This window comes from Heptranchias perlo, chromosome 2 (assembly GCF_035084215.1).
Source record: "Heptranchias perlo isolate sHepPer1 chromosome 2, sHepPer1.hap1, whole genome shotgun sequence".
NCBI lineage: Eukaryota > Metazoa > Chordata > Chondrichthyes > Hexanchiformes > Hexanchidae > Heptranchias > Heptranchias perlo.
In genome coordinates, this window is record NC_090326.1 from 133,116,995 (window position 1) to 133,189,083 (window position 72,089).

General features: G+C 41.6%; 1 protein-coding gene across 1 annotated transcript; it reads left to right on the top strand.

The window, feature by feature from the left end:
- The first annotated feature begins 13,494 nt into the window (after nucleotides 1-13,494).
- Nucleotides 13,495-57,143, top strand: yme1l1b (YME1-like 1b). Its single transcript, XM_068007162.1, has 19 exons — nucleotides 13,495-13,680; nucleotides 25,048-25,176; nucleotides 27,006-27,177; nucleotides 37,498-37,599; nucleotides 37,687-37,793; nucleotides 37,885-38,035; nucleotides 40,930-41,013; nucleotides 42,049-42,131; nucleotides 42,218-42,308; nucleotides 42,809-42,961; nucleotides 43,066-43,198; nucleotides 47,046-47,108; nucleotides 47,677-47,789; nucleotides 47,871-48,026; nucleotides 49,288-49,439; nucleotides 50,716-50,842; nucleotides 53,520-53,593; nucleotides 54,595-54,681; nucleotides 56,173-57,143. The coding sequence occupies exons 1-19, from the start codon at nucleotides 13,651-13,653 to the stop codon at nucleotides 56,314-56,316; spliced, it is 2,151 nt and encodes a 716-aa protein (XP_067863263.1). The 5' UTR covers nucleotides 13,495-13,650; the 3' UTR covers nucleotides 56,317-57,143.
- The last annotated feature ends 14,946 nt before the right edge of the window (nucleotides 57,144-72,089 follow it).

The window sequence follows — 72,089 nt, forward strand, 5'->3', positions numbered from 1 at the left end:
GTTCTCCCACAGTGCTGTTAGGAAGGGAGTTCCAGGATTTTGACCCAGCGACAATGAAGGAGCGGCGATATATTTCCAAGTCGGGATGGTGTGTGACTTGGAGGGGAACGTGCAGGTGGTGTTGTTCTCATGCGCCTGCTGCCCTTGTCCTTCTAGGTGGTAGAGGTCGCGGGTTTGGGAGGTGCTGTCGAAGAACCCTTGGCGAGTTGCTGCAGTGCATCGTGTGGATGGTGCACACTGCAGCCACAGTGCGCCGGTGGTGAAGGGAGTCAATGTTTAGGGTGGTGGATGGGGTGCCAATCAAGCGGGCTGCTTTATCTTGGATGGTGTCGAGCTTCTTGAGTGTTGTTGGAGCTGCACTCATCCAGGCAAGTGGAGAGTATTCCATCACACTCCTGACTTGTGCCTTGTAGATGGTGGAAAGGCTTTGGGGAGTCAGGAGGTGAGTCACTCGCCGCAGAATACCCAGCCTCTGACCTGCTCTCGTAGCCACAGTATTTATATGGCTGGTCCAGTTAAGTTTCTGGTCAATGGTGACCCCCAGGATGTTGATGGTGGGGGATTCGGCGATGGTAATGCCGTTGAATGTCAAGGGGAGGTGGTTAGACTCTCTCTTGTTGGAGATGGTCATTGCCTGGCACTTATCTGGCGCGAATGTTACTTGCCACTTATCAGCCCAAGCCTGGATGTTGTCCAGGTCTTGCTGCATGCAGGCTCGGACTGCTTCATTATCTGAGGGGTTGCGAATGGAACTGAACACTGTGCAGTCATCAGCGAACGTCCCCATTTCTGACCTTATGATGGAGGGAAGGTCATTGATGAAGCAGCTGAAGATGGTTGGGCCTAGGACACTGCCCTGAGGAACTCCTGCAGCAATGCCCTGGGGCTGAGATGATTGGCCTCCAACAACCACTACCATCTTCCTTTGTGCTAGGTATGACTCCAGCCACTGGAGAGTTTTCCCCCTGATTCCCATTGACTTCAATTTTACTGGGGCTCCTTGGTGCCACACTCGGTCAAATGCTGCCTTGATGTCAAGGGCAGTCACTCTCACCTCACCTCTGGAATTCAGCTCTTTTGTCTATGTTTGGACCAAGGCTGTAATGAGGTCTGGAGCCGAGTGGTCCTGGCGGAACCCAAACTGAGCATCGGTGAGCAGGTTATTGGTGAGTAAGTGCCGCTTGATAGCACTGTCGATGACACCTTCCATCACTTTGCTGATGATTGAGAGTTGACTGATGGGGCGGTAATTGGCCGGATTGGATTTGTCCTGCTTTTTGTGGACAGGACATACCTGGGCAATTTTCCACATTGTCGGGTGGATGCCAGTGTTGTAGCTGTACTGGAACAGCTTGGCTAGAGGCGCAGCTAGTTCTGGAGCACAAGTCTTCAGCACTACAGCTGGGATGTTGTCAGGGCCCATAGCCTTTGCTGTATCCAGTGCACTCAGCCGTTTCTTGATATCACGTGGAGTGAATCGAATTGGCCGAAGAGTGGCTTCCGTGATGGTGGGGATATCGGGAGGAGGCTGAGATGGATTATCCACTCGGCACTTCTGGCTGAAGATGGTTGCAAACGCTTCAGCCTTGTCTTTTGCACTCACGTGCTGGACTCCGCCATCATTGAGAATGGGGATGTTTGCAGAGCCTCCTCCTCCCGTTAGTTGTTTAATTGTCCACCACCATTCACGACTGGATGTGGCAGGACTGCAGAGCTTTGATCTGATCCGTTGGTTGTGGAATCGCTTAGCTCTGTCTATAGCATGTTGCTTCTGCTGTTTAGCATGCATGTAGTCCTGAGTTGTAGCTTCACCAGGTTGGCACCTCATTTTTAGGTACGCCTGGTTCTGCTCCTGGCATGCTCTTCTACACTCCTCATTGAACCAGGGTTGATCCCCTGGCTTGTTGGTAATGGTAGAGTGAGGAATATGCCGGGCCATGAGGTTACAGATTGTGCTGGAATACAATTCTGCTGCTGCTGATGGCCCACAGCGCCTCATGGATGCCCAGTTTTGAGCTGCTAGATCTGTTCTGAATCTATCCCATTTAGCACGGTGGTAGTGCCACACAACACGTTGGATGGTGTCCTCAGTGCGAAGACGGGATTTCATCTCCACGAGGACTGTGCGGTGGTCACTCCTACCAATACTGTCATGGACAGATGCATTTGCGACAGGTAGATTGGTGAGGACGAGGTCAAGTAAGTTTTTCCCTCGTGTTGGTTCGCTCACCACCTGCCGCAGGCCCAGTCTGGCAGCTATGTCCTTCAGGACTCGGCAGCTCGGTCAGTAGTGGTGCTACCGAGCCACTCTTGGTGATGGACATTGAAGTCCCCCACCCAGAGTACATTTTGTGCCCTTGCTACCCTCAGTGCTTCCTCCAAGTGGTGTTCAACATGGAGGAGGACTGATTCATCAGCTGAGGGAGGACGGTAGGTGGTAATCAGCAGGAGGTTTCCTTGCCCATGTTTGACCTGATGCCATGAGATTTCATGGGGTCCAGAGTCAATGTTGAGGACTCCCAGGGCCACTCCCTCCTGACTGTATATCACTGTACCGCCACCTCTGGTGGGTCTGTCCTGCCGGTGGGACAGGACATACCCAGGGATGGTGATGGAAGAGTCTGGGACGTTGGCTGAAAGATATGATTCTGTGAGTATGGCTATGGCAGGCTGTAGCTTGACTAGTCTGTGGGACAGCTCTCCCAATTTTGGCACAAGTCCCCAGATGTTAGTAAGGAGGACCTTGCAGGGTCGACTGGGCTTGGTGTTTTGCCCTGGATGTTCAGTTCCCATCCTTGGTCACCCTGCAGCCATGTATCCATAATCGCAACTATATCATAACCGTTAATATCTATCTGCGCTGTTAATTCATCTAGCTTATTGCGAATGCTCCGTGCATTAAAACACACTGTCTTTAGACTTGTCTTTTTAAGATTGCACTATGGCCCTATTTGTTTTTCGCCCTTGTTTTCTCTGCCTTCCACTATTGCTTCTTCCCTTTCTGTCTTTTGTTTCTATTCTTGTTTCCCCCTCCTCTGTCTCCCTGCTCAGGTTCCCATCCCCCTGCGATTTGTGAAATGGCTTGCAATGTTTTGCTATGTTAAAGGCTCTATAAATGTAAGTTCTCTTTCTAAGAACATTTTAAGTAAAAATATTAACAAAATGGATGGTAAATTTGAGTTTGTTCTTTTTACCTCTTCATGAGGTTTCTACCTTCCATTATTCCCTTTGTTATAACATTAATGGATTCATATAAAAAGATTGCACTTTATCTCTTGCTAATTGCACCCCCCGAGACATTTACTTCCTGCTGGAGTGCCAGTCATCTAAACACTACCAAATAACCTTAGATATGGATTCCAGTGGCAGAGCACCTATCAAGCAAACTGCTCTGTCCTTCTTAAGTTGTTGTGGCTACACCCATCCAGGCGAGTGGTGAATATTCCATTATACTCTTGACTTGTGGTTCTGCTTGAGATATCTATCATCACAGAGTACCCAACCTCTACCCTGCTGCTGTAGCCAAAGCTGATCCAGTTAAGCGTCTGTTAAATGGTGAATGGTGTTGATGTCAGAGAACTCAGCGACAGTAGTGCCTTTGAAAGTCAGGGGAGGGGTGTGGTTGCGACTTTTCTAGGAACGGTCACATAAAAGTTAGCCAAGGTTGTGCTATTTGAGATATTTTCATCCTTTTTGCTGTCACAAAACTTCAAATATCTTTTCTGGAGATTGTGTAGTAGTTTCTGAGTCCCAAAATGTAATTTTTCAGATAACTCTAAGAGATTGCCAGGTACTGATAAAGCTATTCCAGAATCATGGAATGGTTACAGCACGGAAGGAGGCCATTCGGCCCGTCGAGTCTGTGCCGGCTCTCTGCAAGAGCAATCCAGCTAGTCCCACACCCCCGCCCTTTCCCCGTAGCCCTGCAAATTTTTTCCCTTCAAGTACTGAGGGTACTGAGTTAAACGATCAGCCATGATAATTTTAAATGGCGGAGCAGGCCCGAAGGGCCGAATGGCCTACTCTTGCTCCTACTTTCAATGTTTTTATGTTAAGTACTTATCCAATTCCCTTTTGAAATCCACGATTGAATCTGCCTCCACCACCCCCTCAGGCAGTGCATTCCAGATCATAACCATTCACTGTGTAAAAAAGTTTTTTCTCATGTCACCTTTGGTTCTTTTGCCAATCACCTTAAATCTATTCCCTCTGGTTCTTAACCCTTCCGCCAATGGGAACAGTTTCTCTCTATCTACTCTGTCTAGATCTTTCATGATTTTGAATACCTCCATCAAATCTCCTCTCAACCTTCTCTGTTCTAAGGAGAACAACCCCAGCTTCTCCAGTCTATCCATGTAACTGAAGTCCTTCATCCCTGGAACCATTCTTGTAAACCTCTTCTGCACTCTCTCTAAGGCCTTCACATCCTTCCTAAAGTGTGGTGCCCAGAACTGGACACAATACTCCAATTGTGGCCATACCAGTGTTTTATAAAGATTCATCATGACTTCCTTGCTTTTGTACTCTACGCCCCTATTTATAAAGCCCAGGATCCAAATGCTTTTTTAACCGCTTTCTCAACCTGCCCTGCCACCTTCAACGATTTGTTCACATAAACCCCCCCCCCCCCCCAGATCTCTCTGTTCCTAAACCCCTCTTAGAATTAAACCTTTTAGTTTTGCCTCTCTTCGTTCTTTATCCAAAATGTATCACTTCGCATTTTTCTGCGTTAAATTTCATCTGCCACGTGTCCGCCCCTGCTACCAGCCTGTCTATATCCTCTTGAAGTCTATTACTATTCTCCTCACTGTTCACTACACTTCCAAGTTTTGTGTCATCTGCAAATTTTGAAATTGTGCCTTGTACACCCAAGTCCAAGTCATTAATATATATCAAAAAAAGCAGTGGTCCTAGTACTGACCCTGGGGTACACCTCCCTCCAGTCTGAAAAACAACCATTCACCACTACTCTCTGTTTTCTGTCACTTAGCCAATTTTGTATCCATGCTGCCATTGTCTCTTTTATTTCATGGGCTTCAACTTTGATGACTTTATCAAATGCCTTTTGGAAGTCCATATACATCACATCAACCGTATTATCGACCTGCTCTGTAACCTCATCAAAAAAGTCAATCAAGTTAGTTAAACACGATTTGCCTTTAACAAATCTGAGCTGGCGTTCCTTAATCAATCCCCACTTGTCCAAGTGACTGTTCATTTTGTCCCGGATTATCATTTCTAAAAGTTTCCCCACCAATGATGTTAAACTGACTGGCCTGTAGGTGGGGAATCACTCGTGTAGTAGCAATGATAAATAGCAGGTTGATGGTAGAGAGAGACATACATGCACGAGTAAAGAAAGGATTCGTGGGCTGCAAACCTAGACTTCAATGGGTAACAAATAAATTGATTAATTCAATTTGTGATTCTCAAACTTGTGATCTCACTACTGTCTCTCACTCACCAATCTATTCACTATTTAGTATCTGATAAAATAGCAGGTCACTAGGCATAGAAACTGTTGGGTGTTGACCAAACAAAAAGAGCTCCTCTTTGTGTCAAGGAGCCTTAGATAAGACCAAAGAACCATTTGGCTTAGAGCATTGTGTATTGAATCAGCTTGACCATTATCAAAATAGCAGGCTGTCATTAATTCAGTTATTGTGAATTAGTTAAATAAGACGTTGTTAACAAAGTTGTCACTGAATAATCTTTGCAAGTGATACCCCATTGAGTCGCTGAGCTATGCAGACCAGGCAGGTATGAGGTTCAATTCCCCACTCTCTCCTCTCAGCTCAGGTGGTGGTAAGGTTTCTACAGTTGGCCTCAGTGTTCCTGGGTTAAGTAGAGGAATAATCAGCCTGGGTTTCTGCTCCTATTTGATATCTAACAAACACAGCTACAAGTACCTGTGTGGATGTTGAGTGAGGATAGAATCAGGCTAAGCTGTGATGCCAAACCACCATCTACAAAGCTCATCAAGAATGCAATGGAATATTCACCATTTGCCTGGATCGATGCAGCCTCAACAACTCAAGAAGCTTGACACTATCTAGGAGAGGACAGTTTGCTTGATGGGCACCCCTCCATTATTGTGATAGCACTTCCCAGCCTCATGATCTCTACCACTAAAAAAGCCAAGAGCAGCAATGTCATGGGAACACCATTCCAAATTCTCTTAAGTCGCACACCATCCTGATTAGGACATATCCCGCCGTTCCTTCATCATGCTGGGTCAAAATCCTGGAATTCCCTACTTAACACCATTGTGGGAACACCATCATCACAGTACTGTAATGATTCAAGGAAAAGGCCCACCACCAACCATTTTCAAGGCTCAATGTATGCTTAACGATAGCTTGGGGAAGCATCTTGACATATCAAAGAGGATATTAAAAGTTTGTAATTTCTGTAACATATATATTGCGCCGAATACTGTTCGTTTACTTGCTTTATTCAAATAAATTGTTGGGTTATAGTCTTAGTCTAATAGATTGCTTATTCAATCTGCCTACTGAAGAGGTGAGAATCATGGCAACATATGATGTAGTTGTCATAAAGTGGCAAGGGTTCTCTGTTTGATCCCTAGGTTGTTTACCTAGACACTGCATGAATAAAGGCAAACTTCAGATTGTAGAGGATGTAAGGTTCATGCATGGGAGTAGTCAGTGACACTGAACACAAGTAAAATACCTAGCATAACCCTCCCAAAGAAGTATATTTACAATTTATCTTTTCTATTTCCACTTCCAAATGATCCTTCCAGCTTCTTGAACAGTGGCAGTCTATTCATTCTTCCACTCGACAATCAACAGCAGCCGATTGGCTTGGCTCCCGGTCTACCAATGCCTCGAATTTAAAATTCTCATCCTCGTGTTCAAATCCCTCAATGGCCTTGCCCCTCCCTATCTCTATAACCTCCTCCAGCCCTACAACCCTATGAGAGCTCTGTGTTCCTCCAACTCTGGCCTCCTGTACATCCCCCACTTCCTTCACCCTTCCATTGGTGGCTGTGCCTAAGCTCTGGAATTCCCTCCCCAAACCTCTTTGCCTATTCACCTCTCCTCCTTTTAAAATGCTGCTTGAAACCCATCTCTTTGACCAAGCATTTGGTTACCTGTCCTAATGTCTCCTTCTTTGGCTTGGTGTCAGTTTTTGTCTGATTACACTCCTGTGAAGTGCCTGGGGATGTTTTACTGTGTTAAAGATGCTATATAAATGCATATTGTTATTGTCTTTGAGAACACAATACCAAAACTTGACAAAAATTTGGCAAACTGTGAAATATCTCAGGAGGACAATGGCAGGTTAGCAGAATGGGCAGACAGATGGCAAATGCAATTTAATGTGGATAAGTACGAGGTAAATATATTTTTGAGTGAAATAAGGAATGGGAGATTGCACTTAAAGAAATATGCTGAAGGGTGTGGGGGAAGTTAGGTACATAAAATGTACAATTAGGGGTCGGTAGAACAATAAAAGAAGGCAGTGGCATAGGGTACATTTATAAAGATGGGCATAGGGTACAAGAGCAAAGAGATAATGATAAATTTGTACAAGGCAACAGTTGGAGTATTTTCTACAGTTTTGGCCATGCGGTCATGGGGCCATGAGGTGTCATCCTTGGTTCAGTGATAGCACTCTCATCTCTGAATCAGAAGGTTATGGATTCAAGTCCCACTCCAGAAATTTGAGCACATAATCTAGCATGACACTTCAGTGCAGTACTGAGGGAGTGCTGCACTATCAGGTACCATCTTTTGGATGTGACATTAAACCCAGGCCCCGTCTGCCTCTTCAGTTGGATGTAAATGATCCCATGGCACTATTCGAAGAAGAGCAGGTGGAGTTCTCCTGTTGATCTGTCCAACATTTATCCCTCAACCAACATCACTAAAAAGCAGATTATCTAGTCATGTATCCCATTGCTGTTTGTGGCATCTTGCTGTGCACAAATTGGCTGCATGTTTCCCTACAATATAACTGACTACACTTCAAATAGTACTTTGTTGACTGTAAAGGGCTTTGGGATGTCCTGAGGTTGTGAAAGGTGCCATATAAATGCAAGTCCTTTCCTTTATGTACAGATACAGAGGAAGGTAGAGAAAGTTTGTGAAAGGCATACGGAGAGTAGGATACATACAGAAGAGAGAAGAAAAAGAGGGAAAGGGAGACACTTACAGAAAGAGGAAGAGAGTGAGATAAGTCAAAGATAGAGATAGAGGAAATGATGAGAAAAAGTAAGAAAAGATGGTGTCAAAACCATTATGGACTAACTAGTTATTTAAAAACAGTGAAAATGATAATGATACATATACATCCTCAGTTTAAAAAAAGGAAAATAAGAACCACTATTCTTTAATTGCAATTGCTGTTACACATTGATTTGTAAACTTGTGCCAAACCTTTTGGTCGCCAAATAAAAATGTCCTTCAGTTGTGTCCACATAACTTTGACCCTCTTATATAACTGGAGAAGAATGACGCAGCTTAAATTAAACATATTAGAAAATAGGTCACAGTGCCCAGAGATTGCACAATATATCTGATCTGTTACTAGAGAGGGGTATTTAATTCTTTCTGTACTTGTTGGGGTATAATCTTACCAGGCTGCCAATGAGGTAACACAACAAGTGGTAGGGCTGCTGTACTTGAATGAGAAAATTGTGTCAAAGATTGAACTGGTCACAGATATAGCTATAATTATTAGACCAATAGGCAATGATTGTCTGAAAAATCAACTTTTGAGGGATGATTTTTAACCAGTCAGTGCCCAATTTTTTGGCCTTGGCTTGCATATCACAAATGACTGCTGGAAGCAGGGAAGGAAAAAAAACATGAAAATAAAATCATAGAAATTACAGCACAGAACAAGGCCATTTATTTCACTGCACCAGTGCTGGTGGTAGCTCTTCAAATGGAGCCATCCACTGTAATGCCATTTCTCTGCCCTTTATGACCTTTTATGTATTTCCTATTCAAATACTTATTACATTCTCTCTGAAATGATGTTATAGTGTCTGCCTCAATAACCACACATGGTAAAGCATTTTACATTCTAATAACTCTGTCTGAAAAAATGTCTAACTGCCCTCTTTGATCTTTCTGATATTTCTGAGTCTATGCTCACTTGTTCCCAATTCATCAATCAGTAGAAGTAATCTTTCACTAAATATCCTCTCAAAATCTTGGTACGTTTCCCTGCTTTCCCTGTAGTAAACAAGCACCACTTTTGAATCTTTCTTTCGAAACTATAACATTTCATTCACAGTTTCATTCTAGTGGCTCTTCAATGTAACCTTTTCAAGACTCTATTTCCCTGTAATCTGTTGCCCAGAACTGCAAGCAATACTTCAGCTGTTACCTTCTACAAATTCAACATAATTTTCTTCCTAATAATAACTGCAAATGCTGGAAATTAAAAACAAAAATGCTGGAAATACACAAAGGGTCGTGCAGCATTTATAAAGAGAATAGACAGGTTAATGTTTCAGGTGTAGGACCCTTCCTTACAATTGAGTTTTAAGATAAGGCTGTTTGCAGGGTGGATAAACGAATTAAGGGAAGGGGGAAATAAAACAGATATTCCAACCGCAGGGAGAAGGTTAATATGTAGAATAATCTGCAAAGATTGCCTTAGTGAGGCGATCAAAATAACAATAAAACGAATAAGTAACTAAGATGATGAAAGGCATAGGGAAAAGCCCATACAAGAAAAAAAGGCAATTAAATAGTTTAGAATGGGGGGTATATTGAGACGCTGGAGATCTGAAATGAACATAGGTAATACTGGAAAAACAGTTGGCCTGCCAATCCCCTAAAGAGAAAAAAAACAGGTCAACACTGTTGTTTTTATATTCAATATAAAACTCAGAATCCTATTTGTGTTTTTAATGGCAATTTCTACCTGCACTCCCACCTTTAAAGTTCTATGCAGCTATACCTCTAGATCTCTCTGTTCTTCTGCTAACAATTGGAACATTTAGGATAAAGTTCCTGTTCTATCTTTGGAATTTCTTTACTCTTTTTTACTCTAGATAATTTTTGGCTTCTGTCTCAGACTACTTCATAGGTAAGCTCTCACCTATTATGTCCCAGAAAGCTCTAAGTAAATTCATAACATGCCTACAGAACAAACAGAAAGCACTTTCAGTTTATTCCAGCTACTGGTTTTATCATGTGATCCTCCTTGTGACTTGATATACTGGAGCTATTCCTATAGAGCAGAGAAGACTAAGAGTAGATTGAACAGTGTTCTTTTTAAATCATGAAGGGTTTTGAGAGGCTGAATCGGGAAAGAATATTTCTTCTGCTGGGGAGTCAGTGACAAAGTATCATCAACTTAAATTGTCATTAATAGAGTAAGGAGAGAAGTTAGAAGAAATTTCTTTATGCAGATAGCTCTAAAAAGAGCATGGAATGCTATGCCACAGGGAGTGGCTGTGACAGACATCATTGTATCTTTTAAGCAGAGTATATAAACATTTGAAACAAAGATACAGGACTATAATTTTTGGACACTAAGGGAATTACGGGATAGGGTTGGAAAGTGGAGTTGAGGTAGAAGATCAGCCATGATCTTATTGAATGGCGGAGCAGGCTTGAGGGGCCGTATGGCCTACTCCTGCTCCTGTTTCTTATGTTCTTATGGGGCGAAAGCAGACCTGTGGGATTAGTTTCGTATTACTCTACCAAAAAGCCTTAATCTATGATTTAAATATCTTTGATCTTTATATGTCTCTCTCCTATCCCTTCTTTCTACAGAATATTTTCTTCCCATTCACTTTTTCCAATAGGTTCTCTCCCTCCAATCTCTGGAACAGGGTATTTCTCCTCACAGGAGAAAAGCTTTGAATAATCTGACTGGTGACTGCATCAGAAAATAACCAATAAGGAGAAGTAAATTGGCTGAATAGAACCTATGTATATGACACACTTTATCATGAAGATTCAATCCAAATATTACTAATATCAATAGAAGTACAAACAACACAAATATATCAATAAGCTAACATGTCATTTGAATAGTTATGTCAAATTTACAGAGCTGTAAATCTTAAGGTAAAGATGGACATTTATTATCAGCAAGAGTGAGACAGTTTGTAAACTCATTTAAATAACTGGACCTGTGTTTATTTTTAAAAGTGAGATACATTATCTTCCCAATGACTGTTGGGAAAATTGACTGCCAGTGTAGAACTGAGCTATACAGAACAGGAAGGTCTCAGATTCAATCCCCAGTCTGTTTTGAGTTAGTTGATCTTGGCTGAGTGCTGATAGGGGTATTACACTCGGCCACAGCGCTCCTGGATTAGGGAAGAGGAAAAATCAGCCAGAATTCTCGCTTCCAATCATAGCTGACGACTTCTGCTGGAAAATTTGTGTGTGTGTGTATGCGCGTGCACACACGCGGATAGAGAGACAGCAACAATTTGCATTTATATAGCATATTTAATGTAGAAAAATATCCCAAGTCACTTCACAGGGGTCTATCAGACAAAAATAGCTGTGAAGCCAAAGAAGGAGATATTAGGAGGGGGTGGGCTTTAAGGTGTGTCTTAAAGGAGGAGAGGGTTGTGGAGAGGTGTAAGGGATTAGGGAGGGAATTATAGAGCTTGCGGTTTGGAAAGCAGAAGGCACAACCACCAATGGTGGGCTGAATGGAGCAGGGGGTGCTCAAGAAGCCAAAGTTGGGAGAGTGGATAGTTCTGGCTGGGGGTGGGTGGCGGGGGGGAAGAGGTTGTAGGGCCGGTGAAGACTGAAGGGATTTAAACACAAGGCTAAGAATTTTAAGCCCACATAAGATATGCGATTTGAGAACCTTTCACTCACTCACTCACCTGATGAAGGAGATCATCTCTGAAAGCTTGTGATTTTAAAATAAAATTGTTGGACTATAACCTGGTGTTGTAAGATTCCTTACATAAGAATTTTAAGTTAGAGGCATTGGGAGATCAGGAGCCAGGGTAGGTGAGCAAAGACAGGGGTGATGGATGAGCAGGACTTGGTACGGGATAGGATACATGCAGCAAGGTTTTGGATGAGCTGGTTTACAGAAGGTGGAGGCTCGGAAGCTGGCCAGGAGTCCATTGGAATACTTGAGTCTGGAGGTGCCAGAGGCATAAATCAGGAAGGGGCAGAAGCGGGCAATGTGATGGAAGTGGAAGTATCAGTCTTTGTGATGGAGGATATGAGTTTAGATAGGAAGCCAAGGTTGCGAATACGTAAGCTCAACCTGAGACAATGGCTAGGTTGGGGATATAATTGATGGTAAGGGTGCGGAGTTTGTGGTGGGGGCCAAAGATGATGGCTTCAGTCTTCCCAATGCTTAACTGGAGGAAATTGCAACTCATCCAAGACTGGATATTGGACAAGCAGTTTGACAACACAGAGATAGTGAAGGGGTTGAGAGAGTTGGTGGAGAGGTAGAACTGGGTGTCATCAGCTTAAATGTGGATGCTGACCCCCTGTCTTTGGAGGATGTCACAAAGGGGCAGAATGTACTGGAAGGCTGGTATTGTGCTGCTCTCCTAAAACTGGAATGTTGAAGCTCCTTCACGTTTCCAAATAGTATTATTTGTGAATCCTGATGGTGAGTGCCGGAGGTTATCCATCTGCGAAAGGCATCAAAACCTATCATACTTTCTCTGTAGTGCTTATTTTTTGATGGTGTGCTAGGTGAAGTAATGTCTATTCGTTATAAGATGAAGGTTGAATTTAATAAATTGTGGAATTTTAAAAAAATAATAAAAATATCCTGAATCATGAATCAAATATTTCCTTTTATATTTTTGTAGTATGCACAAACTTTAAAAAAAAAACTGTTGTTTCCCAGAGCACAATCATTATAGTGAACATGGCCAGATTTCTTTTAAAATACAAATTCAATTTCTTTTCCCTAAATGCAGTGCAAATAAGCTTCCCAAGTATAGAAAATGATACAAGTAACAAACTAGTGAGCAGACACATACAAATTGTTGCAAGAAATTAGCTAGAAATAAAGAGCAAGTCTACATTGTACTATGGAGAGTTAAAAACAGGAGGGTTTTCAGGACCATATCATGTAATTCTATTCTCTGTGTTCCAAAAACAGTGCACAGCAGGATGGGCAGGGAGGAATGGCTGAGTTGCCTCCCGCAAACTCCCATACCAATTGGAGAAGGTTGGCATCCAAGCAAATCCCTCCAATCCCATCCCATATTCTTTGGCCTGGGGCATGTAGGCCATTTTTAGTGACGACTGATGCCTGGGCTGAAATCAAACTAGAGGCTTTTCTGGTTTGTGTGACGAAGCACTACATGAGGTAATGACTTTAACAACTGAGCCATTGGAAGAATCAGCCAAGTCACAGTCACTGTAATGAACCACTATCGATAAGTCAGTATCTACTCTTAAGGTTGACTGGATACCAGGTACTTCACGCTGAACAGGAGGGCCATTGACGACAACAAACGTGACCCGGAAGTAGTAACTCCGGGGTCCGGACGGAGCGGTGGGTAGACGTCATAGAGAGGAAGCCATTTTCACGGTAGTCAGGGGTTGGCTGGTGTGACGGGAGTTGGACCCTCCCGGTGCGGACGCGGGTCGGTTAGAGCGGGGCTTTCGGCTTTAGAGCTGTTCTGAATTCGTACAGGCCGAACCAGGCTTTGAAATGTTTTCCCTGTCCACGTTTCAGCCGCAGGTAAGGAGCCGGCCGAACGGGTGGGTGCGCCTTGCAGGCCTCCTGAAAGGCGGACATGTTGTGGATGTGGAACCGGGGCCAGGCTAAAATTAAGGGAGTCAGTCGGACATTGTTACAGCCAAATATCGAAGTCAAAGTGATGTCTGTGTATTTATAAATCGTAAACAATTTTACAACAAGTTATAGTCCAACATATTTATAAATCGATTACATTTCTTCCTTAATCGGATTAAAACCATTTCCTGTATCTCCCAATAGCCCGGAGCTATATCCCCACCCCTTACTCACATTGTGCGTGTAACTCGTTCGTAGCCCTGTTTGTGTCTGTACACGGATGCGGGTGGTGACAGTGAGCAGATGGTTAACTGGGGAGTGAGCCGCGACATAGGAGCTGGTCTATTAAGACAAGGCGTTTGAAGAGAAAATGCCTTAATGTAAGCTGTGTCAGCAGCTGCTTTCTTGTCACAACAACTTCATAATGAGCAGGGATTTATGACCGGAGGAAAGCCACAGGGAAATCTACTTTAGTATAATACTTGCTTATCTAACTGTAAAAAGAAGTGTTATATTTTACATAATAGTTGATGTCTTTCATTTATTTTTCTCCTTGAATGGGAATTGGCCTTTTCATGTACCTGCAACCACTCAAAACTGCTTTGGTGATGTTGAGTATGTTGAGGGGTGATAGTGCTTTAGCCAAATTGGAGAATAATAAAGAATTCCCCCCCCCCCCACCACCATAGAAGGTGCACCTTGACCTATAAAATGAAACTGAATCCATATCTGTTAAGTGGATTTAAGGATTATAGAGATATTAACAACTACTTGCATTTATATAGCACCTTTTTTAATGTAGTAAAAGGTCCCAAGGTGCTTTACTGGAGTGTTATCAAACAAAACTTGTCACTGAGCAACATGAGAGGACAGGTGATTGAAAGATTGGTCAAAGAGATAGGGTTTAAGGAATGTCTTAATGAAGGAGAGGTTTAGGGAGGAAATTCCAGAGCTTAGGGCCTAGGCAGCTGAAGGCACAGCCGCCAATGGTGGAACAGTGAAAATCAGGGATGCGTAAGAGACCAGAATTGGAGGAGCGCAGGGATTTTGGAGGGTTGTAGGGCTGGAGAGGTTACGTAGATAGGGTGGGGCAAGGCCATGGAGGGATTTGAAAACTGAATTTTAAATTTGAGGCGTAGCCAGGCACAGGGGTGATGGGTGAACAGGACTTGGTGCGAGTTTGGATATGGGCTTTAGTACAGCTTTAGTTTTCATTTAATCTTGTTACTGGAGTTTGAGTTTGTCTTAATCATGGGGTTCAGTAGAAATTTAATTTTATCTAGCCTCTTGGTCTCAAATTTTAGTTTTTGTATTAGAATGTCATTTTTGTTGATTTCCATATTTATTTTGTTCTTGTTCAAGGATTTCTTCAAAATTTGTTTCAAAAGCATAGTTCTTTCACTTCTCATACAACTGGTCATAAGTAAAGGGGTCAATCATGCTAATAGGGGTGTACTACAGACTACCTAATGGTGGAAAGGAGGTGGAGGAAGAAATATGTATGCAAATATGTGAAATGAGAAAAGGACATAGAATAATAATCATGGGAGATTTTAACTGCCCCCAAATAAACTGGTAAGAGGTAGGCAAAGGGGTACAATGAATTGAGTTTTTACAATGTGTGCAGGATCCTTTCTTATGCAATATGTAAAAAGCCAAATAAGTGAAGCACAGCTGGATTTATTAATGAGAAATGAACAAGAACAGATAAGTGTAGGGCAACATCTAGGCAATAGTGATCACAACATAATAAGGTTTAAGATAAAGATTGAGAAAGACATATGTAAGAGAAAGACCAAAGTAATAAATTGGGGGAAAAAAGTTACATCAAAACTACAGCACAGAAACGGGCCATTTGGCCCAACTGGTCGATGCTGGCGTTTATGCTCCACACGAGCCTCCTCCCTCCCTACTTTCTCTAGCCTATCAGGATACCCTTCTATTCCTTTCTCCCTCATGTGCTTATCTAGCTTCCCCTTAAATGTATCTTGATTTTAAGGGGTTGAGAATGGAACTAGAGAAAATAACCTGGAGAAATTTACTGACCAGTATTGAAATAGAGCAGCAGTGGGAAATATTTAAAACGGTGATCTAGAGTCCAGGAGAAATATATCCCACTAAAAAGCAAGAACAAGCTAACCAGCAATGACATACCATGGATGAATAAAGGCAAAATCAAAACTGAAGAAAAAGGCATACACTAAGTACGTAGACAACAAAGGAGAGGATGACAAAAGGGAAAATGAAAAGGTTAGGAAAGAAGTAAAGAAAAAACAATTAGGAAGACAGAGAAACTGAAATTATCAAGGAATATTAAAAATAAAGTATTCCACAAACACAAATAACAGAAAAACCAGTTTAGGGATACAGACGACAAACTCACAAGTAATGACAGCGAAATGGTAGAAATATTAGTTACTTTACCTCAGTATTTATCAGGAAGACTAACCTGAGCATGACATTAGAAGTGATCAAAAAAAATATTTAAGGCAGAAAGGGGGGAGGGGAGTAATTCATAAACTAATCAAACTTGGAGAGGATAAAACCACTGGTCTGGATGGATTGCATCTGTACATATTAAAGGAATTTAGGGAAGAGATAGCGGAGGCACTATTGCAAATATATAAAAATTCATTAGAGAAGGGAATAGTGCCAGAGGACTGGTGGACAGCTAATGTTCTTGTATTTAAAAAGGGAGATCGGGCAAGTCCAGGGAGCTATAGACCAATTAGCTTAACATCAGTGGTAGGAAAGATAATGGCATTCTTTCTCAGATGTAATAGAAAAAAAAATCTAGAAACTGAAAATATAATAAAGAATAGTTAGCATGGATTTCAAAAGGGCAGGTCATGCTTGACCAACCTTACTACTTCAAAGAATTCAATAACAAAAGGTAGACAAGGGCAATGCAGTAGATGTAATATATTTGGATTTTAAAAAGGCCTTTGATAAGGTACCACATAGTAGACTCATGGCTGTGGTCAGAGCATGTGGAGTCGGGGCAAGTAGCAGAATGGATAACGAGCTGGCTACAAAACAGAGTCGGGGTTAAAGGTAATTTTTTTTTTTATTCGTTCATGGGATCTGGGCGTCGCTGGCGAGGCCGGCATTTATTGCCCATCCCTAATTGCCCTTGAGAAGGTGGTGGTGAACCGCTGCAGTCCGTGTGGTGACGGTTCTCCCACAGTGCTGTTAGGAAGGGAGTTCCAGGATTTTGACTGGCAAAAGGTGGGAAGTGGTATTCCACAAGGATTGATGCTGGAACTGCAGTTGTTCACCATTTACATAAATGATTTGGACTCAGGAATCGGAACTACAATTTCAAAATTTATGGACGACACCAAATTGGAAGGTGTAGTTAATACTGAGGAGGACTGTGACAAAATACAGGAAGATATTAATAAAATTGGGAAATGAATTTAAATATAGGCAAGTGTGAGGTGGTACATTTTGGTAGGAAGAATGAGGCAGCCACATACTTCCTGGAAAATAAGAATCTAAATGGGGTAGAGGAGCAAAGGAATCTGGGAGTATAGATACACAAATCACTAAAAGTAGCGACACAGGTTAATAAGGCCATAAAAAGCAAACAAAGCACTGGGGTTCATTTCTAGAGGGATAGAATTGAAAAGCAGAGAAGTTATGTTAAACTTGTATAGAACCGTAGTTAGACCACACTTGAGTACTGTGCACAGTTTTGGTCTCCATATTATAAAAATTATATGGAGGTACTGGAGAAGGTGCAAAAAAGATTTACAAGGATGACACCAGAACTGAGAGGGTACAACTATCAGGAAAGATCAGGCTGGAGCTCTCTCCCATATGCCCTGCGAAGGTCTCCATTCATTAACATGGAAGGTACTTTAGAGCGGATTGTAGGACAATTTGAGGCCCTCCATCCGTGAAGATTAGGTCAATATGGGCTTTTCTTGGCTTGGGTAGCTCTAGATTGGTATCAAGACTGGTCTGAAGAAGTGATGTGCCGTGAATTTGAGTTATTTGAGTATGTTAGCAGGCATTGTATCTTTCGTCACATTGGCAGAGCTTAGTTTAATAATTAGAAGTATTCCCCCCTGATTGATTTTCCTTGACTGTGGATCACAAATGAGGTGAAATCAGTTCAAGGAAAATAGATTTTTGAGTCAAAAATAAAACGTAATCATAAATGTTCCGGTTTAATCAAATAATTTTGTAAGCAAATTAATTTAAATGCTTGGAACTGTTCACAAAATAATTGAGGTGTATCATTAGCTGCATCCTCAATGTTTCCTTTCTAATAGAACTTTGTTCAGTTATCTGTGCTGCAGATAATTTAAGATGTGATTTATGTTAATGTCACCTATTGGTATGGAGAGAAGATGGACTGCACCTTGCATCAAACAGGGAAAAATTATGTATGTGCCATACCAGAATTGCTATACCTGAGTTTGATTTGGTTTAACCCTAAAATCAGAAGGGCTAATTATGAATCTGTTACTGTAGAGCCATTTAGAATTTTTTGTGAAGCGAATTTATTCTGTTTAGTGATCGTACTCTGCTCCTTGTAAATCTGGCTGTCAAACTTGAGAATTGTGAGCTCCAATTTTCTGCTGCATCCTTTTAATATATCTGATTTGAAGCTTCATTCAGGCAGTTTACGATGTTATCTTTTGTCATACAATGACAGACAGGAAAAGACCACTGGTCCAGCCTGTCCTACACAACTGCAATGCTTTGTGCATCACAATATATACACTCACCACACCGTCTCCAAAAGCCATGTAATCTCCTGGGAGAGGTGCAAAACCAGATTAAAAATCCAGGCCAATTAGGAGAAAAACATATCTTGAAAATTCCTCTCTGACCGGCAAAGGCATTCAAAACTAGTCCACGAGACCACTCTGGCCCTGAATTAATGTTATACAGTATGTAACTTCTGTACAACATGATCTCTGCCCCAGTCGGATACAGGTCCAGCTCTCGCTTGAAGGAATTCTGTGAATCAGCATTCACCGCATGAACCGACAGCCTGTCCTACTATTCTCTGGGAAAAGAACCGCCTCCTAACATCTAATTTAGTTCTGGCCTACATAACTTGAGATTGTGACCCCTGGTCCTCCCTAACCTGTTTAGTTGAAACAAACTGTCTACAGAAGCACAATCTATTCCCTTCATCTTATAAACCTACAGCAAATAACCCCTAAGTCTATGCTTTTCTAAAATGTAGAGTCCCAGCTCTTTGAGCCTATCTTGGTAACTATGAGGCTTCAAAGTGGGAATTAATCTTTTGGCTCTCTGCACTCTTCCCAAAGCCTCAATGTCATCCATCATGTGAGGAGTCCAAAACTGGACACTGTATTCTAACTGAAGCCTAACCAAGGACAAAATAGTATGCTTTGTCTTATAGTGAATTGTCCTATAAATATACCCTAGCACCCTATTTGCTCTACCTATTGCTTCACAGTTTAACAAAGATTTAATCAGGAGATTCCAATTGAATATCAACTCCATTACAACTGTAGCAATAAACAACTTTAGTTGGCTCAAGTTACAGAAGTCCAGGTTCATGTGTTGCAATATCATGAACATGAAAACAAATTGTACATATGATGGAACTTCTGTGATCTGAGAGGCCATAGTTTACCAATTACCTTGAATAATGCAGTCCTTATTTGAGCTATTTTTTGAGTGGAAGATGGTTTCATCCTGCTTGTACAGGCTTCAGAGCCTTGTAACATCAGGCAGTATGACAGTTCAAATGACTGCAGTTACCAAGCTGCATTGAAAATTAATCTCTTGCATGATTTCCTGCCAATCACTTTTGATGTGTTTTTATGCCAATTACATTTCTTGATTTTGTTGTGATGAAGTATAAATAATTGAGTGCTTTCACTCAAACATTAAACAAAGGTGGGGGGGGGGGCCTTAAAATTTTATGCCCTGTATTTAGCTAATAAATTTAATCCTTTTGGTAGCATTACATGTTAAAAGCTTTTACGTACACAGCACTCAATTTGATTAGATTTTATTAATACGAAATGTGGGGATACTTATACATCTAGTGTAAGGAATTTAATCTCCCTTCAAAATAGATTATTGGTTTCTTTAATCCTCTCAATCTTTAAGCAAGATAGTTAGACTAAATAAAGATTAGTTGCTGGGAGTAATTGCATGAAAATCTAAAGAATTGTGATGTTCCAAGTAGTGTATTGTCCTCTGAACCCTGACATGAGATTTTGACTAATAAATTCCACAAACCTTTTTACCTGTTTGAAAATATATAATACAAAAAATGAAGTCTGAGCTACTCCGTGACTCAATAGATAAAGATGGTTTGTAACTGAACCGTACAAACTAGAAGGTTTGATTTTTAATTCTAATTCTATTGAGTTAGCTGCAATTGACCGCAGCACTGCTGGGGGGTGTGGGTGAGAAAATTTGTCAGGGTTCCCTTTCCTTTTTGCTGTTCAGTGTTTGCTAGAAGTCTATGTGGACCTCCATTTGAAGACAAGTTTGGGTTTTGCTATGATGGCCTTCAAAATGGCCTTTACTATAGCCTTCAAAAGGGCACTGGATAAGTACTTAAAAGGAAAAAAATTGCAGGGCTATGGGGATAGGGTGGGGGAGTGGGACTAGCTGATTGTTCTTGCATAGAGCTGGCATGGACTTGATGGGCCGAATGGCGGCCTTCTGTGCTGTAACCTTTCTATGATTCTGTGATTTACTCTTACTATGGTCAGGTTCCAACATTGACTGTCTAGGCTCAAACGTGAAGAATGGCAAGGTACCACAAGTGCCTGTGCACTCTATCCAAAACTTCTTTAGACGAGGAGTAGGAGAGAAACAAGATTGAAGTCTTTTCTGCTGCCATGTGGAAACTAAATTTTTGCCCACGGCACTTCATTCACTTGATGTGATGCCCTCTGTTTGACATAATTGCTGCACAATTGTAGGGATTTTATCTCCAGTTGTTTAATGGAAAATAATATTTTGTATTACCAAAGGATTTCTGGTCCTCCAGCAAAATACTTGGGAGGCAGTAAAGTCTCGTTTTTGAAAAGGGGAGGAAAGATTAATATCATGTGAAAAGGAGGGTGGTGATGTATTAATGCTGACTGGATAAAGGGTTTATTTTCTTTGAAATTAAAACAAAGGCTTTTGGCTGAATCAGAAGTGTGGAAAAATATTGGAATACCAGTTGATCACCCATGGCAGTGCACATGGATTTACGATCAAGTGAAGTGAGGTTAGTGTGCAGCGAGGGCAATAATTGGGCCAGGGTACATAGACGTAATTCAATCCCCATTTGAAAGTCATACAGTCTGCTATAATTAATGTGGAAAAACTTATGGCTTTTTGGGGAAGAGGGAAGTTGAGTTGGTTGGAGCATAGCAGTTTCTCTGCAGTACAGGCTGAGAATCTGGGAGAGGTAAAACTAGGGCACAACAGTAATCGCAGTGTGACAAGTTTCCATTTTGGACAGAGGAATTTATAACAGAAAAAGTTGACACAGGAAGTGTGTATGGAAGTAAGATTTTTAATTTATTACCAGTTGGTATTCTATGGTGTTGCACATGGAGAGTCCAGATCCATTGTAGTTTTCAGGTGAAGCTGGGTTAAAGCCTAGGGAATAATTGGACCTGGGTATTCAAATATAATTCAGACTCCAGTTTAAAATCGCACATTCCTTCCCTCTTTTTATGTTTCAATTATAAAGCCTGTGTCCATATTTATAATGAAATCTGCCCATGTAAACTTGTCATGGTAATGACACACTTCTGCCAGTGGTGCTGCAGTGCCTTCACTGGCTTGAGGGTGTAAGTACAGCATGACAAGTTTACATCAGCAGTTTCCAGTATATATGATGGCGATAGGAATTTATAAAAGAAAAAATTGACAGGAAATGCGCACACTCATTAGATTTTTCATATTATAAATAGATATATTTTTTGAGGGAGCGTGTCATAGTTTTATGTTCTCTCCTTCATCTCTTGGTTTCCCTGTGCTTTGCACCATCTGTGGCCAAGGGAGCAGGCAATTTGACCCGTGCTAGTGCAAAACAATGGCTCCTGTGCGATTGGACCTTTTTTTGTGAGACGAAACCTAGCCTCCACTTAGCACCTCCCCTGATGATGCAACTGAGGCCAGAAAATCCCTGTGTGGGAAATTGCAGGCATGAACGCTGCATGGCGCATGTTGGTGTGCTGCACTGTCAAAATTGAGATATACTAGATAAAATCTTACATAATGGTGCAAAAAAAGTCTGCATGCAAAGTAGCAAGAAGTACTAAAAACCTATTGATGCCCATTTAAACCTATTAAATGTACATGCACAGTTCAATACATTAACCAATTTTTGCTGAGAAGCCTGAAAGTGGCTACAATTTTACTTCAGAAATGAAGTAGGCATGCAACTTTCATCAGCTAACTTGCACCTTATTTTAAATGTTCTACACGAATGTCTCCTCCCCAAATATGTTTCATGACAGCTTGTTAGAACTGCCAGGATTTGTGTTGGTTACAGAACTCTGCAATTGCTTTAAATAATTTATCATGTGAAGATTTTTCTTAGAACTGTCAATTAATAGGTATTTGCAGAGCTTTGTTGTGGCAAAGAACTCAGTAAGACAAGAGTCACTGTTAATCCATGAGAAAATACCTAAATGTAGTGGAACGAAGGTGACACTCCAGAGAAATAAAGCCCTGCACTCATTTTGCTGACGTTTCTAAGAGCTTTATCACTGAGTATGCTATACTTTTAAGAAGAAAAAAAATGGACTTTTCTAAGCATGTGCTTAGATTGTGTGTTTAAAATGGGATGTTTTAACATGGAAAATGTGGTGATGGAAGATTGAAACAGTCAGCGCTCTGTGGCATATTCAGTAACCCGATACCTGAGCCAGACTGGTTCAAAATTCATCCAGAGCACTGCTGCTGAATAACCAACCCAGGCTCATTAATGGCACCTCGAGTATACCTATGACTGGGGCCAGTCCTCTTCCCATTAGGCTCCAATAACTTTAAGTTAATGGCTATACTGGCCCTAGCTGGAATAGCCACAAGAATTTCCCCCTGCTTTTAGCTGCAATTTTAGCTGGTTAAACTCAAATAGTACCTATTTGCACACTTGGGGTCCTTCAACCTTGGCTGGTGTCAACCAGCATCTAAGCGCTCAAACAGAAAGTCTACTTGTGTAGGTTCATCAGCAGCTCTTTTTGGAGATAATAAGCATGTCAGACATCCAGTTGATTTTTTAATAAAAGTTTATCTACAAGCACCACACCCCTTTAATCATCTTGCTGCAAGAGCAATTGCTTAATCTTGTTCAGTGTGGTGTTTATTACAATTTTGTGTTTTAAAACTACTTCATCATGCCTAACAGATGTGCAATACTTGACTTTAAAATCACCTTGTATTCATGCTGTTTCTTTGATCAAAAGGGCACAATGTCTTCCTGTGGACATCTTCACAATCACTTGGCGTGTAGCCCAGTGGTTTTGATTAGGTGGTAACATTTAAATTTTCCCTTGAAAATTGACCAACCTGTGGGAGACTTATTTATGATATACGAATAGCAGATTTCATAACTGTACAATGCAATTTTAAACGGTCCTGTTTACCTTCCCCATGTTTTTTGCCACCCCCCCCCCCCCCACCAAGGGGGTGCTAGTCACTAGTTGATCATTAGAACATCACAAGTGCACATTTGACAGACAACAGGTACCAGGAACTCCTCCATTATGATGGTTTGACTTCCTACATTACAACAGTGACTACTCCGAATGAACTTCATTTGGCTGTAGGACGTCCTGAGGTCATGAAAGGTGCAAATCTTTTTTGATGTTGTAGATGTCCAAGTTTGGAAAAAATTACTAATCTGCTGTGGTGTTGGGTAACAGATTGGTGCAGTGTAGGTGTGTGCCTGTAGCAGATGTGCTGAAATCATTGAAATTTGAAAATGTTTTTCTCTGCCTTTTGAAAATTTAAGTTTCTTATGGCAAAAACCATTTGTTTACAATAGCCTGAATTTATATCACAGTATATGGAGTAGTAATATAATCACATTATTGGAATCAATACTATAAATTTATGTCTTGGAGTAAAACTATTTGTTCATTAATAGGTAAACATAAATCTTTATGGATTTAAAATTGGTTAACAGACAGGAAACAGAGTAGGAATAAATGGGTCTTTTTCAGGGTGGCAGGCAGTGACTATTGGGGTACCACAGGGATCAGTGCTTGGCCCCAGCTATTCACAATATATATCAATGATTTGGATGAGGGAACCAAATGTATCTTTCCAAGTTTGCTGACGACACAAAACTAGGTGGGATTGTGAGTTGTGAGGAGGATGCAAAGAGGCTTCAAGGCGATTTAGACAAGTTGAGTGAGTGGGCAAATACATGGCAGATGCAGTATAATGTGGATAAATGTGAAGTTATCCACTTCGGAAGGAAAAACAGAAAGGAAGAGTATTTAAATGGTGATAGATTGGGAAATGTTATTGTACAAAGTGACCTGGGTGTCCTTGTACACCAGTAACTGAAAGCAAACATGCGGGTGCAGCAAGCAATTAGGAAGGCAAATGGTATGTTGGCCTTCATTGCAAGAGGATTTGAGTACAGGAGCAAGGATTTTTTACTGCAGTTATACAGGGCCTTGGTATCACACCTGGAGTATTGTGTGCAGTTTTGGTCTCCTTACCCTAGAAAGGATATACTTGCCATAAGAGGGAGTGCAGCGAAGGTTTACCAGACTAATTCCTGGGATGGCAGGACTGTCGTATGAGGAGAGATTGGGTCGACTCGGCCTGTATTCACTCGAGTTTAGAAGAATGAGAGGGGATCTCATTGAAACGTATAAAATTCTGACACAGCTAGACAGACTGGATGCAGGGAGGATGTTTCCCCTGGCTGGGGGCGTCCAGAACGAGGGGTCACAGTCTCAGGATACAGGGTAAGACATTTAGAACTGAGATGAGGAGAAATTTCTTCACTCAGAGGGTGCTGAACCTGTGGAATTCTCTACCACAGAAGGCTGTGAAGGCCAAGCCACTGAATATATTTAAGAAGGAGCTAGATAGATTTCTACACACAAAAGGCATCAAGGGGTATGGGGAGACAGCGGGAATATGATAGAGATAGAGGAGCAGCCATGATCATATTGAATGGCGGAGCAGGCTCGAAGGGCAGATTGGCCTACTCCTCCTATTTTCTATGTTTACACTGTCATGCATGTTTAGCTGCTTTAATTTCTTGTTACCCAACTTTGAGAAAAATGAAAGCTATGTAAAAGGCCAAATATAACTAAATCTATTGTATGAATTTTGTAGGTTACTGTCCCTCTAAGTCAGCTGATCAGCACCTTCCATTCCCTTAAAAGCTCGGCAAGCTCAGTCAGTTCTGCATCTATACAATGTCTGCAACGAGAAGCGCCCCAAGAACGTGATCAAGTTAATGAGGTAATGTTTGGTTAAATTGTTTTTAATCAAATATGAATTAGTGAAATAAAATCTAAAATGTTAAGCTTTCCATAAATAAGATTTTTAATGTATATATCTTTTTAAAATAATGGTGCCATTGTCTGAAGCTGTACTCACAACAAGCAGAATAATGATTAGAACTTACGGTTTTATTGTTGTATAAGGCATTGGTTAAAAAGTAGTTTATTATACATGAGATGTTATACTATTCTTTCAACTAGAGAACAAGTTAGCCTTCTGTTCTGAGCCTGTGCTGACTTAGCTCATCTCAGTTGAGGTAGCAGCATCAGGCCTTAATGTCCTTGGGTTAGTGAAGGGAAAATCACTCAGGATTCCTACTGCTGATTACTTTCCAGGAACCCTGCTAGAAAGTGTGCATGTGAATGTTGGACAAGAACAAGATTGGGCTTTGCAATGCAACCCTCCAATAGCTTGCTAATGACCATTGTCTGTCCAATCTCATGCATGAAGAATGGGCATTTGATGGAGATACTGGATTACTGCCTGTGACTCTAGAATCACACCTCAGCAGGAGTTGGTGCCTTCAGGAGGAAAGGAGAAATGGTGGTGGGTGGGGAGGCTGAGGGGGGTGAGGGTGTGGGCATGATGTGTAGAAGAACTCTAAATGCCAAGCGGTTTTGCAGTTGATTCTAACAGTCGCCCCATTTCCAATAAGTCGGTATTATGTGTTCTCAAAGTTGCAATTTTTAAGATGAGTAATAGCAGGCCCGAAATGGTTTTCTCTGCTCTTTAAATTTAGACAAGTAGGCAGTCTATCACATTTTTTTGGTTCTTTGCAAATAGATTTGAGGTTTCCCTGAATCGTACAATGTATCAAGGGACAACGACTGACAAATAGTGCTGTAGGGCACCCCCATTTCACATGTTTAATGAGAAATAAACTACTTTACTATCTTGCCATTGACATTGAAGAATGTTGTAAGCTTAGCAAAGACTTAGGAAGAGAGGGTATTTTTTGTGGTGTGTGAAGAAAAGAGAAACAATCTAAAATGGAAATTTCAAAATGTTGAACGGGCTGCAAATAAACCAATGTATGTTGGTGGCTTCCTTCTATTGTGTAGCCTTTATTTCATAACGTAGATGAAAATGGCTGTTGGTGTATTTGTACCCTGTTGCACCTTTAGTTTTCTTTTTTCCCTCTTTCCCCCCCCCCCCCCCACCCACCCAAAAAGAGAAAGTTCTCTATTTCTAGTTTTTTGCCAATGCTTTTCTATAACTTATTTGCTAGAAAGTGCATGAGAGCATCCTCTGTGTCTTGACTTCTCCTTTTCCCCCTACATTTTCTCTTCTCTTAACAACTCTCTACTTGGAAAGATGTGCTTGGTACTTCCCACTTGGTACTGAAGTCAGGAACTTGGGTTGGATGCAAATGTCTATTCAACCATTTAATACACCAGCAAGGTGTAACTTTAAAGTTGCTATTTACAGTAAACATTTAACCCATTCCCACAAATTTATTCTCTTTTCACCCCTCCCTATTGGTTTCTTGGCTCTGGGCTCAGCACACCTGCAATCAAATTTCAACATAGTTAATTCTAACTAGTACAAAGCTGAAGTTATAGAATTGTTTTTGTTACTAAAAGTCTGTGACATCTGAAGTGATATGTGACTTTGGAAATTGTTTGATCAATCCTAAGCATGAATGGATTAAAGCAGATAATTATGCAGCTGTTTTAACAGTGACGTTAGTCTAACAAATTGTTCATTTATTAAGCAATATAAAATACATCTGTTAAACAAAGGTACCACCTTTCCATTATTTTTAATTCTTTTAAAAATTTTTTCAGCCTGTGCTTAACTTAAGGGAATTTGGACTGTCTGATTTGAAAACCAACCAACTCGATGAATTGGTAGGCAGATTGCTCCCATGTTTGTCTCCAGGTGACTCAAACCCTGATCAGCCATCGCAATGGAAAATGTCCCATGTTTCATCACAGTCCTTCTTTGAAAATAAACATGGTAAGTAATGCTTTTTTTTCTCTTTCTGCTCAACAAGGAATGCCTTCTGGTGCATGGAGCAACTTTCCACTTGTCACTCTGTCAAAACTCCCTTTGCCCTGTTAAATACAGAAGAAACTTCCCTGTAGAGCCACCTTTCAACTTCTCACCAATAATCTTGAGGCCTAGACTTGAGGGAAGGGCACTTTTTTGTTGTTCACTGAAAAGCATATGGAGATTGACCAACTTAGAGATCTTGCAGCTAGGTTTGATCGTCAATGTGCACTGAGTTGATCTCGGCTGTGCAACAACTGGGGGGAAATAATCACTTCCTGTTGCTATTGGTGGACCCCTACCGAAGATTGATAGCGTGTATGGGATTGGACTTAGTTAAGCAAGTGGCGTTCATTGATGGCAATGTATTTCACACAATGTGGATGTGACTGGTGGAAAATATTCAGAAGTCAGCAATTGCTCTTCTGGGTTATGAAAAGTCTTGCTGATTCTTTAGTATTGAAGTTAGTTCAAACATCTGTATTGATGCTGTTTCCATTCTGTATAAAATTGCAAATCTTAACTATATTTTAATAAAATATAGTGGACCCTCGATTATCCCCCATAATGGAAGGTTCATCCTAATGGAAAATAGAAATGAGGTAATAGAATCTCCCCCAGTTACTGTAAACTGCTGAATCATTACTCAGAATCGTGAAAATGTGGAATTCACTGCCAAATGGAGTGGTTGAGGTGACTAGCATAGATGCATTTAAGGGGAAGCTAGATAAATACATGAGGGAGAAAAGAATAGGATACGTTGATAGACTGAGATGAAGTAAGGTGGGAGGAGGTTCATGTATAGCATTATCACCAGCACAAAACTGATGGGCCAAATGGCCTGTTTCTGTGCTGTAAAATTCTATGTAATGCTCTATCTCTCCCTACTTTGTTTTCTCCAGCAGTACTCTCCTCCTTTACTCATGGTGTGGTCAGCTGGTGTTGCAGCAGATGGACAAAGAGCTGTCAGCCGTGACTGCCCCATTTAACACTAAAACCAGCGATCCCATTCCAGGGCTGATTTCAGCAGAGCGGTTGACTATCATCAGTGCAAAACATGCTTATTTCAATGCGCTCCACGTTAGCACAGAAGTGCATTTAGATAGGGTGGCTTTGTATTGATAGTTGGCAACCCTGCTAAGATCCTCCAGCGATCCATACTGATTTTAGCAGTGACTTCAGTAGGTGGCATCCTATGTGTTTGCAGGTAAATGAAAGAACTGGCAATTGAAGGCAGGGGTGCTGAGAACCAGAAAATCAATTGACCAGCTCCTACAGTGCCAGTTGATCTTGCCAACAGAGGTACTGCACTCTGATGCAAAAAAAAAGACAGCTTTCATTCCTGCTGCTAATTAATGGAAAATTGGGCACTTTAAATGTTTTTTTGGATAGCATAGTGTGCTGTGAACTTAGCTTCTCGCTTATGAAAGAGATAGTCCCCCAATTCTTCAAATTAAATTAAATTTTTATATTAAAAAGTGAAAAGTAAAACTATACGCTGGATATCTAAATTAAAAACAAAGTGCTGGAAATATGCAGCAGGTCAGCTAACATCTGAAAGAAAGCTAGCTTAAAAATTTTGAACAGGACCTTTGGTCAGGATTGGTATTGGAGGTGGAGGAGATTCTCCCCCCCCCACCCCCAAACTTTCATAGGACAAACCAAAACACAGTGGACTGGAACACAATAGACAGCGAAAGGTACTTTGAATTTAGTGTAGAGCTTCATCTGTTGAGAACTCACATTGGGAATTTCACGGCAGCGATCTGTAGGCTTGACAGATTTTCTACCCACTAACGAACAGAAAATCCTGCAGGGCCCACCAACCTGAATTCCTGTTTGCTCCAGATGGGCAAAACTCACCAGGGGTGCAGCTTTGAAAATTACCACTCAAATTCAATATGCTAACTACTGTCACAAAGAAGTAGCCAATGAGGTTTATAGCTTGTAAGTAGATTTTGAAAAGCAGGAATGATAAAAGGAAAAATAATTGCAAATTCTGGAAACAAAAACAGAAAATGCTTGAGAGGGGTGTAATAGAGCTTGTAAACTGTACAAAGGTCATTTCAAGCATGTAAAAAGGCACAAGAAAGAGTCTTTTGTTCCACAACGGTCATTCAGCAAACGGCTGTGATGTATACAAATGAATTATATGAACTCTAGGTTCTGGCACATGAGGAAATTCCATCAGAGCTGAAGCTATACTGCTACCATCTTGGTGAAGTGTACCTGAAAGTGTCATTGCAAAACCCCACAGGAATTGCATTAGTTACTCAGATCCCAATCAAAAAACAAACAAGGTGGGCAGACTTAAATTCTTCCCATAAAAAGAAACGAGGAAATATTTTGGAAACATTTTGCCAACTTCCTTTCCCACCTGCTTCGTTCATTTTGTTTCATTCATTGTACCATTCACAATTTTTCCACTGCTGGATTTTTCCCTATTGTCTCTCTTCCATGAATCTCGAGTTGCCAGTTCTTTTTGTCCCATTTTCTGATCAATTTATGAATTTGGTTCTTAACTTCTCTAATTTATTTCCTTCTATTGCCTTGCTCCACTGCTACTGTTCCCTCCACCTTCATAAATGTTCTCTATTGTGCGATTTTTCTTTTTAAACCACTTAACAATTGCTCTGGAGGGATGCACCACCTTGCTGCTTGGAGCAGCAGTTGGGCAAGGCTGGGATTACATAGAAATTACAGCACAGAAACAGGCCATTTGGCCCAACTGATCCATGTCAGTATTTATGCTCTACACGAGCCTCCTCCCACCCTTCTTCATCCAACTCCATCAACATATCCTTCTATTCCTTTCTCCCTCGTGTATTTATCTAGCTTCCCCTTAAATGCATCTTTGCTATTCAATTTGATCTGAAACATTGAGGAATATAGGAACAGGAGTAGGTGATTCAGCCCCTTGAGCCTTATCTGCCATTCAATTACCCTCCTTTGATCCATATCCCTTACCTAATAAAAAAATCTATGGCTCTGACTTGAAAATTTCAGTTGACACAGCGTAGCCTTTTGGGGGGGGGGGGGGGGAGGAGAGAATTCCAGATTTCCACTAACCTTCATGTGGAACAAAATATTTGCTGAATAGTCTAGCTCTAATTTTAAGATTGTTCTGGATTCCCCCACCAGAGGAAATAGCTTCTCTGTACCTATCCCTTTCAAATCCTTTTATAATTTTAACCAGCTTCAACTGTCTAAACTTGAACACGAACCAAGTTTATGCAACATGTTCTCATAACTTAATCCTTTTAAGCCCTGGTATCATTCTGGTAAATCTACACTGTCCCCTCCAAGGCAGTTATATCTTTCCTGAAGTGCAGTGCCCAAAACTGAATACCATACTCCAGATGGAGTCTGACTGAGGCTCTGTACAACTGCTGCATCACTTCCTCACCTTTGTATTCCAGCCCCCTTGTGATAAAGGCCTACATTCTATTAGCCTATTTGATTACTTTTTGTACATGTGCACTAGCTTTTAGTGATGTGTGTACCCAGACCCCTAAATCCCTTTCCTTCTCCACAGTTCCTAGTGTCTTGCCAGTGAGAAAATATTGGGGCAATGTCTCTTTCACAAATGAGAAGCTATGAATACAGCAAAATATGCAATACATCTCCATGCCTGGGTATGTCCTGACCCACTGGCAGGACAGACCCACCAGAGATGGGGGCACAGTGTTATGCAAGTCAGGTGGAAGTGGCACTGGCAGTCCTGAACCTTGACTCCGGAGGTCAAATGTGGGCACCTACTACCCTCCTTCAACTGATGAATCTGTGTTCCTCCATTTTGAGAAGCACTGAAGGTAGCAAGGGTACAGAATGTACTCTGGGTGGGGACTTCAACGTCCATCACCAAGAGTGGCTTGGTCGCACCACCACTGACCGAGTTGGCTGAGTCCTGAAGGAGATAGCTGCCACACTAGGCTTGTGGCAGGTGATGAGAACCAATTTGAGGGAAATACCTCCTTGACCTCTTCCCTCTACATATCGCAGATGCATCTGTCCATGACAACATTGGTAGGAGAACACCGCACAGTCCTTATGGAGGCCGTCCCATCTTCATACTGAGGACACCCTCCATCTTGTTGTATGGCACTACCACCATGCTGTGGGATAGATTGAGATCTAGCAGCTCAAAACTGGGCATCCGTGAGGTGCTGTGGGAAGGGCCAGCAGCAGAATTGTTTATCACCCCAATCTGTAACCACATGGCCCAGCATATATCCCTCACTCCTCCATCACTACCAAGCCAAGTAGAAGAATATGACGGTAACAGCACTAGGCATACCTGAAAATGAGGTGCCAACCTAGTGAAGCTACAAAACTGTACTACATGTGTGCTATAGCCAGAAATAAGCGATCCCATAACCAACGGATCAGGTCATAGCTCTGCAACCCTGCCACATCCAGTCATCAATGGTGTTGGACAGTTAAGCAGCTAATGGAAGGAAAAGGCTCCATGAACATCCCCATCCTCCACGATGGTGAAGCCCAGCACCCGAGTGCAAAAAACAAAGCTGAAGTGTGTCGAGTGGATGATCTTTATCAGCTTCCTCCTGAGGTCCCCACCTTCACAGATGCCAGTCTTCAGTTCATTCAATTCACTCCACATGACATCAAGAAACGGCTGAATTCATTGGCATGGGGCCCCGACAACATCCCAGCTGTATTGCTGAAAACCTGTGTTCCAGAACTAGCCGCACCCCTAGTTGAGCCGATCCAGTACAGCTACAGCACTGGCATCGACCTGACAATGGAAAATTGCCCATCTATGTCCTCTCCTCAGAAAGAAGGACAAATGTGAGCTGGCCAATTACCAACCCATCAGCCTGCTCCCAATCATCAGTAAAGTGATGGAAGGAATTATCATCAGTTCTCTTGTTGACTATAGCACTTGCTCACCAATACTCTGGGCTTTGCCAGGACCACTTGGTTCTGGACCTCATTACAGCCTTAGTCCAAACATGGACACGCGCTGAATTCTAGAGGTGACCTAAAAGTGACTGCCCTTGTCATCAAGGCAGTATTTGATACCAAGGAGCCCTAGTAAAACTGAAATAAATGGGAATCGGGGAGAACACTCCAGTGGCTGGAGTCATACCTGGCACAAAGGAAGATTGTTGTGGTTGCCCAGGGCGTCCTTGGACTGATAAGTGACAAGTAACATTTGCACCATACAAGTTTCATCACTGACTATCTTCAACAAGAGAGAGCCTGATCACCTCCCCATGACATTGTCATTCAATGACATTACTATTGCTGAGTCCCCCACCATCCAACATTCTGGGAGTTGCCATTGACCAGCAATTCAACCAGACCAGCTACATAAATGCCGTGGCTATTAGAGCGCGCAGAGGCTGCAGTGAGCAGCTCACCTGACTCCCCGTAGCCTCTCCACCACCTACAAGTCAAGAGTTTAATGGAATGCTCTGCATTTGCCTATGTGAGTGCAGCTGCAACAACGCTTGAAGCTCAACATCATCCAGGATAAAGCAATCCACTTGATCGGCACCTCATCTTATAGCCTAAACATCCAACCCCTCCACATAAGAACATAAGAAATAGGAGCAGCAGTAGGCCATATAGTCCCTTGAGCCTGCTCCACCATTCAATAAGATCATGCTGATCTTCAACCTCAATTCCACTTTTCCGCCCAATCTCCATATCCCTTGATTCCCGTAGAGTCCAAAAATCTATCTATCTCAGCCTTGAATATGCACAACGACTGAGCATCTACAGCCCTTTGGGGTAGAGAATTCCAAAGATTCACAACCCTCAGTGAAGAAATTCCTCCTCATCTCAGTCTTAAATGGCCGACCCCTTATCCCAAGACTATGCCCCTAGTTCTAGACTCACCAACCAGGGGAAACAACCTCTCACTATCTACCCTGTCAAGCCCCCTCAGAATCTTATGTTTCAATGAGGTTACCTCTTATTTCTCGAAATTTCAAAGACTATAGGCCCATTTTACTCAATCTCTCTTCATAAGACAACCCTCTCATCCCAGGAATCCATCTAGTGAACCTGCGTTGCACCGGCATAGTGGCTTTGGTGTCTCCTATCTACAGGATGCGCTGCAGGAACTCGGCAAGGCTTCCTTGGCAGCACCTCCCAAACCCACGACCTCCACCAAAAAGGACAAGGACAAGGGCAGCAGGTGCATGGGAACACCATCACCACCTCCAAGTTCCCATCTAAGTCGCACACCATTCTGAGTTGGACATTCATCACTGTCTTTCCGATGTGAAATCACTTTTTGTGCCCATTATAACTGCTGTTTATTTCTGGTTGTTAAAATTAATGTCAGCCTGTTTGCCCTGTGAAGAATATTAAACCCACTGCTACCACAAATTGTTGCAATTTGAGCTCACTCCATATACTTTTTTGTGCCTGGTGCAAAAAAAATTTGCTTCCACGGGTGTGACTTTGCTAAAACGTGTCGTTGCGCACAGAGGTAACTGTCGCAGGAGAATAATGCTGCCAGATGACAGGAATTCCAGTGTGCCTCCCATTGCTTCAGAAGACATTAATATCAACCATGCCAAATAATTTTGTGATGAGACAAATGTTGAATGGTTTATGAATAATTATATAGAAGTGATATATTTAAATCAGACAAAGGACAGTAATCTGAAGCCCCTTCCTGAAGAGTTTACCAGACAAACCAGTCTAATTAGTTCCTTTTTTAAAAACTCAGTTGCAGAAATGGGGTAAAACAAATCCTTTTTAGAAAGGGAGTCTGATCAGTTAATGAATCAACAACGAACAGTCTTTTGCAGGGTTAATCTAGGTGTATGCTCATGGAGTTAAGTTCTGCCTCATGGCCAGAAAAAATTGAACTAACAGCAAGTGAAATGTGCTGCAGCTTTATAAAGAAAACTATTCTTGGAATATGGGCAATGACTTTGAAAGGCAGTTTCAGAAACAAAAATAATCGCTGCACAATGCCCATCATAACCACCACCCATAAAAGCAAAGAGCCCAAAGATAGCAATCTAATGTTTTATAAGAATTATAAGTACATACATCTGTGTTTTAGGCCATTGATAAATCTGACACCTGGGTCAAAGCACCATTGAACTTAATTGACCCACTTTAAATCAGGATGAGAGCTACCTCTTTGTTTCTGGTGATAATTCAATCAAACATGCAGTTTGGACAAGTTTTGCAATCAAATATTTGCATGTTATGGTTCTTTAAAAGGTTTCATAGTAGGTACAGCACAGGCGGAGGCCATTTGGCCCATCGTGCCTGTGCCGGCTCTTTAAAAGAGCTATCCAATTAGTCCCACTCCCCTGCTCTTTCCCCATAGCCTTGTAAATTTTTTCCCTTCAAGTATTTATCCAATTCGCTTTTGAAAGTTATTATTGAATCTGCTTCTGCCACTCTTTTTAGGCAGTGCTAACCAGATCATAACTCGCTGTGTTTTTAAAAGAAATAATGTTTCCTCATGTCGTCTCTGGCTCTTTTGCCGATCATCTTAAATCTGCGTCCTCTGGTTACTGACCCTTCTGCCACTGGAAACGTTTTCCCCTTATTTACTCTGTCAAAACAGGACATGATTTTGAACACCTCTATCAAATCTCCCCTTAACCTCCTCTGTTCTAAGGAGAACAACCTCAGCTTCTCTGTGTCTCCACGTAACTGCAGTCCCTCGTTCCTGGTACCACTCTAGTAAATGTCTTCTGTACCCTTCCTAAAGTGTGGTGCTCAGAATTAAACACAATACCCCAGCTGAGGCCTAACCAGTGTTTTATAAAGGTTTAGCATAACTTCCTTGCTTTTGTACTGTATGTCTCTATCAATAAAGCCCAGTATCCCATATGCTTTTTTAACAGCCTTCTCAACTTGTCCTTCCACCTTCAAAGATTTGTGTATGTGCACCGCACCCCCCCCACCCAGGTTTCTCTATTCCTACATCCCTTTTAAAATTGTACCATTTAGTTTAAATTGTTTCTCATCATTCTTCCTTTCAAAATGGATCACTTTACATATCTCTGCATTAAATTTCATCTGTCAGGTGTCTGCCCATTTCACCAGTCTGTTTGTTTCCTCCTGAAGTCTGTTACTATTTTCCACATTGTTCACTACATTCCTGAGTTTTGTGTCATCTGTAAACTTCGAAATGACACCCTCTACATCCAAATCCAGGTCCTTAATATGTATCAAAAAGATCAGTAGTCCTTATACTGACCCCTGGGGAACACCACTGCATACTTCTCTCCAGTCTGAAAAACAAGCATTCATCAGTACTGTCTCTACTTTATGACCCTTCGCCAATTTTGTATCCACACTGCCACTGTCCCTTTAATCCCTTGGGCTTCAATTTTGCTATGAAGTCTATTATGTGGTCCTTTATCAAATGCCTTTTGAAAGTCTATATACACATCAACCGCACTACCCTCATCAACCCTCTCCGTTACTTCATCAAAGAAATCAATCAAGTTAGTCAAACATGATTTTCCTTTTAACAAATCCGCGCTGACTTTCATCTACTGGCCCATACTTTTCCAATTGCCAATTAACTTTGTCCCAGATTATTGTCTCTAATACCTTCCCCACCACCGACGTTAGACTGACTGACCTGTAATTGCCGGGCTTATCCCCCTCCCCTTTTTTGAACAGGGGTGAGACATTTGTAATCATCCAGTCCTCTGGCACTGCCACCATATCTAAGGATGAATGGAAGATTGTGGCCAGAGCCTCTGCAATTTCCACCCTTCCCTCAGTAACTTAGTATGCTTCCCATCTGGACTGGGTGACTTCTATTTTTAAGTACACTCCCTCACCGTCTGAACACTCGGTAGCTGGGGATGACCATCTCCTGAAACGTGCTAGTCATGAATCTCTCGTATGCATTATAGTGACACCAGCCAACCCTCAAGCTCAGAAACTGAGCTCAAGCAGATGGCGGCACTTCCTTTACGTGATTTTCCAGGAGAGTGTGTTCTGGAGGTCCCACATGGCACAGGATGTGCATGTGATGGGTCCCAACTGTCCTGCCATGTTAGCTAAGTTATTTAAACTGTTTGTTTAGCTTTAAGACAATTTACTGTTTATCAATCACTAAAACACTAACTACTTTTTTAAAAAAACACTAGCCAACCACTAAAGACACTAACCAATGAACTAAATACTCACTGACATACCCTCGGCGCTCCTCCTTGTCCTGTGACGTCACTTACTGATTTAAAAAAAATTTTTTTTTTGAATCCTCGTGTGGCTCCCTTCCTGCTCTGCGCGGCAGTTTCTCCCGCGCTCCGCTTTCACGGGCTCCTCTACTACATCGACTGTGAGGTCACTTTCGCAAATTTTCTCTGTTTGCTTTCTGCGCTCTGCCGACTTTAGGCTTTTTGTTTCTAGCCAATCTGTTGGCTTTTAAGAAAATGTGTAACTTTCAATTTGAGTATGACATTTTAAAAATATATTTTAAACTAAGAAAAAACAGTAAAGAAGAATTGAGTGCGGATAAAAAGTTTTTTTTAAATTGGAACATCTTTGCCAGAAAAAGGTTGAGTGTGAATTCCATCAAGTTTCATTTTCGATTGTTATTTTTGAGCTTGCAATTTAAACATTGAATTTTACACACAATTTTGTATTCTCAATATTGTTAATAGTCTCATATTTTCACATTGCTCATTAGGTATTGCAACAATAACTTTTATCTTTATATAGTGCCGTTAATGTAAATCAACATCCCAAAGCACATCACAAAGGCATCATCAAAAAATGGATGCAGAGCCGAAAAAGGAGGTACTGGGAAGGGTGACCAAAAGCTTGGTCATAGATGGGCTTTAATGAGGGCCTTAAACAAGGAGAGGTGTAGAGGGATTTATGGAGAGAACTCTAATGTCGGGCCTAGTTGGCTGTAGGCACAGTTTCCAATAGTGGGGCGAAGGTAGAAGAGCATGCACAAGAGGCCAGTCAGAGGAACAGAGTTGGGATTATAGGGCTAACCAAAGAATAGGTATTTGCTGATTATTTTAGGTAAGCAGAGCTGCTACAGTTGCTGTTAATCTCTGTTTGCAGTGTGACAAGAAATAGTTCATGTGGAGCACTTACTGCTACTCGACATTACAACCTAAGTGTAGAAGTGGCAAAATATTAATATTGGACACATCTTTTATTCTTGAGGTCTGTTTCCCGAGAATTTGTTGAGAGTAAAAGTATCTGTCCTCTGACTGACTTCTAATGACAAGATCACTAAATATTAGATTTTAATCTAAATATGTTGGTACTTCACAATTTAAGTGTACATATAATCAATTCTGTTTCTAGGATTTTCAAGCCATGTCTTCAACATGCTACGTGCATCTCCATTTTCTCGACGACATCCCTGGCCATTACAGACTCTCTGTTCCAACCTTCATCTGTGGCCAAGTATGTATTCTACATGTTAAGTGTTTATACTTGCATTAAAATGATCAGTTGTGTGAAACAGTAGTAAGGAATGTCAATCTTTTTAAGTCCGAGAGCAAAGACGCGGCTTTAAAACCCTGAAGTCAAGAGCAAGGAGACTGACAACACCTGAGCATGTAGTTGAATCAGAAAGTATCACTCCTTCATTTATGAAGGTGAGCAGTAATTTTGTTCCTTCTATTGAAACATAACCACCTCTCAAATAACTTATAGTACAGTTGACTTTTCTTCGCCTTTTATTTGTAGGGGCTTCTGCTGAGGGATAAAGGCAGAGAGGTTGAGAATTTGGACAGCTTGATCAAAACAAAAAATATTCCTGAGGGACATCAAGATGCATTTAAAACTGGTTTTGCAGAGGGCTTCCTAAAAGCACAAGCTCTTACACAAAGGACAAATGGTAAGTCAGTACTAAGACAGTTTTCATCATACAACCATGAAGCTCCTTTTTTAACTTTCTCTCTGATATTATCTCATCCTTGGTAGGGTCTCATGGTGGTGTTTTTTTTAAAACCTCTCTCAATTGGCATTCTCTAGGTGTAGACCTATGTAGTGAATGTCAGCACATTATTTGACCATGGGTGGCACCACAACAAAGACCAGTCCTGTCCTTTCCCCCCCCCCCCACCAAATTTCCATTAAAAACACATTTTCTATTGAAAGTCATTACATAGTGATCAGGGGCAGGAGCCCTAGGTGCTTTTGTCTTCCCCTGGGTGCATGGGGGCCAATTGCACTAGCCCTACTGTCACCTTGGCTGTGATCAGTTAATTTAGAAAAATCAAAATACTGCAGAAGCTGGAAATTTGAAACAAACAAAAAATACTGGAGACACACAGCAGGTCAGTCAGCTTTATTGGAGAGAACAGAAGTTTCTGTTGCAGACCTTTCTGACCCTTCTTCAGAACTGAAAAATAAGAGGCGGACAGGCATAATACAATCTCAAAAAGGATATATATACATAAAATCAGACAAACACTGAGCGACATCGTGAGTGGATTGATGTAACAGATCATCCTAGTCAAGTAGTTAAGACGGAGCATTAAGACATTAAAAAGACAGTACATGTTTAAAAGAATGGAAGCCCAGGGAAATGCGAGAAATGGAAAACCTGCAAGTCTGGTATGAAATTAAAACAGGTTTGGAAATGAAGATTATAGCTATAGTTTGAAGTTCAGGAAGTCACTGTTCAAACTAGAGGGTTGCAGGGTGTTTAGGAGTACAGTGAGATATTGTTCTTGAAGCTTGTATTGAGTTTTATTAGAACAGTATATGAGGCCAATGAATGAGATCATTGCTAATGGGAGGGGTTGGTAGTTCAAGTTGTGAGTCACAGGTAGCTCGGGATCGCAATGGCGGACAGGACCGTGGCATTCAGCAAAGCTGTCACCTAATCTGCTTTTGGTTTCCCCAATGCAGAGGAAAGCACATCATAAGCAACCAAAGTATACTAGATTAGAGAAAGTTATGTAAATTGTTGTCTCACACAAGAATAATATTTGGGACCCTGGACAACAGAAGGAGGAGGTGAATGGGTAGGTGCCAGGGGAAGTACGGCTGGAAGTAGGGGTGGTGAATGAGTAAACCCATGTGCTCTGGAGGGATCGTTCCCTTTAAGAGAGGGGAAGATGTGGTTTGGTGGGATCATGCAAGTGGTGGAAACTGATCTGGCTAATGTAGAGGCTGGTGGAGTGGAAGGTGTGAAATATGGGACTTTATTATGGTTGTGACAGGAAGGGATGTGGGGTAAGTGCAGAAGTATTGAAAATGTGGTGAACCCAGATAAGGGCCCTGTTGATCATAACAAAGTGGAATCCTTGGCTGAGGAAAAGATGACATTTTAGAAGTTCTGGTGCTGAAATAGTCATCAGAGAAACTGGGAGAACAGGATGAAGTCTTGAGTCTGGGTGGAAAGTAACACACTGCAGCTAATTGTGGGAGTTGGTGGGCTTTATAATAAATGTTCGTGGAAAGCCCAGGAAGGGAGGAATCCAAGATGGACTATGTGTAGGTGAGGGATAGGTGGATACTGGAAGCATAATTAATGAAATTTTCCAGATTGGAATGAGTAGCACAGGCTACATGGTCAGAGTATTTATATCCTACAGAAAGACATGGCTGGGAGCCATGTGGATTCCCATAGTGGCATCTTTTATTTGGAGGAAGTGAGTGGGGTTCGGAGAAATTGTTCAAGGTAAGAACAAGTTCAGCCAGATGGAAAAAGGTGGTGGTGGATGGGGATTGGTTTTCAGACCATCCTGGTGAGATGGAAGTGTAGAGCAGCTGAAGGTTCTTGGTGAAAAGTCATTGATTGGGTGGGTGGGGGTGGGGGGGGGGGAGAATCTGAAATCATTGGTAGGAAAAGGAATCAGGAGTCACAGAAAAAGGTGGGTAGAGACTAGACAAGGGGAGTAAAAGAGCATTTCATGTGTATAACGTACTTGCTGGTAATCATTTGCGTACTGAACTATTTCCATAGCTTTCTAAACGTACTTCTATGCTTAAAGAAAATCTATCTTTACCATTTAAAAAAAATGTCTTTATAATGTGTGCTTGTAGACTGCAAATGTGCTGGAGTGCAAGAGTTTCCCGAGTGCTACTGATTGGTCCATTCAAACCATGTGATCATCTCACCACAGACCACCACAATCCCATCCCAGCAATTAGTCGTTTTTAGTCTTTGATCATACATCCCCTTTTATTCCATTTTTAGCTTTCTTCAGCTATTCTTGAGATTGTTCCTCCCACAGGGGCCCTCTGACCACTGCAGTCTCTGCTCTGCTGCACCCAATCTCCTCTGTGAATGCAATCGTGCACCAAAGCTCGAGGTCCACCTAGCCTCTCTGCTCTCCTAGACCTGACCTGACTCCAACCTCCACTCCCACTTGAGTGCAGTTGTGAAGCCAGGACTGGGAAATAAAAATGGAGTGAATTTCAGCAGTAAGTTAGAAGAATGGATTTACCAAGAAATACATAGTAAAAACTAAAAGAAGGAAAGGTTGGAAAGAAAAAAGCTAAGCTAGTTCAAAAAGTGGAAGAAATGAAATGAAGATTGTGTGACAGGCGTACAGAATGGTAGATATAAAGAAAGAGGGCGAAAAGAATCCCAACAAACCTACACAAAGATGGAAGAGCTCGTGTTAGTAACTGTAGTTTAAAACATTATCATACCAATGTGTGGCATACCATGCTGGTGTTCCCAAATGCACCGTGCTACCATGCCATCTAGTACTTTTAAGAAAACTGTCTTTTTGAATAATTAACTCAAAATTGTTTGCATTCACCTCCCCCTAGATTCTTTAAGAAGAACGAGACTGGTTCTTGTGTTCCTCCTCTTGCTTGGGATTTATGGTCTATCCAGAACTCCGTTCTTATCTGGTAAACTTTTAATGACTCACTTATTTTGGTTTTGTAGTTTTGAACTGTGTGCAGTTGAAGGTGAATAATATATGAAGTATTTCTCCCTATCATTTCAACTGGCTGACAGCTTACTCTAAAATGTTTTACCAGTCCACATTAATGTTCTAGTAAGTGCATATTTAGTTGTTTGCATGCATAATTTTAATTTTTGTGCTATTGTAAGTGAGGAGAATTCGCAGCGGTGCTTATGTATGGTATCACCTCTGGCTTCAGAAACTCATGTCTAGTTACCTGGTGAAAACAATATGTTGGGTATTTATAAACTCTCAATAGGTCACTAGGATCTGAAAGTTATTGTGAATATTTCAAAAATCTGTTATACTTTTAAAATTAATCAGTGTCAAAACTATGCAATTTAAGAACTTTATATTTGGCAGTTTTTGATTGGATTTGTAAAAGAAGAAATATTACAATTTGGAAAAATTCTAAATGGTTCATTTTTTGAAATTCACATTAGAATATTTTTATGTATCCATGTTAATTTAAATCTTATCAGCAGGGTTTCTCTATGAATGAAATTAGAAGCAGAATTCAAAACATGTTGACCCTTAGTAAAATTACTGTCCCGTTTTCAGTTGGAAAAATTCAAATTGTACAATGAAAGATCACGTGCAAGTCAGCCGAGCTGAATGTTGTCGTTCCTTTCATTTGCGTTTAGTTTGGACTTTAGCTTCCATTTTGAAAAGCTCTGCCCGATAGTGATGTAATTAAGTGGTTGTATGATCCCTCTGTATTCCTTACGGTCATATCAACTTTCGTATCAACTACATACTCCTAAGCTGCTTACTCCGCAAAGTTAGTTCTGCATTCTACAAAAGCGTATGAATGTAGTTGCACTCCTTTTTTTGTGAATGAAGGGTTTAAAAAAAAGTGATGCAATTAAACTTCAAGAACCACTGCTTCTGATTTATTTTGCACTTGGGTGTTCAGTAAGTTCTTAAGTGGAAGTTTATAGAGATCTAATATTTCATTCTACACCTGCCTTTCCGACAGTACGATTTCGTACTACATCAGGACTGGATGCAGCGGTGGATCCAATTCAGATGAAAAATGTAACGTTTGAACATGTGAAAGGGGTAGGTAGCATTTGCATTGACCCTTAAGTATTTTGAATTTTAAGTGATTCATTTGTAAATTCTTGCTTTTATGGAATCATCACCAGGTGGAGGAGGCAAAACAAGAACTCCAAGAAGTAGTGGAATTTTTGAAAAACCCTCAGAAGTTCACTGTATTAGGAGGCAAACTGCCTAAAGGTATGCAGCTAGAAATTATCTGTTATTTCAGTAATGCATTTTTTACTACCATTAGTGTCTAAATACTTTCTTTACAGCTGACTCCAAAAAAAAAATCTGTTTTGTTACTAATCAGTCAAATTTCTGATGGAAGGAATTGTTCATTACTGACCATGAGCATCTTCGGCTGTTGATCCTCTGGTTCTTTTCTATTCTAGTTGGTATAATGAGCCCAAATGGGGACTTAAAGGTTATACGAATTGCTATCTATTGACTTTTTAGAATTACTTTCAATGATTTGTGTAGAAATTTTTGTACTGGTATCGGTTTAATTTAAAACTAAGTATGCATGTAGTAATTAGTGCATAAAAGATGCTTCTAATTCTGCAGAATGGCACTTTTAAAGGAGATGTTTAGTATAAGTACATACAATATTGCTTGAAATTTTGATTTCAGTAACTGTTAAATCAAAACAACATATACTGTTCTAACTTGAAATGTCCATTTCTGTTTAATTACAGGTATTCTTTTAATTGGACCCCCTGGAAATGGGAAAACTCTTCTTGCAAGAGCTGTTGCAGGTGAAGCGGACGTACCGTTCTATTATGCATCAGGATCGGAGTTTGACGAAATGTTTGTTGGTGTTGGAGCTAGTAGGATAAGGAATCTGTTTAGTATGTTTCCCAGTCTACACAATGAAAATTATTTGATAGTAGAATCACTACACTTCTCACTATTTTCTCTTTTTATTTAACTTGCTCTTTTGTGTGCACCTTAGGGGAGGCAAAAGCAAATGCACCCTGTGTCATCTTTATTGATGAGCTGGATTCTGTTGGTGGAAAGAGAATTGAATCTCCCATGCATCCTTATTCTAGACAGACCATAAACCAACTACTTGCAGAGATGGATGGGTAAGAGAAAAGACCGACTCAGTATCGAGAGTAAAATTTGTGGTGAAATGCTCTGCTTTAATGGGTAACATTAGCCGTAGAGTACCTTGTCCATGTAGCCATTGTTCACGTGAACTTAGACAGGGAGTGTCAAGCTTTGCAACTTTTTGGGGTCGTCGTAGCCAAGTCCAAACCAATTCTCACCTGATCTTGCACATGTCCAGCAGAGGTCACAGGATGTCAAGCTTGGAAATATAAATTTGGCTTTATTTCTCCCCCTTAAAAGCCCAGTGAGGGAGGTTGTGGGGTATTCACTGTCATTTGATTGTGATTGTTGTCAATTATTGTAAGCTAGTGATCAAACTTGGACCTTCCTGCAACTCTGTTGGCATGCCACACTTAACACATTACCACTGAGCTACTGGAGGACAGAATGTGCTTCTGTAAAATTGTGCTAGGAGTGTAATTTTTTTTTTAAAAGTAAGACCACTTGAGCAGCCATAGCAATTGTGCTCATGGCACTATTTCACTGATCCTATTCAACTTCACAGTAAATGAGTGCCCTAGTTTTTGTTTGTTCAGAGTTGCAAATCGCTTGTTTTAAATACACTTGAAACTTCAAAGCATACTGGTATCTGTACATTCACTTTTTTGCCCTGAAGACAAATTTGGTGATCAGGCCATCAATTTTGGAAGTAAAAAAGTAGCCCGGCAGTACATAATTCCTGATTTTTAGCAGCCTGAAGTCAGTACAATCTTACCTCATCTTATCACATTGATTTTAAAATTCTAACAACTTGATACAAGCTGTGGCTTCCAATACAATCTTGTGTGTGTAGATAGTGTTTTTTCTGAAGTGACCTATTTGTGTTGGTCAACACTGTTAAAAGTATTTGAGTTTTTTTTAGGATACTTGCTGATGGAACTGACTTGTGTGCAGGAATTATTGTTTTCCTGTTTTAAGATCTATTGGTAAGGTCTCTAGCACCACAAAATTTTGACTTGAACTTCACTTTTGGAGCAAGAATGTGAGAATAACAAGGAGTATTAAAGCTGGAAAAATAACAGATGGTTATACAATCAAACTGAAATGACCCGCAATCTGTCATCATTGACTTTACAATAAGATTATTTGGAGTAGCTCAGTAACAATCCCAAACTTCCTCAGCATTGGGAGATTAGGAAATATCCAAAAAAATAATTACCCTATTAAATAATTTGAACTCTTTTTAGTTTTTGCAGTAAATGTGGGGGAAAAAAACTCTTCCCCTCTTTCCCCTTCCAGTGCCATGCATCATTATATCTGAGAGGACATGGAGCTATGCTCCCAGATTTCAGTCTGAAACAATTCTTTATCTGGCCACTAGAAGGTGTATGATAGTGTTCTGACTTTAGTGGTGCCTTTTTCAATCCCTTGGGTAATGAGACTGTCCTTTTGGCACCTCCCCATGGCAGCAGCTTTTAGATTGAAAACCTGCTAAGCATGGACGCATGAGCACTCCATTTTGTAGCCCGAAATAACTTGTGCTTTTAAGGATTAGAAGAAATTCACCAGTACAGTAGTGTTAAATATTTGACTTCTTTTAAAATAGGTTTAAAATAGAACCTTGGTTAGACCACACTTGGAGTATTGTTGTTCACAATTTACATCAACGATTTGGACTTGTGAATCGAAAGTACAATTACAAAATTTGCAGACGACTTGAAGTTGGGGGGTGTAGTTAATACAAAGAAAGAAGTCGTTAAAATGCAAGAAGACATCAATAAACTTACAGAATGGGCGAGTAATTGGCAAATTAATTTCAATGTAGATAAATGTGAGGTGGTGCATTTTGGTAGGAAGAATAAGGAGGCCGCATATTGCTTGGATAATAGCCTAAATGGGATAGAGGAGCAAAGGGACCACGGAGTACAAATACACATCACTAAAAGTAACATGCGGGTTAATAAGTCCATAAAAAGACAAACCAAACATTGGGGTTCATTTCTAGAGGGATAGAATTGAAAAGCAAAGAAGTTATGTTAAACTTGTATAGAACCTTGGATAGACCACATTTGGAGTACTAGGCACAGTTCTAGTCTCCATATTATAAAAAGGATATAGAAGCATTGGAGAAGGTGCAAAGAAGATTCCAAGGATGATACTAGCACTGAGAAGATATACTTCTCGGGAAAGGCTGAGGCTCTTTTCTGTAGAAAAGAGAAGGCTGAAGGGTGACCTGATAGAGGTCTTTAAGATAATGAAATGGTTTGATAGAGTAGACATGGAGAAAATGTTTCCACTTGTGGGGAGTACAAAACTAGATGTTATCAATATGAGACAATTACTAATAAATCCAGTAGCAAATTCAGGAGAAACGTCATTACACAAAGTGGTAAGAATGTGGAGTGTGCTACCACAAGGAGTAATTGAGACAAATAGCATTGATGCTTTTAAGGGGAAGCTAGATAAGCACACGAGTAGAAGGGTATGCTGATAGGGTAGAGGAAGTAGGGAGGGAGGAGGCAAATCGTGTGTAACTAACTTGGTTGAGTTTTTTGATGATTTAACAGAGGGTTGATGAGGTCAGTGCGGTTGACGTGTATATAGACTTTGAAAAGGTGATTGATAAAGTGCCACATAATAGACTTATCAGCAAAATTAAAGCCCATGGAATAAAAGGGGCAGTGGCAGCATTGGTACAAAATTGACTAAATGACAGGGAACAGTAGTGGTGAATGGTTGTTTTTTGGACTGGAGGGAGGTATACGGTGGTGTTCCCCATGGGTTGGTACTAGGACCATTGCTTTTTTTGAAATGTTAATGACTTGGACTTTGGTGTACAGGATGCAATTTCAAAATTTGCACATGACACAAAACTTGGAAGTGTAGTAAACAATGTGGAGGAGAGTAATAGACTTCAAGAGGACATGGACAGGCTGGTGGAATGGGCGGACACATGGCAGATGAAATTTAATGTAGAGAAGTGCGAAGTGATAGATTTTGGCAGGAAGAAAGAGGAGAGGCTATATAAACCTAATGGTGTAATTCTAAAGTGGGTGCAGGAACAGAGAGATCTGGGGGTATATGTGCACAAATCTTTGAAGGTGGCAGGGCAGGTTGAGAAAACGGTTTAAAAAAGCATCTGGGATCCTGGGCTTTATTAATAGAGGCATAGAGTAGGAGATTATGATGAACCGATATAAAACACTAGTTCGCCCACAATAGGAGCAGTCCAGGCACTGCACTTCAGGTAGGATGTGAAGGCCTTAGAGAGGGTGCAAAAAAGATTTACTAGAATGGTTCCAGGGATAAGGGACTACAGTTACGTGGATAGGCTGGAGAAGCTGGGGTTGTTCTCCTTGGAGCAGAGAAGGTTGAGAGGAGATTTGATAGTGTTCAAAATCATGAAGAGTTTAGATAAAGTAAATAAAGAGAAACTGTTCTTATTGGTGGAAGGGTCGAGAAGCAAAGGACACAGATTTAAGTTGATTGGCAAAAGAACCAAAAGGCGTCACCTTCTTCATGCACTGAGTAGTTATGATCTGGAATGCACTGCCTGACAATGTGGTAGAAGCAGATTCAATCGTGGCTTTCAAAAAGGAATTGGATAAATACTTGAAGGGAAAAAATTTGCAGGGGAATGGGACTAACTGGATTGCTCTTACAAAGAGCCGGCACGGATTCAATGGGCCGAATGGCCGCCTTCTGTGCTGTAACCATTTTATGATTCTATTCTATGATTCATATGGAGCATAAATGCTGACATAGACCAGTTGGGCCGAATGGCCTGTTTCTGTGCTGTAGACTCATTGTAAATGTATTTCAGTTACAATAGTGTTTAATAACTGGTATTGATACGAGTAAAGATTTTATTTTTCTCTTCAGTTTCAAGCCCAATGAAGGTGTCATTATAATAGGAGCCACAAACTTTCCTGAAGCATTGGACAAGTAAGTACAAATTGAAATATTTCATTTGTTTATTGTTGGGTTCTGAAATAATTTGACATGTAATGATTGTAGAAAAATGGCCAGTAACTTTAGTGCTGCTTCATTTAAAAAAAAATAATTCTTGGGATATGGGCATCACTATTGTTTCATATAAGATTTTGTTTCTTGAGTTAGACATGATTGTCAAAGGAATAATACTATTTTATTATGACCCTTATTAATTCATCTGCATTGATATATTCAGCAACATGTCAAAATAAACCTGCCCAATTGTGGTAACTATGGTCTTAGCTTCCAGTACCACTCAGTAATTGTATGTTTGCATTATTTGTAATTGTACCTCACCAATTTAGTTGTTCAGCAGTTGGATTTTTGGCAAAAAATCAGCTTCAGCTAAACATGCAAAGTTGAAAGTGTGGAATCCACCCCATTAGGTTAACAACCTTGAGCTGATTTTGACAAACGGAGCTGTAATGCTTTTTAAAGCACTGATGCAATGAGGAAATTCTCCCAAGTTTTGTCACATTTTAAATTGATGCCCAGTTTCTTGTGTATTCTTCCTCCATAGTGCTCTTGTCCGTCCGGGTAGATTTGACATGCAAGTTACAGTTCCCAGACCGGATATAAGAGGGCGAATAGAAATTCTTAAGTGGTATCTTGGCAAGGTTAAAGTTGATCCAGGTAATTTGCTGTTCCCTAACCATGATAATTATTGCAAAACTATTTTCTGTGTGATTTGACACTCTCTCTCTTTTTATATAGCAATTGATGCAGAAATAATAGCCAGAGGCACAGTTGGTTTCTCAGGGGCAGAACTGGAGAACCTGGTCAACCAAGCTGCTCTAAAAGCAGCTGTAGATGAAAAAGATCAAGTTACAATGAAGGACTTGGAATTTGCCAAGGACAAAATTCTTATGGGTAGGTTTTACCTGGCTGTTTGAATTTTGATTTTTCTGAAGGCTTTAGTATCTTTCTGTAAAGCTGCTGTATTTTGAAATTCCAAACTACTACTTCACTGAAGGAAGAAAACCCAAGATAAAGACTTGGAAAATATTTTTCTTTTTGTTTATGTAAATTTGCTGTAACTGTTTAAGAATTCATCATTCATCTGGTGTGTTTTTGCATTATACAATGAGTCCAAATGAGTTTGTCTTTTTATTTAACTATATGGGCAAACTTGCATTTTTCAGAAACTCATTTGTCCTTTTTTAATTTGTCATTTTGCTTCTGTTGCACAAATGTCACTGGGAAAATTCAGTTTACCTAAATTCCTGTACATATGAAAAATAATGCTGCATGGAGTAACTGCATAAGCCTTATAAAATTTTAGGGGTGTGTTTTATGATATAAATTTTGCCATTTAATCTATGCAGTGTCATTTATCTAGTGGTATGTTTAAGGTTGCATATATCTCCAGTGGGATCAAACCAATGTAGAATTCACCTTCTCTGTCGCCTATTTATATTGGAGCTTTCCAGCATATTCTCAATATGCCAAGCTGGAGACTACAGGAAATTCCTGGATATGAGGTGCTGCAGTGAAAAGCTAGTGCGAGGTGTCTCCCTACAGGGAAGGAATATTGAAAAGACAGACATGCACAGTTTTGCACCACTTTTAGGAAACTTCAGTTTAATATAGAAATAAGCCTTTCAAGACACTATCAGCCGTTGTCCATAATATTTTTATCTCCCTTCTCTCGTTCTGGGTGCTCCCCAGATGGCGGTGGCTGAGGGTGGAACCACAACATGTAGGCAGCCAGTTTGCGTCTTTCATTTTGTGTTGTGGTATGCCTCCTTGTTTTTTGTGAAGTGCATATTTGGAAACAAGATTCCAAATAACCAACAGCAATCAACAAAAGGGACTGGATTTTAGTTTAGGTTGGAAGGTCTTCATAGTAAAATTTAGTATATTCTCAAAGTCCACTTTTTCTTTTCCATGCTGAATTAGAATTTTAAAATCTCCTAAAGTTGTTTAATATATTTCAATCAAAATTACACAGGAATTTGGAACACAAAACTGAATAGTGAAACTAAGTAACTTATTCTGATTATTTGTGTAGATTAAGATGTTTGAATATCTGATTTTAAAAAAACGTATCTGGTATTGTAAGGCGTTTGTTCAAACTGAAACTTATTTGAAAAGCTTCTATTTACTTGTGACTGTTGTCTGCTGCCAACAGGTCCAGAGCGCAGGAGTATTGAAATTGATGCTAGAAACAAAACAATCACAGCATACCATGAATCAGGACATGCTATAGTAGCGCATTTTACAAAAAATGCTATGCCCATTAACAAAGCTACAATCATGCCAAGGGGACCTACATTGGGACATGTAAGTGTAAAAACACAATTGAGCTTTTGTCTGGTAAGAAATCAAATTGCTGACCTGTTATATACCATTGTGAATATTGTCCTGAACTTTTTTTAAATCAAGTTTTAACTGGCAGCATGACAGTATTGCAAAGGTAAGCAATTTGACAAAAGGGTGGTTGCTTTTATAGATCATCATTACTTGGCAGGAGGAAGTTCCACTACATTTTTCCTTCATTTATAGAACATAATTGAGGAGGTCCCTTTCCTTCTAGTATGTTTAAAATTTGTTTATCCTCCAATGCCTTGTCTGACTGAAAAATTACTAAGCAAGTGCCTTTATCAGATCATAAATACTTTTAAATGTGATCTTCCTCAATCCCACACTGCTCTTGTTTTTCCATTAGTTGGAACATTTCTCTTCCAACTCTTCACTACAACAGCAACTTGCATTTATAAAGAGCTCCTCGCTTGCAGGAAGATATGAGTGCTTTATAGTAAGAAGGAAATGATGGAGACAGAACAGGGAGGGACATGGAGAGCCTAGGATGGGGAACCAAAGGCATGGCCGAGGAGGTTTTTGGTTTGTTATACAAGACCATATGAAATGCTGGTGGGGCTTTTTAATCTCGCATATTTACTTCCATTCCTAAATTAGGAAATAGTGCAAACTTACTGCAGCTTTTTAAGTATTCTCCTTTGGAAAATAAGCCATCAAAGTAAAATTAGCAAGTGGCCAAAGCAGTTTTGAAGGTTGTCTATTTAATATAGCAGAAGTTCACTGTGCATGAAAGATATAAACTACAATTTCAAAAAAACTTACTGCTAATATTGATTGCAATAGCATATTTGAAAATCAATGTGAAAGCTGTCCCAATACTTTGTCTTTTCTCCTCCACCCCTTTTTAACATTTTTTTTGATAAAATGGGATTGAGAGGAATGGTCGGAAAGGAGTGGAAGGACTCTGATTTCCCTGCCTTGATGCAGTTCTTTCTCTTTAGGCGAACAACGTGAGCCTGTATCCAAAGTCAGGATCAAGGTTATATAGTTAATTATAAATTGTGCTTCTAAGCTATGGTGGAAGATTGTATACTGTTTCTGTGTAATCATTTGTATAAAACTGGACCAGGAGACTGGAGGCAATATCACAAGCTGCCGAATTTTAGGATCACTACTTTGTTTTCAAACTCTAATTAGACTGTTTGTTTAGTTGTGCATTTTGCATAATTTACAAAATTTGTAGATGGTTGCAAAGAGGCTTATGCTAAGCTATGTGTACAACTAAATTCTCTCGCAGGTGTCATTGTTACCAGAAAGTGACAGATGGAGTGAAACCCGAGCTCAGTTGCTTGCTCAAATGGATGTCAGCATGGGTGGTAGAGTAGCAGAAGAACTCATCTTTGGATTAGAACAAATTACCACAGGTTTGTATTTAGTCAAGAGATATATGCGTATCAGCAGCCACTTTAAGGCATTTCAGGCTTAGTATGCCTTAAATGTGAATCAGTTGAGTTTTCCCACAGCTTCAAGCTGTGTAATTTCCTTTTGATACAATGCATCATGTGATTGATGTCCTTGAAATTTTTATAAAATTCTACAAAGTTCCAGGTGACCCTTTTGTGTCCACTATTTTAATATTCAGTGTGCATTCTGTTTCCTTGCACAAGATTTTAATTCCTGGAGTATGGAGACTTTAAAAACAAAATACTGTGAAGTGCAGCTCATGTCTATCTGGCATGCTTGTACTAACAAGAATGTGGATATCCACTTGTGCTTTAACCACCAGACCTACAGTCTGAAGCCTTTTAGCATTTTCTTTCTAGCCTGTTGAGTGCTTTTTATGGCAGTGAAACATAAAAAACTGACTGTAAAAGCTGCTATAAATATGTCAAGAGAAAAAGATTAGTGAAGACAAATGTAGATCCCTTACAGTCAGAAATGGGGGAAATTATAATGGGGAACAAAGAAATGGCAGAACAATTAAACACATACTTTGGTTCTGTCTTCACATAGGTGGACCCAAATAACCACCTGGAAATATTAGGGAACCAAGGGTCTAGTGAGAGGGAGGAACTGAAGGAAATCAGTATTAGTAAAAAAAAATAGTGCTAGGGAAATTAATGGGGCGAAAGGCTGACAAATCCCCAGGGCCTGATAATCTACATCCCCAAGTACTAAAGGAAGTGGCCCTGGAAATAGTGGATGCATTGGTGGTCATCATCCAAAATTCTATAGACTCAAACAGTTCCTACAGATTGGAGGGTGGCAAATGTAACCCCACTATTTAAAAAAGGAGGGAGAGAAAAAACAGGGAATTACAGACCAGTTAGCCTAACATCAGTAGTGGGGAAAATGCTAGAGTCTATTATAAAGGATGTGATAACAGAACACTTGGAGGGCATTAACGGATTGGACAAAGTCAGCATGGGTTTATGAAAGGGAAATCATGCTGAACAAATCGACTGGAGTTTTTTGAGGAGGTAACTAGTAGAATAGATAGGAGAGAACCAGTGGATGTGGTGTATTTGGATTTTCAGAAGGCTTTTGATAAGGTCCCACACAAGAGGTTGTGCAAAATTAAAGCACATGGGATTGGGGGGAATATACTGGCATGGATTGAGAATTGGTTGACAGACAGGAAACAGAGTAGAAATAAACGGGTCTTTTTCCAGGTGGCAGGCAGTGACTAGGGTGCCGCAGGGATCAGTGCTTGGGCCCCAGCTATTCACAATATATATCAATGATTTGGATGAGGGAACGGAATGTAACATTTCCAAGTTTGCAGACGACACAAAGCTGGGGTGGAATGTGTGAGCTGTGAGGAGGATGCAAAGAGGCTCCAATGTGACTTAGACAAGTTGGGTGAGTGGGCAAGAACATGGCAGATGCAGTATAACGTGGATAAATGTGAGGTTATCCACTTTGGTTGTAAAAATAGAAAGACAGATTATTATCTGAATGGTGATAGATTGGGAAAAGGAGAGGTGCAACGAGACCTGGGTGTCCTTGTACACCAGTCGCTGAAAGCGAGCATTCAGGTGCAGCAAGCAGTTAGGAAGGCGAATGGTATGTTGGTGTTCATTGCAAGAGGATTTGAGTACATGAACAGGGATGTCTTACTGCAGTTGTACAGGGCCTTGGTGAGACCACATCTGGAGTATTGTGTGCAGTTTTGGTCTCCTTATCTGAGGAAGGATGTCCTTGCCATGGAGGGAGTGCAACGAAGGTTTACCAGACTGATTCCTGAGATGGCAGGACTGACGTATGAGGAGAGATTGGGTCGACTAGGCCTATATTCACTCAAGTTTAGAAGAATGAGAGGGGATCTCATCAAAAGATATAAAATTCTAACAGGACATGACGGACTAGATGCAGGGAGGATGTTCCCAATGGCTGGGGAGTCCAGAACCAGGGGTCACAGTCTCAGGATACGGGGTTTGCCATTTAGAACTGAGATGAGGAGAAATTTCTTCGCTCAGAGGGTGGTGAACCTGTGGAATTCTCTACCATAGAAGGCAGTGGAGGCCAAGTCATTAGATGTATTCAAGAAGGAGATAGATATATCTCTTAATGCTAAAGGAATATGGGGAAAAAGCAGGAACAGGATACTGAGTTAGACTATCAGCCATGATCATTTTGAATGGCGGAGCAGGCCCAAAGGACCAAATGGCCTACTCTTGCTCCTATTTTCTATGTTTCTATATAAAGGACCAGTGTAGCCCTGTTTGATGGCCACCATGTGCTTTGAAATCCTGTTGACATTAGTGTCTTGCATCTTGCCAAGATGTCCATGTTTTGTTCTTGTGTTTGTATATGTATTTCTATCATTGAACCTTAAAATGAAAAAGTATCTCAAACTCAAATTTGAGTAAGCAGTACAGTTGTTTCTAGCCATTTAATATATTCAGTTATTAAAAATAATAGCTTTAGAATGTTACATAGTGAACATTTCATTTTTCAAGTGGCAATTTAGCAGACAACTGAGAATTTTCACATTCCACCTATTACGGAGCTTGCCTGCCCAGAACAAAACAAGTAGAGTAAAAACATTTGCCTGTGTGTTTTCTGTAACTGAGATACTGTGCATTATCTTTTACGTAGGTGCTTCAAGTGATTTTGATAGTGCAACCAAAATAGCAAAGTTGATGGTCACAAAATTTGGAATGAGTGATAAGGTAAAAAGTTACAATTTTATTTGCTTGTTAAAACTATAATGCATTTTGCAGTATCAATGTTTTGCTAAGTTAACTGCCATGTAAACATTGCTTTGATCTGTTCAAAGCAGCTTCCAATGTGGTCTGTTCATCATACCTCAGCAGTGATTTGTCGTTGCCCGTTCCCAGTTTAACTAACTTGCCAGTTACTGTTGCTTATTCCCATTATCCTTGCTGTTTATTCACTCCAACATCATGAACAAAAATGCAAGTGCAACTTGAAGATTTGCAACTCAACCATAACCTGTTCTCACTTTAATTTGCACTTCATTACAAATGGCAGTTTTAATGTCTCCATACTCATTTTTTATCACTTGAATTTCACTCCTTGACTCTTTCCAATCCAGATTTTCTTTTTTGTACTCTTTCTGATCCAAAGGAATTGTATTTACTTTTATTCTGATATCCCTATTTGCCTTTGCTCCTTTACATCACCGTAGCAAAAATCTTCCTGACTTGACTAAGTTCACTTATTTCTTATTGCTCTCTTAACCTTTAACTCTGGATTGATAACATTTTGAAAAAATCTAAATTGAATCCATCAACTTCAGTATTCCTTCTGCTGAAATCATTTTGGCTTTATCAACAATGGTTCTGCTTCCTTGCTATTGATCATAGTGAGTCTCACTCTCCTGAATAACCTCAAATAACTCATTCTTCCATCTATATTTTGGAAGATAACTCTGCTAATCTCAATCTTGTCGACAGTCCATCTTTAGTGCTGAGCTCTTCTGCACATCTATAGTTATACTTTAATGAGACACCTCTGTAACTAGGTTAAATGGATGATGGACGTCTAACTTGTAACCCTTACCCCCTGCTCCCCATTTCTACATATGTGGGATACAGCCTATTTTTGTCATCTTTGCTGTTACCTGAAGGTTACAGTTTCTCGTTAGGTAACGTCTCCTTTTAAGGTGAATGTCATACAGTGGTGAGGTCACACTTTTTTTTGTCTGCAGCTTGGAGTAATGACTTACACGGATCCAGAAAAAGTAAGCCCAGATACTCAATCTGCTATTGAACAAGAAATCAGGATATTATTGAGGGTAAGATTATTTTTGTTAGTCATGTTTGCTAATGCAGTACGTCAAGCCACTGAACATATTCATGGTGGGCATGTCTGATATCTATTAAGCCACATGTGAGATTATCCTTCTCAATACTTATTTTGAAATTTGTAAAACTTTTAAAATCCAAAGGAAAACTCTTCATATTAATGTCTTCAATGTGATCTGTTTGTAACCAGTTTTAACCTGTTTGCATCACACTAATGTAACCCAGTCTAATACACAACATCTTTTGACAGTTAAATATTTTCACCAAATTACATTGGCCATTTGAGGCCCATATGTATGTATGCTGTAAATCCAGAACGCTGCATGACCATCAAGTAATTTAACTTTAATTCACTATCTATTTATTTTCAATACTGTTCAGTTTGTGTTGTTTATGCTATCAATATGACAACAGAATATAGAAATTCTAATTTTAAATTTTCTGGTAATGCATTAGAATCACATGGGTCAGGGATTTCTGCTTCATAGTACAATAAAACTAATCAGTTATTTCATAAAATCATACAGCGCAGAAGTAGGCCATTCAGCCCATTGTGTTCATGAATGCAGATATGTGATCTCTTAAGATGGGTTTAATTGCATTGTAAACTTAATGCATTAAAATCATTAGCTTTCTCTTTTTGTGCCAGTGATTAGTAACTTGTTTGGACATGATCACACTGAGGCCACCAACAGAACGTTCAAAGTAGTAGTATTTTCCTGTGGCACGTGAATTCTATCAAACATGACCAGGTTATGTCTGTAATGTGACCATGTTGGTCTTTGTAGTTTTGGGTCTTAGTTGGTTGCTGTCTCCAAAGGCCAGTCTTCTTTCAATAAGCCTTTCAGAGACCAAATTTTACATTGTGGGTCCTGCATCCATGGTGGATGGGGGAACCTGCGAGGCTTGGAGGAGAAGGTGAGTATCTCACCCAATTGATTGTTTTTTTACATGATCCTACACTGTGAATGTTAGAAAGCTGTTTGACCTTAGGGAGGCAATAGGGCTGAATTTAATCCTGCCCACGTACATTTCCAGCAAAAATGGAAAGTGATCAGGAGTGGAAACCTAGTTTTTGTTTCTCTCTTCGTCTTCCTTTGCAGCCAATTAGCAACCTCACTGTCACCCTGCTGAGATTCCCTAACTACGCATAGACCAGGAATTGAGTCTGGAACTTTCCTGGCATGTATCCCTCAGTACTACATTGATTAGTGCATTAACCTATTGAGTTTTAAAATTGATGTATGTAATTATAGCAACTTTGCCTCTGAACATTTGGGAAGAAGCAAGTTTGTTTAAAAACTTTTGACAGGTATTTTCCACATTTCCAATGAAAGCTCATAAAATATAGAAGTTGGGGAAGCTGTAATCAGCAAGAAAAAAATAAATTGTGGGAATGGCGATCCAATGTGAAATGTCTGCAATGTACCAATAACCCACTTTTTGAGGTAGGGCTAAAAGTCTTTTTTTTTAAAACACAGGATTCTTATGAACGAGCAAAGCACATCTTGAAGACTCGTGCAAAGGAGCACAAAAATCTAGCAGAAGCTTTACTGAAGTATGAGACACTGGATGCCAAAGAAATACAGATGGTTCTTGAGGGAAAGAGACTAGAAATAAAATGACCTCTTCCATCAGCCCATGGTTATTAACCCAGATGTGTATATATGTGGAAGAGCAGTAGCCCACCGAATGTATACTATAGGCAGTTTTAATTCTGAGGGCATTGTTAGTATTTTCATAGTCACAGAAAGTGATATTTCACAGTGAAATTACCTAAAATGTGTGCTCTGGAGCTATTTTAAAACCCAGCTCAACCATGCCCATTGAATAAATGGATGAGTTTTTAAGAGATTCTACATTTATGAACATTTTACTCTGTTTAGTGTAAGGTGTAAAAGAAGCATGGTGAACATTGTTGCCTTCAACTATTTTCTTTTTTCCCCCCCTTTTTCTTTGTATGTTAAGTCTATTTGTGTATACCGCTGAGATGCAATTTTGATGCGTGCTTCCCAGTACAATTAAAATCAGATGAAATGTCTCAGGGCTGCTTTCATCATTGAGTCATTCAGGTATTTGTCCATTTATATCTATTTATCCCTGGGTTGCTGCCGGGCATTCCAGCCTTTCATTATCTTTTCTGTGCTCCCAATATTTCTGGGGTTAATAATGAGTCCTGCTGAAGGCAGAAGCGCACAAGCTGTAAAAATAGTTGCTTCTGAGTCACCACTAGCTTTGGCTTAAGTAGCTACGAGGGCATAAATGCACGGACTGCAAATATTCCTCTTCTTTTTTGCTGTAATGTAGGATAAACAGTGTACTGTAGGAATTGGAAACCAGACAATGTATAGAAAGTTTATTGAAGTTGTACTTTTTATTTTGAATATAAGCAGTACGGACTTCAGATTTTGAGATTTCTCTTGACACCTAAAATAAAGAGATCTTATCTGAATTTCTTCTATTGTACATTGTGTTTGCTTTATTGAAGTCAAGAATTTAAAGTTAAATACATTTTGCACCTTTGTTCTTTCGCAAGCTATTTGCTACAATGTGGTTTCCCTGGAAGGAGAAGGCAGATGGCCTTGGTTGTGATGTGTTGCCCAGTGTCTCACTGGTGCAATTGATGGTTAACCGAGTTGACTAGTTTTCAGATAGCGTCTTGCTGTGTAGTGTGTGTTCTAATAGTCATTTGAACTTGAGATGTTTATAGAGTGCAGTACCTTTTGAGCTCCTGTGCTATATTAAACTGATAGCAATGGGACATGTTTCAAAGCTGTTCCCCATTTTTAAAAAAAATTCCACTTTGAGAAATCCTAAAAGAACCAGTACTTATCCCTTTTTAAAAAGGCAAGTACACCTGCTTAGTCCTCTGCTAATGAATAATGTTCCTGCTGCATTACCCTCTGTGGCAAAGTGTTTCACTTACCCTTGGAACTGTCAGCTGGGATAGGTTTAGAAACCTGATGTGTGAGGAATAGCAGATCTAAACCCACATCCCAGTTTGTGGTGCATTTCTTTTTACTTGTGAATTTTATATTCAGGTTAAGGGATATTAGTGCTGGGGATTGGAATGATTTCTACTTTGCCCCTCTACGTCAGCACCACATGCTGCCACGGTCAGTTAAATGCAGAGTATGAACACTGACGCACAGGAAAAGACCCTCTGGTCCATTCAGCCTGTCCCACACAATTGTGATACCTTGTGTATCACCATAAGTACACTCTCCACCCTACCCAAAACCATGTGATCTCCTGTGAGAGGTGGAAAAAGCAGATTAAATATCAAGGCCAATTTGAGGGAGGAGAAAAACTGGGAAATATCTCTTTCTCCTCCTTCCCCCCACCCTCTGCAATCAAAACTAGTCCGGGACATCCCTCTGGCCCTGATGATGCTATACAGCACCTACCTTTTATAAGAGGTGATCTCTGTCCCAGCCAGAAACAGGTCCAGCAGCCTGTTCCAGAGGTCCAGTATTCTAGGGGAAAAGATACACCTCCTGACACCTAACTGAGATCTGACCTGTACAACTTAAAATTGTGACCCCTGGTCCTCCATAATCTATTTGAGTAGGAGAAGCTCTCAGTTCTAACAATCTATTCCCTTCATTGTCTTGTAAACCTCGATCAGGATCTGCATAGTGCAGACGATAGCTGAAATTCAAAAAGCGTCACATGAAAGTCGATGATTTAAAAACTATACAACTAAAAAGCAAAAGAACAACAATACTGGAAATCTGAAACAATAGCGGAAAATGTTGGCAGCAGAAAGCAGGTTTTAACAGCAATTTGTGGAAAGAACAGAAGTTAACATTTCAGGATCCAGCCCTCCTGATCTGATACTGGAAAATACATTTTTTTTAAAAATCAGGTCAAAATTTCCAGTGGGAGTATGCTTCTAAACCCCTGTACAAAGTAAATTTTATACCATTAGAGCTCACTTCCCCATCAAAAATTTCTAAATCTAGCACTGCAAAAATTACACTTTTCAGTACTTATTTTCCCCCCTATAATATAGCTGATGGAATATTGGATGTTAATGCAGGTGAAGTCACAATCATATTGTACAGGAGACCATTCAGCCCATCCTGCCTGTGCTGACTCTGAAAGAGGTATCGAATTAGTCCCACTCCTCTGCTTTTTTCCCATAGCCCTGCAACTTTTTCCTTTTCAAGTATATATCCAATTCCCTTTTGAAAATTACTATTGAATCTGCTTCCACCACCCTTTCAGGTAGTGAATTCCAGATCATAACTCGTGTTAAATAAATAAATAAATCTCTCCCTATCTTCTCTCTCTCTCTCTTTTCCCCCCCCCCCAACCCCCAGCCCAGATTCTTTTGCCAATTATCTTAAGTCTGTGTTCTCTGGTTACTGACCCTCCTACCAGTGGAAACAGTTTTGATAGAGTAGACAAGGAGAAACTGTCATCATTTTGAACACCTTTATTAAATCTCCCCTTAAGCTTCTCTGCTTTGAGAACAATCCCAGTCATGACAAGTTTGTGACCCACTTCACTCCCATTATAACAGCTTCTTTTCATATGATCATAGACCTTTATTCAGTTGTATGTTATCTTTTTGAGTTCTTAGCTTTTTGTGGGCTGTCAGGTTTTCTTAGTACTGCAGATCTGTCTGGCTCAGCTATTGGATTCCTAAGTTTTCCCACAGATAATGACTTGGTTCTGAACTTTCTTCACCAGATGTGTGAATGTTAGTCACCTTGACCCTGAAGAGCTCGGGCCCAAATTTCGTGGCCCTTCTGGTGCACTCCCATGGCAATTCCAGCAGGAGTATGGCAGAAGGACCAGGAAACAGGACTGGATTTAGACATGCTGGGTCCATCTACCCATTACAATGACCCCCCGCACGGGTCATGGGGCAGGGCCGTGGCTGGGGACTCCCTTGACTTGGAGCTTCTACATTCTCTGCCTCACGGGGTCTTGGATACTGATTTGGAAGAAGCACACCAGCCTCTTGTAGAGTGAAAGCGGTCACAATGTTGACCAGGGCGTTAGGGGGTGGGGGGTTCTGTTACAGGCAAGGATCGTGGCCTGCAGTCCCCTTACAATAGGAGCTGTTGGGGCACCTCCAAGTGTTTCCAGGAGGGAAGGACCTTGCATTCCAGCCCCAGAACAGGCAAGTTACACAGATTTTCCAGTTTGAGGAGTAAGTTAGTTGACCTCCTCCTTACCCCACATACTCCAGCGGGGTCAGCGCTGGAAGGCACCAGTCGGCTTGGAACGTGGCCCATGGAATATCGGGGCCCCTTAGGTTTATGTGGAACATGTCTGTCCAAGTGCATTTGGAAACTGCGTGCACACAGCCCATGATTTTCTGTCCATTGATTTGAATGGTTGGAAAATTATGGGCTGTGCCCATGTGATTTCCTGAAATGTGCTCAGGGTAAGTGAATATCTGCAATGGGATTGCAAAACTGGACATTTGCATGATTGTGTTGAGTATTAGGTGTCCATCTTAGGAAGGATCAACTGGCCTTGGAGAAAATTGCCAATTCACCAGGATGTTACCTGGAATGAAGGGACTGAGTTATTTGTGATGGACTGGATGAACTTCATTCTATTCCCTGGAGATGAGGCTAAGGGGTGATCTGATTGAGGTGTTTAAAATAATGAGGGGAATTGACTGGGCAAATTTTCAAAAACTTCTTTACATTAAGGTTTCAGAATGTAGAAAACACAGCTCCAGAAAGTCATGTGTGTTTAAAAGAGAGATAGTATGGGAAGCAAGGGAAATTGGGATTAAAAGATGTTTCCAACTGGCCTAACCCTGTTCCTGAACACATTTTACTATTAATTTTGTGTGCAATGCCTCTGTCCTCCTAACCACAGCACGGACATGTCATATTCCACTGGACAGTGATCCATTTGGAGGTGACAACCTTCAGCAGCCACTGCTTACCTCTCTGCAACCCAATTATGAACACTGAAGCATGGATACATGAGCACATGCTCCCATAACCTAATCTTCAGGTAATGCCTTCCTGCAACTACTATTCCCAAGGCTTGGTTTCCTTATCACCTATCCAGTGGACGTCTCTCTTACATGTGGTACACAGTTTAGTGCTGAGTACCAGGCTGGCTAATCCAGGTCCTCTTGTAAGGGGATTTGGTGAAATGTACCAGCCATGAGGCTTTCTTCCCTCCAGGTTCCCCTTTTTTCCACCTATCCACCTCAAGAAGTAAGCCCTTTTGTTGTAGGCATCTAAGTTTTGACCATTTAGAAAAATGTATTAAACTAAACTGGAACCGGACTTTGATATTAAGGACAGGCAAACGTACCCTTCCGTTCTCAATGCAGCCTAAATTAACGTGCCCAGGCCAAAGTTGATTTTCACTATGCCCCCTACCCAGCTACTGATATGAATCAATAATTAGTGCATTCCTATGAGAAAAATTGTAAATCTAAAATAAACAGGAAACATTAGAAATATGCAGCATTTTGTATTTTATAGAATAGAAAGGTTACGGCACAGAAGGAGGCCATTCGGTCCATCGAGCCCGTGCCGGTTTTATGCAAGAGCAATCCAACTAGTCCCACTACCCCGCCCTATCCCCATAGCCCTGCATTTTTTTTCCTTTCAAGTACTTATCCAGTTCCCTTTTGAAGGCCATGATTGAATCTGCCTCCATCACCCCCTCGGGCAGTGCATTCCAGATCCTAACCACTCGCTGTGTAAAAAAGATTTTCCTCACGTCACCTTTGGTTCTTTTGCCAGTCACCTTAAATCTATTTCCTCTGGTCCTTGATCCTTCCGCCATTGGGAACAGTTTCTCTCTATCTACTCTGTCTAGACCTTTCATGATTTTGAACACCTCTATCAAATCTCCTCTCAACCTCTCTGTTCCAAGGAGAACAACACCAGCTTCTCCAGTCTATCCACGTAACTGAAGTCCCTCGTCCCTGGAATCATTCTAGTAAATCTCTTCTGCACCCTCTCTAAGGCCTTCACATCTTTCCTAAAGTGCGGGACCCAGAACTGGACACAATTCTCCAGCTATGGCTAAACCATTGTTTTATAAAGGTGGTTCATGATTTCCTTACTTTTGTACTCTATGCCTCTATTTATAAAGCCCAGGGTCCCGTATGCTTTTTTAACCACTTTTCTCAACCTGCCCTGCCACCTTCAACGATTTGTGTACATATGCCCCCAGATCTCTCTGTTCCTTTACCCCTTTTAGAATTGTGCTCTTTAGTTTATATTGCCTCTCCTCATTTTTTCCTACCGAAATGCATTACCTTGCATTTTTCTGCATTAAATTTCATTTGCCACGTGTCCACCTATGCCACCAGCCTGTCTATATCCTCTTGAAGTCTATCACTATCCTCCTCACTGTTCACTACCCTTCCAAGTTTTGAGTCGTCTGCAAATTTGGAAATTGTGCCCTGTACACCCAAATCCAAGTCATTAATATATATCAAGAAAAGCAGTGGTCCCAGCACTGACCCATGGGGAACACCACTGTACACCTTCCTCCAGTCTGAAAAACAACTGTTCACCACTATTCTCTCTTTCCTGTCCCTTAGCCAATTCTGTATCCATGTTGCTACTGCCCCCTTTATTCCATGGACTGCATCTTGACTAAGCCTACCATGCGGCACTTTATCAGACGCCTTTTAAAAGTCCCTAGACACCACATCAACTGCATTGCCCTATCTACCCTCTCTGTTACGTCGATCAAAATACTCTCTCAGGTTAGTTAAACACGATTTACCCTTAACCAATCTGTGCTGGCTTTCCCTAATCAATCCACACTTGTCCAAATGACTGCTAATTCTGTCCAGGATTATCGTTTCTAAAAGCTTCCCCACCACCGAGGTTAAACTGACTGGCCTGTAGTTGCTAGGTTTATCCTTATACCCTCTTTTGAACAAAGGTGTAACATTTGCAATTCTCCAGTCCTCTGGCACCACCCCCCTATCTAAGGATGTTTGGAAGATTAGGGCCAGTACCTCCGCAATTTCTACCCTTATTTCACTCAGCAACCTAGGATGCATCCCATCCGGACCGGGTGACTTATCTACTTTAAGTACAGCCAGCCTTTCTAGTACCTCCTCTTTACCAATTTTTAGCCCATCCAGTATCTCAACTACATCTTCCTTTACTGAGGCTGGCAGCATCTTCTTGGTAAAGACAGATGCGAAGTGCTCAATTAGTACCTCGGCCATGCCCTCTGCCTCCATGCATACGAAAAGAGAAAAGACAAATTAACATTTTGAGTGTAGACACTTTGTCTAAACTGGAAGGTAAGTAAACCCATTCATAGGACTAAACAAACAGAAGGAGGAGCACATCATGTAAAAATCAAGAGTCAGGGCCTTTGTATTTCCAGTTTTTTCTGCTTTTGCTCTGTCAATACAATGTTTCTGGCCACAATATGCAGAACTATAACTGTGAATAATATTTACTGATTCAATTTGTTCAGTCAAAATTCTGAATTTATTAATTTAACTATTAGCCAGCACAGTAAATATTAGGGCTTGGGTTGTTTAGCAAATGCTTTTTGGGGTAGCTTTTAACTGAACATTTTACATTTTGCACACTGTGTCTGGTAAGTTACCTGATTGTCTGAAAATATTTTCAGACAACAAAATTTAACCTGCCTCATTACTAAGATAGGTCCTAAAACTTACTAGTTTAATCTTAATAGTTAATGAAGTGTAAAAGTGAGGTGGTGTGCCACTGCGAGTCTCATTGATATTTAGTTGACCAGGAACCAGCTGAAAATGTTTCATTCTGTGATTGGAGAACACTGAAAAATTAATAAATTGTCAGTAAAATAAATTTAGCTGTACATTGCTGTATTGAAATTAATGCTGGTCCTGCCTTCGATTTTTGGCTTGTTGATGCCTCTGAAATTTCTTGAGGGTTCCACTGGTCTCCTGTAACTGGTTGGAGACAGCCTGAACAACCCCATGGAAAATGGCAGAGACTCATTTGTGCCTGTCTCTGCCTTTTTCAAGAATATCCTGGCTGCCTTATAAGGGACTAAATCTTTGTTCACCTGTTATAAGGCAAATGATGACTGGGGAATGGAGATATGGTTGGGAACTCCCTCCTATGCTGGGATTAGGCCGGACAGGGACCCAGTATATCAGTAGCGACTGATATGCTGAGTGAGTGGAGGTGAGCTGGGCTCCACAGTGGCACAATTGAATCCCACCTGTAGGATCCTGTCATAGCAAGCAGTCTGAACCCCTTAAGAGAGGCTGATATTTGTTAAAATGTTTTGCAGATCGGCCCCCTTGCTCATGGGGCAGAGGAGAATGTGGCTGGGGTCGATGCGTAGTGGGGAGGACTTGGGCAGCCCCTTTAGCATATGTAGGTGGGAGCCAGAGTTTCCTGCAGCTGTGGATAGGAAGGCACCGAAAATGTATCCATCAGCATGCCCCCATGGTAATTAGATGGTATCCCATGGACCCTGAAAACTCCGGTGTCGTCAGCACTGAAGAGCACCAGTGAATGTGATACTGGCTCAGCCGCCAGGACCATGACCCAAGGTCTTTCGGCCCCATACGACTAAGTGAATTTCATTGACAAAACCTGACGTAAGTGGGCTGCCCAAGATAACGTAAGACAATAGTACATTAAAAAATTTCGTCTGCACGCAGTCCCTTTGTCAAACTTTTTCTATCTTAAATTCTTATATCCACATTTATAATGGAATCAATTTGTAAACTTGTCACACTGCAATTACACTCTTTCTGCTCGTGGTGACACTGTTGCACCTCAGTTTTGCACCTCCCAAGTTCTCAACCTGTACTGCAGAGAAACTCCTGCATTTCAATAAGTTCTACTCTGCTTCCCAAATTGCCCAAAGTTTTGCCAAAGTATTGTATAAAATAAGAACAGAATGTATGACTTTAAAATAGGGACAGAGTTATGTCTGGTCCAATTATCCCATCCACTGTCCTCCTTCACTTAGTATTCATTCCCGTGTGTGATATCACAGGAGATCGACAGGAGTCAGCGAGTTTTCCGATCAGATCTGGAGTCAGGCAGGGCTGTATGTTGTATCGAGCCGTTTGCCGTGTTCATCAGGAAGGACGCAGGCATCGGGGGTGACGATCCCAGGCAGTGGAGCCTCTCAGGTTAAGACCTCCCTGTACATGGACGACATCACCATCTTCTGCTCCGACCAGCAGTCGGTCCACACACTGATGGGAATCTGCGACCATTTCGAGCTGGCCTTGGGGGCCAGAGTGAACCGAAGTAAGAGCGAGGCCATGTTCTTCGGCAGATGGGAGACCCATTCCTTTGTCCCCTTCGCTGTCAGGTCTGACTACCTGAAGGTGCTGGGGATCTGGTTTGGGGGGCCCTTGGCCTGCACAAAGAACTGGGAGGAGTAGATCGCACTGTTGCTCTACGTGGCCAGAGTCTGGCCTATTCCCCACAACTGTGCCGTCACAGTCACCCAAGCTATCTTCCACATTGTCCAAGACAGAACGCGTCCGCAGGACCACCATGTACGAGCCCCCAGACAAAGGATGCAAGAGCGTCCCCAACGCCGCTCTGATCCTGATGGCCACCTTTGTGTGTGGCTGCCTCAGGATGTGTGCAAAGCCTCAGTACACAAACACCAAGTGTCAAGATTTGCTGAGTTTCTACTTGTCCAACACACTGAGAAGGCTGGGTCTGGCAGAGCAGGCGCAGGACGTCCCATCCAGTTGGACCGTACCCCCCCCCCACCTGCCCACCCCACCTGTCCCAGGTGGAGAAGTTCCTGAGGAGGAACCCCTTCGATCACAAGGTCGTCAGAAAGTGGTCGACATGAAACATCCTGAGAGTCCTGCAAGGGAAGGAGAGGGTGGACTCGATCGGGCTTTTCCCCGATCAGACAGTCGGTGTCATTTGGCAGAACATCTCGTCGCCGGAACTGACCAACAGGCACCACGATGTGGCCTGGGTGGTGGTGAGAAAGGCCCTCCCAGTGCGGTCCTTCCTATACGCATGGAATCTCAGTGCCACCACGAGCTGCCCTCGAGGCTGCGGCGGGGAGGAGACCGTCGTCCACCTCCTGATGGACTGCCCCTTTGCACAGAGGGCGTGGAGAGAGATGGGTTGGTATCTGTCCCGGTTCATCCCCAACAACTCGGTAACACAGGACGCTGTGCTCTACGGGCTGTTCCCTGGGACACACACCGAGACAGTTATCACCTGCGGCTGGAAGACCATCAACTCGGTGAAGGAGGCCCTTTGGTTCACCTGAAACCTGCGGGTCTTCGAGCTGAAGGAGTTGTCCACGACTGAGTGTTGCTGCTGGCTGCCACTGACTGGCATACTCCAAGGTCCAGGAGTACGTGCTGCGGGACTCACTGAAGTGAGGTGCGATCTACGCAAAGGCCGTATGGGGAAAGGCCACTGTATAATGCTATCCCACCCTGTATTGTACAGAATGTGTTAGAAAATATGTACTGCTTTTAAAATTGTAACAATGAGATCATAGTGTATATGACCTGTACTGTTTTGCTTTGAACTGTTGTGCTGCATTTTGTGTCCTTTATTTGAACTGTGTGTAAACCGTGTGTATCTTCAAATTTTATGAAATAAAGTATATTTTGAAATTAGAAAAGAATGGAGATCAACTAATGTTTGGGGTTGCTAACTCTGGAATTCTTGGCGGTTCGGTCACATGAATGCAGAGGTGGGAGTGAGTGGTGGAGGCAGCTGGACAAGACCAGTGAGAGGAGGGGTCACATTTTGAGCAAGGTTTGCTGCCAGGGGCGGAGGTGTGAGTGGCCCAAATGGCTGTAGCAGGAGATGTTTTTATTATTATTAAGAGGATTACAGGGTGGAAGAGGGGGGCAGTTATGTGTAAACTTCACTTATTAAAAAGGAGAAATATAAATTTAATGATGGTAGCCACTTTGGGCTACTGACTGGAAGAGGGATTATTCCTGGAGGCCTCGGGGAAAGACAACAGGAGCAGGTAGAAGCGGAGCAGGGCCCAAGGATTCTCGCGAATGCAGTTAAACAATAGAGGGGAGATTGAAACCCAAAGAGAAGGAGTGTGTAATAATGTCGGTAGTTCGCCCCTCACTACACGTGACGTAAACAACTGAAACGTGGAGAATTCTGACAACATTCAACAAAAATAATGGAACGGAATCCGGAGCAGTGCTTTCAGTTTTACAGGCCGACACTCTTTGTATCTTTGCCCCTTTACCCGCTATTTACCGGAAGGCCTTACCTCGCCGAGATGCACGCCGCACATTCAAAGTAATTTTTTCCTGGGTTGCCAGCAGCGGCACCCAGGAGTTCGATCGGCAATTCCGGAAGACGCCCAGGCAATCCGTGATGGTTGGCAGCTCTACTAGTGGTACATTTAAATGTTTCCATTTTAAAAAAATTAATTCTTAGGATATGGACGTCACTCGCAAGGCCAGCTTTTATTGCCCATCTCGAGTACAACTGAATGGCTTGCTAGGCCACTTCAGACGGCAATTAAGAGTCAACCACATTGGTGTGGGACTGGAGTCACATATAGGACAGACAGGGCATAGCCAATCAGGTTTTAAAACAATCTGACAGTTTCGTGGTGACTTTTACAGATTTTTTTCCAAACTGAATTAAAATTCTCAAAATACTATATTGGGATTTGAACTCAAATTCTCTGGATTATTAGTCTAAGATTACTAATCCAGTAACACCACGGTACCCAGAATTATTACTTGATAAGGTGCAATTAAGTCTTAACTAGGTATTTCTTCACATGCTGGAAAAATATGAAAACGAAAGCCTACTGCACAGCAAAAAACTATACATTTACTCCAAGCGTAGGTATAAGGGTTACAGCGAAGTAAAACATTAAGTTGTAGGCAAACAGTTATTCTAAAAGCTACATTTACAACATAATAACTCACAGCATTTCAAAGTAATATGTAAAGCACTTTCAGTTGTTTCTGACGTCGGTGATAAGGCGCTATGTAAATACAAGTCTTTCTTTTTCTTTTTATATTGATGCATTAGTACCTTCTCAAGGGCAATTAGGGATGGGCAATAAATGCCGGCCTCGCCAGCGACGCCCACATCCCATGAACGAATAATAAAAAAAGTAAACAAACCACGATCCTGGAACAGAGAACCAGAATTCTTATCAACGGGAACGGAGGAACATCTGTGGGATAACAGGGGTGGGACAGCATTTATTGCCCATCCCTAATTACCCTTGAGAAGGTGGTGGTGAGCCGCCTTCTTGAATCGCTGCAGTCCGTGAAGGTTCTCCCACAGTGCTGTTAGGAAGGGAGTTCCAGGATTTTGACCCAGCGACGTGAAGGAACGGCGATACATTTCCAAGTCAGGATGGTGTGTGACTTGGAGGAGAACGTGCAGGTGATGTTGTTCCCATGTGCCTGCTGCCCTCGTCCTTCTAGTTGGTAGAGGTCGCGGGTTTGGGAGGTGCTGTCGAAGAAGCCTTGGCGAGTTGCTGCAGTGAATCCTGTGGATGGTACACACTGCAGCCACGGTACGCTGGTGGTGAAGGGAGTGAATGTTTAGGGTGGTGGATGGGGTGCCAATCAAGCGGGCTGCTTTGTCCTGGATGTGCCAGTGAACTGCTAGACAGTGTAGTATGTGACGGGGGACTGCTGGAGGGTGTAGTATGTGACGGGGAACTGCTGGACAGTGCAGGATGTGTCCTTTAACACTTTGAGTCCAACTCCAGAATGGGATATTGGACTGAGCTGACTGCTGAAGTTGGAGCCAGTTGGTTAAATTTAGATAAATATATGCCACTAGTTGATCTCCTGTGGCATTGCTGAATTGCAGTATTTAGGTCATGCAGGGCTAGAGGACGAGGGGATAACTGGACTTAGATGATAACTGGACTTAGATGAGGAAAGGGGAAATGGAAAAGGCTACGGGAGGGCAGGGAGTGCGGGACAGGAAGTGGGTGGGAGGGTGGGCAAGGCGAAGGATAAGGAGAGAGGGGGAGTTGAGAAAAGAGATGGGGAGGGGAGGAAAAGAGGCGAATGGAGTAGGTGGATGGAGAGGGCAGAGGAAGTAATGGGGAAATGAGGCTGGGGGAGGACGATGGGGGAACAGGAACGGAGGGAAGAGTGGGTGGAGGATGTTTGATTAGTGGTGGGGGAACAACTTCTCAGGGCCTAATTTGAATTCTGTGCAGGGAGGGGTCAGTGGAGCAGCAGATGTAGGGAAAGGGACGACTATCAACAGAAGGGTCGAGAATTGCTCAAGGTTCACGGGGGATAAATTCCCAAATTAATGTTTGGTCGGTGGGGGGGGGGGGGTAGACAACGTGCTGCTCAATGGGAAAAAGTAATGCTCATTGGCAGGGAATCGCCAACATGCTGCTCAAGGAGGTTTTGAAGGGCCGGCATTAAAACCCTTTGAACATTGTGAATTCAAAGCCTTTGGACATTACATTTGAAGGAAAGGGCTAACTTTGCCTCTTTGGACATTATAGGCGCTAAATTGGGCCGTGTAGCACCCGTTGTTTTGGCGCTACACAGCCTCTCTGACATCCAAGGTGGTGTCTTGGATGCGCATGCACGTTTCGTGGGTGACGTGCGCCAGACGCCTTCTTGAAATAGGAGTTAGCGCATGTGCTAATACCGGATGCTGGAAGCATGTAAAGTAGGGAGAAAATGGCTGCAATCAGTGTGCTACGCTGATTTAAAGTGGTGCACACCATTTTCGACCTTAACACTCAACTCAACACACAGTCTTATCCCAGACCATCTAAACGTTTCTTACAGTGCCTGAAGGACGCCCCCCCCCCCCCCGCCCACCAGCACTATTTAAAGGGCCATGCAGGTGTTGCAGGTAAATTTTTTAAAATTCGTTCATGGGATGTGGCTGTCGCTGGCGAGGCCAGCATTTATTGCCCATCCCTAATTGTCCTTGAGAAGGTGGTGGTGAGCTGCCTTCTTGAACCGCTGCAGTCCGTGTGGTGAAGGTTCTCCCACAGTGCTGTTAGAAGGGAGTTCCAGGATTTTGACCCAGCGACGATGAAGGAACGGCGATATATTTCCAAGTCGGGATGGTGTGTGACTTGGAGGGGAACCTGCAGGTTGTGTTGTTCCCATGTGCCTGCTGCCCTTGTCCTTCTAGGTGGTAGAGGTCGCGGGTTTGGGAGGTGCTGTCGAAGAAGCCTTGGCGAGTTGCTGCAGTGCATCCTGTGGATGGTACACACTGCAGCCACGGTGCACTGGTGGTGAAGGGAGTGAATGTTTAAGGTGGTGGATGGGGTGCCAATCAAGCAAGCTGTTTGACCTGGATTGTGTCAAGCTTCTTGAGTGTTGTTGGAGCTGCACTCATCCAGGCAAGTGGAGAGTATTCCATCACACTCCTGACTTGTGCCTTGTAGATGGTGGAAAGGCTTTGGGGAGTCAGGAGGTGAGTCACTCGCCACAGAATAGCCAGCCTCTGACCTGCTCTTGTAGCCACAGTATTTATGCGCCTTGTCCAGTTAAGTTTCTGGTCAATGGTGACCCCCAGGATGTTGATGGTGGGGGATTCCACGATGGTAATGCTGTTGAATGTCAAGGAGAGGTGGTTAGACTCTCTCTTGTTGGAGATGGTCATTGCCTGGCACTTGTCTGGCGCAAATGTTATTTGCCACTTATCAGCCCAAGCCTGGATGTTGTCCAGGTCTTGCTGCATGCGGGCTCGGACTGCTTCATTATCTGAGGGGTTGCGAATGGAAGTGAACTCTGTGCAATCATCAGTGAACATCCCCATTCCTGACCTTATGATGGAGAGAAGGTCATTGATGAAGCAGCTGAAGATGGTTGGGTCTAGGACACTGCCCTGAGGAATGTCCTGGAGCTGAGATGATTGGCCTCCAACAACCACTACCATCTTCCTTTGTGCTAGGTATGACTCCAGCCACTGGAGAGTTTTCCCCCTGATTCCCATTGACTTCAATTTTACTAGGGCTCCTTGGTGCCACACTCGGTCAAATGGTGCCTTGATGTCAAGGGCAGTCACTCTCACCTCACCTCTGGAATTCAGTTCTTTTGTCCATGTTTGGACCAAGGCTGTAATGAGGTCTGGAGCCGAGTGGTCCTGGCGGAACCCAAATTGAGCATCGGTGAGCAGGTTATTGGTGAGTAAGTTCCGCTTGATAATGAGAATCCCTACGTGGTCAGTTTTCGGTAAAATATTAAAATGCCTACGTGGCAAAGAAGCAGAATGCAAAATGGTTAGAAAGGTTTAATTAGTTAGTAACTGAGATTGGTACAGGAGGCCTGGCCTCCTGCTGGGCCATATGTTTGCGTAGTCAGCAGGTTTGCATGGTCTTATCAATGTAGAGTCTTTGATGTGATTCAAGGACTGGTCTGAATGTCTCCATGTTTATGGCAGATCAATATAGGTAACGAGCTTAGCCAAAGTTGAAAGACATTCCAGGTTGGGAGATAAGGAACAGAAGGAACAGGGAAGAACATTCCAAGTTGGAAGGTGAGGAAGTATCCCCTTTGATGTCTAACAGCAGCATGATCAGCACATGGACGATTTATGATTAGCCGGAAATAATGTAACCTCGCATGGCAACCTATGCCCGGCTTATGATTGGTGTTGACCCTCGTTAAGTATGTTCCAACCCCTATTGATTGTATAAAAACGTGTGGGTTTCTGTATGTTTTTGTTCTTGCTCTGCCAGCATAGAGGGACTCTATCAGGAGTCCAAATCAATGCTGCAGACTAAGAACCCTGCTATTAAAGATGTGTTGAACTTTAAAATGTATTCGACTTCAGTTTTTACTGAACCAGACTGAGGGGAAAGAATCCGGATCGTCAATAGCACTGTCGACGACACCCTCCATTACTTTGCTGATGATTGAGAGTAGACTGATGGGGCGGCAATTGGTCGGATTGGATTTGTCCTGCTTTTTGTGGACAGGACATACCTGAGCAATTTTCCACATTGTCGGGTAGATGCCAGTGTTGTAGCTGTACTGGAACAGCTTGGCTGGAGGCGTGGCTAGTTCTGGAGCACAGGTCTTCAGTACTACAGCCGGGATGCTGTCAGGGCCCATAGCCTTTGCTGTATCCAGTGCACTCAGCCGTTTTTTGATATCACATGGAGTGAATCGAATTGGCTGAAGACTGACTTCTGTGATGGTGGGGATATCAGGAGGAGGCCCAGATGGTTGCAAACGCTTCAGCCTTGTCTTTTGCACTCACGTGCTGGACTCCGCCATCTTTGAGGATGGGGATGTTTACAGAGCCTCCTCCTCCCGTTAGTTGTTTAATTGTCCATCACCATTCACGACTGGATGTGGCAGGACTGCAGAGCTTTGATCTGATCCTTTGGTTGTGGAATCGCTTAGCTCTGTCTATAGCATGTTGCGTCTGCTGGTTAGCATGCATGTAGTCCTGAGTTGTAGCTTCACCGGGTTGGCACCTCATTTTTAGGT

Bases quoted from the DNA above. Each gene is read 5' to 3' on its own strand.
- yme1l1b (XM_068007162.1), top strand. From the start codon at position 13,651: ATGTTTTCCCTGTCCACGTTTCAGCCGCAG. The intron at 13,681-25,047 runs GTAAGGAGCCGG...TGAATTTTGTAG, and splicing joins TGTCCACGTTTCAGCCGCAG to GTTACTGTCCCTCTAAGTCA. The intron at 42,962-43,065 runs GTATGTTTCCCA...TGTGCACCTTAG, and splicing joins TAGGATAAGGAATCTGTTTA to GGGAGGCAAAAGCAAATGCA.